Source organism: Tachysurus fulvidraco, chromosome 14 (assembly GCF_022655615.1).
Source record: "Tachysurus fulvidraco isolate hzauxx_2018 chromosome 14, HZAU_PFXX_2.0, whole genome shotgun sequence".
NCBI classification, from domain to species: domain Eukaryota; kingdom Metazoa; phylum Chordata; class Actinopteri; order Siluriformes; family Bagridae; genus Tachysurus; species Tachysurus fulvidraco.
Window position 1 is genome coordinate 22732000 of NC_062531.1, and position 72089 is coordinate 22804088.

Below are 72089 nucleotides of genomic sequence, written 5' to 3' on the forward strand. Positions count from 1 at the left end.
ACGAAACCAGAGAACCTGGAGAAAACCCACATGGTAACATGGAGGACATGTGAAACTCCACATACTGAACAGTGTGGAGGATTGAAACAGGAACCCTGAAGCTGTGAGGTGATGACGGTACTCATTCTGCCGTTGTGCCATGGGATTTCTGTCGCCACTTCAGAAATGTTAAAGCACTGCATTGTTTAGTCTCGCTAAGCTAAATCATGTGACCCGCTCATGTGAAGTATGCTAACGCTTTGGGACAAATGTTGTCCACGTCTGAAATGATCGTCTAACAGGCTGTAACTAAAGCATATTTTAATCCAGACAGTATACTACATTAAATAAGTATCTTAAGTTCATTCTGAGATCAGAAGCTTATAAGGTTTGTGTTGAACGAGTTGTACAGTATATAACAGTAAAACCGTGGCCATACACAGCCGGAGAGGGACTACGGGTTCATATTTACAGATAAATTCGAGTAACATGATGAACATGAAACCTGATGGATGAGCCTGTAGAACAATATAGAAAGGGGTACAAGCTGCTCCCAATGGTTTCAGGCAGCCTGATAAGAAGAGCACAGCCCCTCTAATCTACAGATCCACCCTCAAACAGACCCGCTGCTACACCCGACACACCCAACACGCGTCAGACCTTCTGTGGAGGTGGAGGTCATGTGGGTTCGATCATTATCATCCACATGACAGTTAAGTAGGCAGAACTACCATTCAAAAAAAAAGGCCTGGTCTGTGGTGGGGATATTATTTATTTTCCTGTGTACGTCGGCAAAGGAAGTACAACCGAATAACATTCAGAAAACAGAACAAAAATGATTTTCCAGAAATCTGCTATTAGGCCATAAAATAACAATCATATAAACCAAACACAGTTAAAAAAATCTTTTAAATGTGGTTAGTAAAAGATAATATTTGAATTCAGCTTTGTTTCTCGCATAAAGATTTCAAAATTGATGTAGCAGCTCTCTTGAACACGTAGCAAGGTTTTGAACAAAAGTTCATTTTAAATCAGTTACACAAAATGAAAGTAGAGTAAAATTCTTATAAAATTTTAAATATAATTTACATTATAAAAAGGTGAGGGTGCAAACCATTCACTGTCCTGGGGTAAAAAAAAAAGAGAAGGTGTTAAGGTAGTCATACAATTAACACCAGTAAAAAAAACACAATTAAAGAAAGTCATTAAGAATAATAGCTCAGAGAAATGTCCTTACAATCAATTATAATTTTTAATTATAATTTTGATATAATTCTGTCCCTCTGTGTATGTGTCTGTTTGTCTCTGTGTGTAGTTAGTTAACTAGCATGTCATACCCTAGTGGTTAAGGTGTTGAGCTTCCAATCGGAAGGTTGTGAGTTTGATCCCATGTCCACCAAGTTGCCACTGCTGGGCCCCTGAGCAAGGCCCTTAACCCTCAATTTCTCTGCCAAAAGCTGTAAATGTAAATGAGTGTGTTGCTCACAGTCCACGGTATATCTCTGCCTCATACCCACTGTTACCAGGATATGCTCTGGATCCACCACGAGCTTGACCAGGATAAATTCCCTACTCCAAGGGTGTGTGTGTGTGTGTGTGTGTGTGTGTGTGAGAGAGAGAGAGAGAGAGAGAGAGAGAGACACTAATCATATATTAAAAACACAACATATACATATAGTTTAAGAGTTTATACAGTTCATACATCCCGTAAACCTAAAGCCTGGCTCCTTGATCACATGAATATGAGTTATACGTAAATAAATCTCGCGACAGATTCGAGCACTTTCGTTTCACTGCAAAGAGAATAACAAAAAAAGAAAGAAAGAAAAAACTAAAAAAAACCCCAAACAAACAAACAAAAAACCCAAACCGGTTCATTGTCTGCGCTGAACTCGGTGTAGCACTCTTACGTTACAACCCACGTGTTTTCATTCTCTCAGCTCAGCGCGACGACGTCGCCGTGCGAAATGACGTCACGCCTGTTCTGTAACACCGGACGCACGCGGCGGTAGCGTCCGCCAGGCAGTCAGACGCTGTCGTGCGTGTGTTGTTTACAGCGCGTGGAGCCGAGCGGAGAGTCTCTGCATGGAGCTGCGCACCGAGCCGGTGGTGGCGAGTTTGGAGATGTCTGCGCTGCAAGGCGGTGAAGCCGAAGGCGACGGCGTGGGCTCAGAGGACGACACTTATGAGAGTTTACCTCTGCACGCGTCCTTCAGCACGCACATGACAGCCGGCGCGGTAGCAGGAGTGCTCGAGCACACGGTCATGTATCCGGTGGACTCCGTTAAGGTAGCTTTTTACGCTTCACACTCACGTGCACACGGCAACACTAACTTTATTCCTGAATCCAAATCGACTCGTTAACTATGCACCCAGCCTTAAACCTACAAGTGATGGAATCCCCCTATACCGCCCTTTCTAGTGCACTCCGATTTCAGGACGTGTCGGTTTAGGATACGGCTCACGGAGGCGGTTCAAGCTTGTTGCTAACGCGGCTAGCTGTCCTCAGGACACCGTGTACGCCACGCGCTGCCGTTCCGTGACAGTTGGGTTACCTCAGGGAAGCTAACTAAGTTAGCACCGGTTCGAACTGGCCAGTTGTTGTGTTTCTTTTCTTTACAGAATAATAGGAAAGCATAAAAAGTTGTCAGTTCAATAGCGTCTCATGAATACAGGTCATAATAGTCAAGAAATAAAGAAAAAAAATAATTAAAAAGACAACAGAACCACGACAGAAAAACCCAAAGTAAAAAAAAAAAAGCTTTAGTGCTACAAAAGTGCTATTAGACTACAATATAAGTTTATATTTAATACATTACAAACCGACCCAAAGTGAAGGGTCGTGTTAGGTGGTTTCCGGTTTTCCCAGTGTTTCCAGTACAATATGCCGGTTTTTCCCAGTGTTTCCAGTACAATATGCCGGTTTTTCCCAGTGTTTCCAGTACAATATGACGGTTTTTCCCAGTGTTTCCAGTACAATATGCCGGTTTTTCCCAGTGTTTCCAGTAAAATATGCCGGTTTTCAGTTTTTTTCCATCCATAGTAGTAATGAACAGAAGTCTGAGGAAGCTGAAAACAAACAAACCGTCGAGTGTCTCTCATGTTATACACGTCTTAGTAATCCAACACTTATAACCTGTCATTATAGCAGCATAATGTGTCACTGGAGACCCTAAAATAGGCTTTGTGGTTTAAGTAGTTGAAGCTAAAGCTTGTTAACTGGTTACTGTAACTGCAGAAACAGTCATGGTGAAGAATGTGGTGCTAAAACCTAATAATATATAACGTGACATTCAAACTGAACAGAGTTTATTAGTACAGAGCCATAAGTCCTGCATAAGGCTGGCTGACAGGCTCCAATTTCATCCTAAATACAACACCGATATAGGAGCATTGAGTATCGTCGATACTGATCCTAGACGATAATTTCTTTTTATTTATTTTTTTTAGTAGGAGTCGTCTTCAGAGTTGATGACTTTCTTGGCTAACAAACAGTTGCTTGATGCATTAGACAGATAGATGCAACTTTATTGTCATTGCATATACATACACATTATATATATATATATACACACAGACACACACAGTCAAGCCCAAATTCTGACTTAAAGTTACTTTTTCAATTCAACCAGCAAGTTTTTTCTTGATTAGAAATGACACAGGCGTCTCCACGAAGATAATAAGACGATGTACAAGAGGCATCATTGTGGAAAAAATTATTACTCATCGTTTATTTACATTGGAACAAAATGTGGAATGTCCAAAATGATTCATACCCTTCTCCATAGTCAATAGAAAAGCCTTTATTGCCTATTACAGCAATCAAGCATTTGCTGTAATTGCTGACCAGCTTTATATATATATATATATATAATGTGTGTGTGTGTGTGTGTGTGTGTAAACATATGTACAGCATGTAATATATATGTATGTATGTATGTATATATATATATATATATATATATATATATATATATATATATATATATATATATACATACATACATATAGGTGTACAAGCATATTATACATATAAACATATGTATAAATATGCACAATATGTGTATAGAATGAGGAGTATTAAAAAAACCCCTTAATTACTCTTTTATAACAAACTTAACAATTCAGAAATTCAGCCTTTCCACATACCGGCATATTTCTAATTCAGAAGATCTGTCACAAATATATGTGTATCAATTCAACTGCTGTTAAACCGTTAGCTTGCACCTTGGTCACTGTGTGTCATGCAGCAGGTACATGTATAGCATTGTAGTGTAATACATCATCACAACTCTCATTAAGCTTAACTCCAAACGAAACTGACACGAGCAATCAGCCATTACATTTTACAAACAAAACCAGATTCCAACAGTATAAAGATGAGCACTCTGTGACCAAAAAAACAGAATTTTTTTATACAGGGCCATGTGGGTTTGGATTTTGTTTTCACTTAATAATGAAAACCTTCATTTAAAAACTGCATGTTGCGCTTACTTGTGTTAGCTTTGACTAATATTTAAATTTGTTTGATTATCTGTAACTTTAAAGTGTGACACACGTGCAAAAAAAAAAAATCAGGAAGGGGGCCAACACTTTTTCACACTACCGTATTATTATTCTAAGTACCAGAATTATTCAAATGCACCCGGTAGTTTTTGAGATGTACTCATTTGAAATCGAGCATGTCATTTTCAAGCAAGAGGCTCAAAAATAGGCCTAGGGTTCAACAAGTTAAACATACAGTAGGTACACACTAAACGAAAGCTTTTGTTTTGTTTAAACAAAATCTCATGTGCCCCGTAACAGATGTCGTACCATGCCGATTAAAATAACAGGCATCAGTTAGTGTTAACTGAAAAAGGGAAAAGTAATCCAGTGTTTTGGATCAGTATTGGCATCATACAGTATCTAAGCAGTGCTCTGTATCTGTTCACTTTTTTATTTTTTGATATCAAATTTATTAAGTACATTTTTCACCAAAGCAGCACTAATCTTTAGTCCTGCTTAGTTCAGGCCGTTAAAACAACAGGTCATTCATATCTGTACCGAACTCAGCGAACGATATTTTGGACTAGGGAAATGTTAGTCCTGTAAGTCTTTTGATTAAACAAAGGAGAAGTCTGTGAACAAAAGCCGCTGCTGGAACCAAATCCGTCACACAGCCACCAGTGGTGTTAAAATGCACAGGCTGGAAACGATATGACGTATTGTTCGATAAAGCTCGAGGGCTGTTCAGCGCTGCTCTTGTTGCCTATTGTCAGTGTTTCCTTCGACACTGCCAGTATGCACTCGCAGCATGGTTTGACCAAAACATAGTACGTGTCTGGACAACACATAGCCCAGATAGTTGGCAGACAAACCGGGCAGCTGCGGACTTCGTCCGGAAGGAAGCGGGCTGTGATTTTGTTGTGTGTGTTTGTGTAAATCAACCCAAGAAATAAATTTACTTCATACATCGTATACAAACCGTACGGCAATAACCGAGAAAAAAAAAGCTACTTATAAAGGAAGGCAGTATTATTTCATCCATAAAAAAAGTCACAGGTATAAGGTTTACGTGTATAACAATTGGCTACGGAGGTGTTCATATGTCGTACTTATCACTTTATATTCCCTGCTTTTTATTGTTAACTATGATGTATGTTAAACCATTCACCGTATTTTTTGTCTGTATGGTAGTATCAGTAGGTTAAACCTATCCTGAGGCATCTCTTGTTGCCCCTGCTCGTACACCAGCCCCTTGTCTTAATCTAGAAAGCAGCTGTGAAAAAATTAAAAAAAAAATTTTGTCCCTCATACTAGAATGTAAGCTGCTTTGCGATTAGCCTTAACTCTTGCTAGAAATTTGTTAGAATGAATACACAAATAAAGTAAGTCTTTTCAAGGAGCGCTCAGTCTCTCAGATGTATATGTGTTTAAAGCTCTGTTCATTTTACATAGGTGCAGATGTCTAGCAGGAATCTTTATATCGAGATATTAGCCACAAAAAAAGATGGACCTAAAGAATGTGTCTGTGTGTGTCTGTGTCTGTGTGTGTCTGTGTCTGTGTGTGTCTGTGTCTGTGTGTGTCTGTGTCTGTCTGTGTCTGTGTGTGTCTGTGTGTGTGTGTGTCTGTGTGTGTGTGTGTCTGTGTGTGTCTGTGTCTGTGTGTGTCTGTGTGTGCCTGGGTCTCTGTGTGTGTGTGTGCCTGGGTCTCTGTGTCTGTGTGTGCCTGGGTCTCTGTGTGTGTGTGTGCCTGGGTCTCTGTGTCTGTGTGTGCCTGGGTCTCTGTGTCTGTGTGTGCCTGGGTCTCTGTGTCTGTGTGTGCCTGGGTCTCTGTGTCTGTGTGTGCCTGGGTCTCTGTGTCTGTGTGTGCCTGGGTCTCTGTGTCTGTGTGTGCCTGGGTCTCTGTGTCTGTGTGTGCCTGGGTCTCTGTGTCTGTGTGTGCCTGGGTCTCTGTGTCTGTGTGTGCCTGGGTCTCTGTGTCTGTGTGTGCCTGGGTCTGTGTGTGTGTGTGTGCCTGGGTCTGTGTGTGTGTGTGTGCCTGGGTCTGTGTGTGTGTGTGTGCCTGGGTCTGTGTGTGTGTGTGTGCCTGGGTCTGTGTGTGTGTGTGTGCCTGGGTCTGTGTGTGTGTGTGTGCCTGGGTCTGTGTGTGTGTGTGTGCCTGGGTCTGTGTGTGTGTGTGTGCCTGGGTCTGTGTGTGTGTGTGTGCCTGGGTCTGTGTGTGTGTGTGTGCCTGGGTCTGTGTGTGTGTGTGTGCCTGGGTCTGTGTGTGTGTGTGTGCCTGGGTCTGTGTGTGTGTGTGTGCCTGGGTCTGTGTGTGTGTGTGTGCCTGGGTCTGTGTGTGTGTGTGTGCCTGGGTCTGTGTGTGTGTGTGTGCCTGGGTCTGTGTGTGTGTGTGTGCCTGGGTCTCTGTGTCTGTGTGTGCCTGGGTCTCTGTGTCTGTGTGTGCCTGGGTCTCTGTGTCTGTGTGTGCCTGGGTCTCTGTGTCTGTGTGTGCCTGGGTCTCTGTGTCTGTGTGTGCCTGGGTCTCTGTGTCTGTGTGTGCCTGGGTCTCTGTGTCTGTGTGTGCCTGGGTCTCTGTGTCTGTGTGTGCCTGGGTCTCTGTGTCTGTGTGTGCCTGGGTCTCTGTGTCTGTGTGTGCCTGGGTCTCTGTGTCTGTGTGTGCCTGGGTCTCTGTGTCTGTGTGTGCCTGGGTCTCTGTGTCTGTGTGTGCCTGGGTCTCTGTGTCTGTGTGTGCCTGGGTCTCTGTGTCTGTGTGTGCCTGGGTCTCTGTGTGTGTGTGTGCCTGGGTCTGTGTGTGTGTGTGTGTGCCTGGGTCTGTGTGTGTGTGTGTGTGCCTGGGTCTGTGTGTGTGTGTGTGTGCCTGGGTCTGTGTGTGTGTGTGTGCCTGGGTCTGTGTGTGTGTGTGTGCCTGGGTCAGTGTGTGTGTGTGTGCCTGGGTCTGTGTGTGTGTGTGTGTGTGTGTGTGCCTGGGTCTGTGTGTGTGTGTGTGTGTGTGTGCCTGGGTCTGTGTGTGTGTGTGTGTGTGTGTGCCTGGGTCTCTGTGTGTGTGTGTGCCTGGGTCTCTGTGTGTGTGTGTGCCTGGGTCTCTGTGTGTGTGTGTGCCTGGGTCTCTGTGTGTGTGTGTGCCTGGGTCTCTGGGTCTGTGTGTGCCTGGGTCTCTGGGTCTGTGTGTGCCTGGGTCTCTGTGTCTGTGTGTGCCTGGGTCTCTGTGTCTGTGTGTGCCTGGGTCTCTGTGTGTGTGTGTGTGTGCCTGGGTCTCTGTGTGTGTGTGTGTGTGCCTGGGTCTCTGTGTGTGTGTGTGTGTGCCTGGGTCTCTGTGTGTGTGTGTGTGTGCCTGTGTCTCTGTGTGTGTGTGTGTGCCTGGGTCTGTGTGTGTGTGTGTGCCTGGGTCTGTGTGTGTGTGTGTGCCTGGGTCTGTGTGTGTGTGTGTGCCTGGGTCTGTGTGTGTGTGTGTGTGCGCCTGGGTCTCTGTGTGTGTGTGTGTGTGCGCCTGGGTCTCTGTGTGTGTGTGTGCCTGGGTCTCTGTGTGTGTGTGTGCCTGGGTCTCTGGGTCTGTGTGTGCCTGGGTCTCTGGGTCTGTGTGTGCCTGGGTCTCTGGGTCTGTGTGTGCCTGGGTCTCTGTGTCTGTGTGTGCCTGGGTCTCTGTGTGTGTGTGTGTGTGCCTGGGTCTCTGTGTGTGTGTGTGTGTGCCTGGGTCTCTGTGTGTGTGTGTGTGTGCCTGGGTCTCTGTGTGTGTGTGTGTGTGCCTGGGTCTCTGTGTGTGTGTGTGTGTGCCTGGGTCTCTGTGTGTGTGTGTGTGTGTGCCTGGGTCTCTGTGTGTGTGTGTGTGTGTGTGTGCCTGTGTCTCTGTGTGTGTGTGTGTGTGTGTGTGTGTGTGTGCCTGGGTCTCTGTGTGTGTGTGTGCCTGGGCCTCTGTGTGTGTGTCTGCCTGGGTCTCTGTGTGTGTGTGTGTGCCTGGGTCTCTGTGTGTGTCTGGGTCTGTGTGTCTGCCTGGGGGTCTGTGTGTCTGCCTGGGTCTCTGTGTGTGTCTGTGTGTGTGCCTGGGTCTCTGTGTGTGCGTGTGTGTGCCTGGGTCTCTGTGTGTGCGTGTGTGTGCCTGGGTCTCTGTGTGTGTGTGCCTGGGTCTCTGTGTGTGTGTGTGTGTGCCTGGGTCTCTGTGTGTGTGTGTGTGTGTGCCTGGGTCTCTGTGTGTGTGTGTGTGCCTGGGTCTCTGTGTGTGTGTGTGTGCCTGGGTCTCTGTGTGTGTGTGTGTGCCTGGGTCTCTGTGTGTGTGTGTGTGTGCCTGGGTCTCTGTGTGTGCGTGTGTGTGTGTGCCTGGGTCTCTGTGTGTGCGTGTGTGTGCCTGGGTCTCTGTGTGTGCGTGTGTGTGCCTGGGTCTCTGTGTGTGTGTGCCTGGGTCTCTCTGTGTGTGTGTGCCTGGTTCTCTCTGTGTGTGTGTGCCTGGTTCTCTGTGTGTGTGTGTGCCTGGGTCTCTCTGTGTGTGTGTGCCTGGGTCTCTGTGTGTGTGTGTGCCTGGTTCTCTCTGTGTGTGTGTGCCTGGGTCTCTCTGTGTGTGTGTGCCTGGGTCTGTGTGTGTGTGTGCCTGGGTCTCTGTGTGCGTGTGTTCCTGGGTCTCTGTGTGTGTGTGTGCCTGGGTCTCTGTGTGTGTCTGTGTTTCTCTGTGTATGTGTGTGTCTGTGTCTGTGTGTGTCTCTGTCTGTCTGTGTGTGTGTGTGTGTGTGTGTGTGTGTGTGTGTCTGATATTGTCTTTCTTTGTGTATGTGCATGTGTGTGTGTGTGTGTCTTGTCTCAGGCATTCTCAGTAAAAACTGTGTATGTTTGTTTGAGCGAGGGAGAGAGAGAGAGAGAGAGGGAGAGAGAGAGATAATAGAAATAGCATAAAATATCCAAACCCTTCTGTTATATTTAGAAGGAAATTCTGATATTTAAAGAGAGGAACAAGAAAAACAGCACAGAGTTTCATTTATGTGGTGTTTACAAGCACTTCTTCAATTTAGAATTGTATTTCATTTTTCTTATAAAATCTGGCAGGTACATCAGAGCTCTGACGCTTGCCAGGACAGACACAGTGTGTTGTAATCGAATGACTGCAATTTCCTCCAGTAGTAAAAGCCCGGAGCGACGCAATCGGAATTTCTTACGAGAAGGAAATAATCAGGAATTGGGTAATGCTTGTGTGTGTGTTTTTCTGTGTGTGTGTGTGTTTCTGTGTGTGTGTTTGTGCGCCTGCCTCACGTTTCCCCTGTAACCTTTGTACACAGTGAGTAATTAAGTTGTAGAAAAGTGAGAGACGAGACACACTCAGTCATGCTGTTAAAATTCTGAAGACTTTGTAGAGTTTTTTCTTCTCAAATCCATCCAACATTCAACACGTCCTAACATCAGCTTGCTGTGCATCAGTTTTACTCTTCTGGCTGGGATTAAAGCCTGCAGAGAAGCGGCACAGTATCACAGAACGCAGGGATTCGGCCTGGTGGTTTTAATGGGCTTTAGGACATGCTGAATGCTGACCGCTGTCGTCCCCATGAACGTATGAGAGTACGTTATAGATTCCTGTAATCAGATCTTAGCCTTGAGCAGCGGCGCATGCTAATCAGCTAGCTGGAGATCTGGGAGGAGTGACGGGGCGTGTGCTGTTATCTCACTGGACCAGAGGTGTGAGGTCCAGCTTTCAGTTACTTTGTTACACACTTACACAAGGACAAGATATACAACTGGTTATGGCAGAGAAACACACACACACAGACATACTGACAGATAGTCACACACACTCTAGCACTTACAATTACATACACACTCAGACATATAGACACACACACACAAACACACACACACACACCTAGCACTTACAACCACACACACAATCAGACATACTGACAGATAAACACACACACCTAGCACTTACAATCACACACACACTCAGACATATAGACACACACACTAGCACTTAATCACACACACACACTCGGACATACTGACAGATAGACACACACACTAGCACTTACAATCACACACACAGGCATATAGACACACAGTCAGGCACACACACACTCAGACATACTGACAGATAGACAGACACACACATACTAGTACTTACAACCAGGCACACATACAGACACACACACATACCAGCACCTACAACCACACACACTTAGAAAGACACATACACACTCAGACATGCATACAGCTTGACACACACACTCAGACAGACACACACACACATACTAGTGCTAACAACCGTACACACACACTCAGACACACACACACCTTCTGTACTCTTAAGGATTTTAGTGGATGAGAAGGAAGAGGAAATACAGATTGCGGTAATCTCGCTGCAAAGAAGTTCGAATCCAGCGAAAATATTTACTCTGTAATTAGAGCAGCAGCGCGGCCTTCACCCAGTCACACGTCCTGCACTGTGTACTGTAATTGTGCGAATTGAACAAAAAGCAGAGGATTTACTCTTAAAGCTGCCGCCGCTGGCTGCTGTGATGCCAGTGGTTTAGCTGCAGTGTTTTAGCTGCTGGCTCGGACACCTCTGCCTGGATCTACACAATAATCCTAGAACAAGCCAGCACCAGAGCCTGAGCTCATGCACCAGAGCTTTATATTTACTCCCAATCCTGAACAGTGACAGAGTGTAAAAACACATTCAGACTCTCACTTAATCCTGTTTAAGGCATTTATCTTCTAATTAAATGTAATGAACTATACAGACGTTTCCACACTATTTCTCAGCTCACAATTTTCTCTGTATTCTCGCAGTGATGTCAGGTTGTCTGGAGTACACACACACACACACACACACACACACACACACACGAACGCACATGCACTGCAGCCACTGACTCTTGAACACTCTTAAATACATACAAAAGCACAAACTGGCCATTACAACACAGCAACAGGCAGAAAGGGGCTTATTTTTATATGGGGCTTATTTTTTATCTGGCAAGACTTAATAAGTAATCTGAATTTAAACTGATCTCTGATTCATTATTTGAGTAAAACCATGCGATCCAGACCTCAGTGTGTACTGTCACAAAACAAATCCTCTAAACGTCTCCCACTGCATCATTCATAAGGTTTCTAAGAGCTCGGCGTGTTTCGTTTTTCCCCCTCAGACACGCATGCAGAGTTTACAGCCAGACCCGAAGGCTCAGTACCGCAGCGTGTACGGAGCTCTGAAACAGATCATGACGACCGAGGGCTTCATGCGGCCCTTCAGAGGCCTCAACATCACTGTATTGGGGGCGGGTCCGGCTCACGCGCTTTACTTTGCGTGCTACGAGCGCATCAAGCACAGCCTCAGTGACGCCATTCAAAATGGCGGCAACAGCCACATCGCCAACGGTACGTACGAGTGAAGAGCAGCTCTGTTTCTTTCTTACGTGTGGAGAAGTGATGTTTGGTTTCGTTCCTTGTTTCCTTGCAGGCCTGGCCGGAAGCGTCGCCACCGTGCTCCACGATGCCGTCATGAACCCTGCCGAAGGTGAAACAGCACCGTTTCAGTCAATAACAGTGCTCACGTTGCATGTGTGAACTATTCCTCTTCATGGGGATAATAAGCAGGGTTTAGAACGCGGGATAAGTGTGTTTGTGCGTGTTTATCTATGTAACAGCATCTGATTCTCTGCCTGATTTCTCCTTAGTGGTGAAGCAGCGCATGCAGATGTATAACTCGCCGTACCGAGGCCTGTGGGACTGCGTGCTGACAGTAAGCCGTAACGAGGGCATGGCTGCCTTCTACCGCAGCTACAGCACACAGCTCACCATGAACATCCCCTTCCAGGCTCTGCATTTCATCACGTACGAGCTGACACAGGAGCGCCTCAACCCTCAGCGCCAGTACCGGCCGGGAACGCACGTGGTGTCGGGCGCGGCAGCGGGCGCCGTGTCGGCCGCTCTCACCACACCGCTTGACGTGTGCAAGACGCTGCTGAACACGCAGGAGGACGTGGTGTTAAATTCGGCTCGTGTCAGCGGCCACCTTTCGGGCATGGCTAATGCCTTCAGGACAGTCTACAGCCTGGGAGGCTTTCCCGCCTTCTTTAAAGGTGTGCAAGCGCGCGTCATTTACCAGATGCCTTCGACGGCCATCGCATGGTCCGTCTACGAGTCCTTCAAGTACTTCCTGACCCGGGATGAACAGAACAGCTCGGGACAGGACAGGATGAGGCGGACATGAAGAACCCGGAAAGGAACTTGTAGACCAAATCAGCAACAAATCCCAGAGGAGACCCCTGTCTCTCACGCCGTTTGTCTCGACCACACTTTAGTGTAAAATTCCGAAACGTTATTTATCGGAAGACTTTATAACATTTACAAACAGAAAAATGTTTGTAGGCTAATAAGCAGTCACAGCTAAACACGCACAAACATGGACTAAAAGAAAGGAGAGCAATATTGTTTCTCCTGACACGTAACGGCAGCACTTGGGGTCGTTATCTTTTATCTTAATTAAACCTATTAGGCTCTGTGTCAGCGTCTAGCGAGCGGACGGTGTCATGGCGAGCCTTTGGATTCCGTTTCATACGCGATCCTCGGCGACGACAGACAAGCAGACCAACTTTTTTGAGCTTCTCGGGATGTTGGAAGTCCTGTAGGTCTTTTGTTAGTGAGCAGCTTTGAATTTACACAAGTGCTTTTCTTTGACAAAAACACTGCCTTTACTTCATACAATTGTATCCTACCTTAACACCTGCAGTATCTAGTCGGCGACATCCCGTAGTTTAAACTCCTGACGTGCGGAGATCTTGTAGCTTAAACACGGTGAACTACTGACAGGTACATCGATAGGCTTTAATATTACAGATATACAGTATATTATAAAATGTCGGTCTATAGCTAGATGAAAAGCACGTAAATGTGTCTCCTGTAAGTGGCCTTGCGATTTTGTTCTGTATCCGAAGCTTCAAATTGTCTACTTTCCCTAACGTACAGAAACACTAGGCTCGAATGTTCGCAGAACACACACTCCGTAAGAAGGTACAAAAGCCGTTAACGGGCAGCTCGGCAAACCGTTTCGGAGATTTCAAAGTGTAACCGTCTCGTCTTCGAGCATCGAGTGCATAGCATTGAAATTACGCACAACTATATAAAGCTCCTGTAACATATTTGGTGGGTTATTATAATGACAAAGAGGTTCCACCTTTTTGTCTTTTGATTTTTTAGCTCTGATTTTAGAGCACGCGCGTATGCCGGTCTCGGTGGTCCGACGCTCACCAAAACGTAGGCTTCTTGTTTTTACGTTTCCTTAAATCGACATTTCAGATGTATATATTAAGGCAAATCTCGTAGCGGAAACAAAACGAAACGGAAATTTTTTTTTATCACATCATGATTTTATTTCCTTGTGGACAATCAGAATCTCGTGGTTTTATGATCTATGCAGCTTTATCCCGTTTTAACTATGGGGTAAAAACAGGGATCTTTTTGTTCACTCGTGTGGGTGAAGATGATTTATCGTGTACATTTGGCAATATAAACCTTTCTATTTAACAGAAGGTCCTTTATTTGTTGCTTTACGTTCCCCCTAAATGTCTGTCCAGAAGTGATGGACATTTGCTTTCAATTCCACTAATATTTTTTTAATTATTTGTTTTTGTTTGTTTGTTTGTTTTTTAATTAAACATTTATTGGGTTTATTTTCCATCGCCTTGTGTAGTATTGAAACGGTGTATTCTCGTAACACCGGCTACGTTTACATGCAAACATTTACACCGATCCGAACGAATTCAACCAAGTGGAAGATTTTAGGACTGCAGGAAAGATGATTTGATGGAAAATTTATTAGAACATTTCCCTGATTTTCAGAAGAAAGGAAGCGGCTCCGATAAGCAGCCGGAAAATAATCGACATTCTGAAATCACCCCAGGGAAAATTAGACGTGCTCACCCCTGTCGATCACAGTGACATTAGCCAATCGTGTGCATCTGTGGGCTCATGTATGCGGAAGAGGGCAGATAGCGCTTTCCTTATAGAACGTGTCACGACTCACAATTGAGCGGCACTTTGAACAGATTTAATGGCTGGCTTAGTTTGAATTTTCCCCGGTTGGTAGCAGTGTGGTTTTGGGTGGGAAATTCCAGCGACCTATCTTGGCGGAAAACAGACGGGGGAAAGGGAGGGAGGTCACTGGGGGCCAAATATATATTTAAGAACCTTTGGGCTAAGAGACTTGGACTTTACCAGTGCAGCAGGGAATTAGTGACCTCTCAGCAACGAATGATAAAATATTTCACTCATCAGCCAGAGAGCATCCGAGTAAAGGTCATTTTATTTATTTATTTATATTTACCCTGAAGTTCTTATGTTAGCAATATCAGCTATCAATGTCAACTATCGTCAGACGATTCGACTTCCTGCGTCTTCTGCATCCTCAGTGAATGTCTGGCGAACTGTCTACTCCATGAGCGTCCCATCGTATCCATCATATCCATTCCATTAAAGCAGAAGCCACATGAATGTCTGTTTTAAAGCCAATATCAACTGAATAAACAGGTGAAATCTGCCGTGCCTTTCTGGGTTTCTGGATTTGACCGAGCTCCCCTTCTTTACCCGAAAGTAAAGGATATTTCATTTTAAATCGGTTCTCCAGTAACACCAGTGTTTTCACACATACATGACTCTGAAATGATTTACATCACTGTTGTTCTTTTATTTCTTCTTATTTGAACGGATTAACATCTTTCCTAATGTTATTCGGATTGGCCTTTATTATGACCGTGCAATCTGGATCATTAACAGATCTTTCGGCTTGCTGATGCCTTTTGTACAGTATTCCAAGACCCAAAGATTCAGAGATAAATCTGTACAAATAGACGTATGTTAATATTATTAGAGTTCATTAGGTATAGTTTCTTTTGAGGATCTTTAAATTCCTCTTTTATTCCACAGCTTATGCTCGCGTTAGATGCGTAGATGCGCCATCATAATCCGCTTTTTCAGTTCTGCCGCGCTGACTGAGAAGGAATATCTTGATAAACGCACAAAACTTTGCTTCAGTTGCTTTAGATGTTTTTTTTTTATATTTTCATCATGATTCCCATCTGGCTCGATTCTCATTCCATTGTGAAAACCCTTCTTGTCATTAATGTGAAGAATCTGATGAATAAACAGTGCTGCTTTCTTCACAAAACGATACCAGGAAGAGTTTTGAACACAGTGTCATTTACAGTACTAAATATACCAGGCATTGGAGAAAAAAAGCTATCATGCGAGTTTGATTTGTGAAAATGCTGCTACAGTTTGTAACACTGGAGCTGAAATAAAGATGTAATTAAATGTTCCTTTGTGAGTTTTCCGTTATTGTGCGGCCGGTGGATGTGATACTCTAATTTGTATTAATTACATTTATTCCTATTAATGAATAAGTATAATTTCTATCAATTTTTATATCATATAATTATCATTTTATAGAATTTTTTAATTGCCGAATGAAGCTTTTTACATGTAAAATTGTCAATGAATCAATTAATTAAAAAAACATTAACTAGTATATTAGTATACTTATATTAATATAGTACATATTGTTTAGTGTAGAAATATCATATGCAAGTGGGATGTGATCCCTAAATATAATATTTGACCATTTGAGGGCGCTACAGACCTTCATTTTACTTTATGAGGCTTCTGTTTACGTGAACCTTTCACTTCAAGCCATAGTTCAGGGACTTCAGGCACAAAGGGAAAAGAAGGCCATTTAATTTAGGCCACAATGGACAAATAACAGAAAATAGCAGTAGTCATCATAGGTCAATCTCATAAATATTCATAGAATTTTGCAGAATTCAACAGAATTATGCAGTTCTTTGAAAGGTTAAAAAGTTTGTGACATAGGATTACCTAATAAAGTTTTTTATTTACCCGAAATATATTCAAGACACGTTCGATGTCTCACATTTACTTCATTACTTTTGCACTGGAGCTTCTGTCCTGAAGGTTTTTGGGTTTTTTTTAATAATTGCAGCTTGACTCAAAATGGTGAAGCTGTAAATCTCAAAGCCCTTCTGTCCTAAAGAATCTCCTGTGGTTGAAAATGTACTGACAAACTCTTCCTTTCAAATCAAACTAATGTATAGCTTTAAAAAGATTAGTCATTTGACACTCAACATGCTCAGTAGCACCCAAGTGCCCGCTTGCAAAATAAACGTCTAGATAATCACAGTTCTGCAGAGATGTTTCAGCAGAAGTCAAATGTTAAGGTGTGCAACTAATCAATTTGTCTCGTAAGCAAATAAAACCTACATAGGCTAGGCCAGACGTCTCCACGTTACCATTACTTAGGGGTAATGTATGGTGCTAAGCTGTTTAGCTAGCATAACAGATTTCTAAATGGTTGACACAACAAGGTTCAGTAGTCCAAAGACAGAGTAATACATGGAACAAAAAGCAATGCCACTTACGGAAAGACCCAGGCGGATGTGATATGTTAGTAACAGACTTAATAACCTGTGGCATGTTACAACCGGGGGTGCACGGTGGCTTAGTGGTTAGCACGTTTGCCTCACACCTTCAGGGTTGGGGGTTCGATTCCCGCCTCCGCCTTGTGTGTGTGGAGTTTGCATGTTCTCCCCGTGCCTCGGGGGTTTCCTCCGGGTACTCCGGTTTCCTCCCCTGGCCCAAAGACATGCATGGTAGGTTGATTGGCATCTCTGGAAAATTGTCCGTAGTGTGCGAGTGAATGAGAGTGTGTGCCCTGTGATGGGTTGGCACTCCGTCCAGGGTGTATCCTGCCTTGATGCCCGATGACGCCTGAGATAGGCACAGGCTCCCCTTGACCCGAGAAGTTCTGATAAGCGGTAGAAAATGAATGAATGTTACAACCGTATCATTGCAACATTGTGGTCATTAAATTATAATTTTATACATAATCATCTGATATTACCTAGAAAAATTGAAAAATTTAATTTCTTTTCAGATTCCAAACAAGCCTCAGGGATACGGTACCAGTCCATTAGAATCAGTACCGCACTGATTTAACCATCTTAACAGGTTTCCACCTCATTAGTTTTCTCTTTTCTCATTAAGCCACATCATTTTTGTTCATTAAGAATGGTTTACTCTTAAAGTCACACAAAAATGTGAAATAAAATTCCCCATCTCTTCCGTATACAGTACACTAGCTGCAAATAAGAAACTAGCTAGTAGTTTTTTTATTTGCTAGTTTTTGCTGTGGATCTTACAAACTTTTACAAGTACCATCGAATATCGTATGTAGCTTCCACTAAGAATAACACAGTCGAGATCAATTAGCATTTACTTTTTTTCAGCTGCTAATCTTTTAGCATTGATAGTTTCTTTTCTCTTGTTTCTCTCAGCTGTATTGTTAAACTACATGTCCTGAGACACGTACGCCCTCCCTGTCCACTACACTGTCTTTTTGTTTGTTTGTTGTTGTTTTCTCTTGTCTGATGAGATGTTTCAGTTGTTTATCTGGGTGGAATATAGTGAGATACTTCAATCTGTATATGTGTCCTAGTGCAATCACATTATCAGTGCCTCTACTTTGTGTTCTTGAGTTACAGATAAGGCAGTACAAGAACATAAGGCAGTACATGGTTATGATGATGATGATGATGATGATGTGAAACACACACAGGCCTCCCGTGGCACATATAATTTACACTTTGTTTCTGAAATGAAGCTATATGTATGCTAATCTTCTCATTTGCATTTCTCTTATTTGTTTGCTTTGCCTGTGTCTGGCTTTGTATTTGGTGACGTCAGAAATCCGTTCTTCTTTCTGTCTTTCATTTTTTTGAAGGTTTTCTGTGAGAAGTTATTATTATTTTTTTTTATGTCAGTTTAAACATCGTCTTATCAGCCGTGCTAAATTTGTTACCCAGTCACGGAATACTGGAGGGCGAACAATGGGAGTCTTTGTGAAGTAGTTTAGCGTAATGCAGGGAATTCAAGACTCAATGGAGGTTATGGTGGCCTCGCGACCACACTGCGCGCGCAATCTTAACGCCCAATCAGATGTCAGGACACGACGGTTGGAGGAGGGTCCGTTCTGGGTTACCATAGTAACGTGTACAGGCAGTAAGGGTTGTGATTATGAGTGTAAGTACATCACTGATGAACTCTCAAAAAGATAATAAACACTATTATATTTTTTCCAATCCAATATTTCGGCTTCTAATCCATGTTAATAAAATGTAAACGTAATAGCAAGCTAGCGTTATGCCACAATGTAGTGTTGTTTAGATAACACTCATTTTAAATTTACTTCCATTACTAACAAAAGAGCTAACGGTCGAATTTGACTTCTTAAACTCATAAGTCATAGTTTATATGATATTTCACATTCTCATATCTTTATATATGGAATTATATTAAATAATATCGAAAAAATTATTGTGATTAAGGAGTTTGTTGACTACATGTCATCACGTGGTCCTTCCAATGTGATTATGAGGGTAATATGCGACTACACGTGAAAATAAACACGTAAAAATGATCAATTAAATATGACTCGTGTAATTAAAAACAGTAACTCAAATGTGAAAACTTATAGCGTGTAAGATCGCATATGAAAATACACGGATTGTGTAAGAAACAGATTTATTTTTAACGTGTTAAGGAAATCGCACGTAAAAAGAAATGAACGGATAAATGGATCGTTTAAAAAAATGCATGACAACGAATCAATAAGGTGTAAAAATCAAATATGAAAGTAAACACAAACGACATGAATATAAATGAATTGTGCATATAAAATAATAAATGACAGCTAAAAATAAACAATGAGTAAAATCACAAATAAAAGTAGATTAAACGTTTAAAAAAACAAATAAAAACAAACAAATCATCTGTGAAATTATATGAAAAATTAAACAAATTACGTTTCAATCATATGTCGAAAATGTATTTAAAAAAGTCTACAAAATCGCTTGTTAAAGTAAAATATGAAAATGAATGAAATTGCAAACACAAGTGGAAGCAATTATTGTGTAGAATTTAAAAAAATCTAAAGTTGAAAAAAAAACCCCTGATGTTCAAAATATAGCATATGAAAAATGTGTACAAATTTCATGTTAATAGTGAAGGATCTTCTCCTCTTTTGTAATGGTTAACTGACCTACATTGTTGTTCTATCAAAATTTGCTTATAGTAAACACTTTTAAGTTGTAGTTCAGAGACACAGCTACTGTATTGTCAAGCATTAGCTCTGTATTAGCTATATTCTCTCAAAGGTTACGTATTAGCTATTCAATTTTACAGTGTCGCTTTTACCTGTGTGTCATTGTCATACTAAACTCTTAAACACAGCCTATTATACGCTTTCTCAATGTAAAGCATATGAATCAGTAGTTACAACGAGAGTTAGTTGTCTGAAATGAACAGGTCCTCCGGGTTTCAGGGGGTTTAAGGAGTTGACTGCTTTTAAGAATTTAAGCCTGCTGTGTTTGTTCTCTTTGTTTTTCAAAGATATCAGAAGCTGAAAGCTGGAGTCCTGAGTTTTCTAACTACAGATGTATAATAGCAGATTGGTTAGAACGGCTTGAGAATACCGATGATACCGGAGTTGTAGACTCATACATTCTTATGCTTTGGGTTCATTGTGTCTATTATGTTCGGGTCCATTGTCTGTCACTGTTTTGTTTAGACTGATGTAATTGTATAAAGGACACCTTCAGATACATTCTGATGAGTTAGGATGGCTAAGTGTTGGAGATAACAAAACAAAATGTCAGCATTCTGATGGAAAGAATAAGCCTTTTATTGAACACTGTTACAACAAAGAAAGATCATAAAGGGTGGAGAGGCTGAAATGGGGAGGCAGATTTCAAGGGAGTTGTTCCTTTAGAAGTCTCTTTCTTTTTAAAGGCTTTAAGTGTCATACATGGAAAAACAGGTGAGACAATGGTAATTATAGTCCTTGCTTGTGGTTACACCTCTCTATGATTTGCTGATCATGCGTATACAACAAAGAAATAGTTAAGCAAATTTGTAGTAACGTCATAATTCCAAGCAGCTGTCACATCAAATTTGTAGGTATTTAACGAGCAAGAGCAAGTGCTGTTGATTTGTTTACGAACCACATACCTTAGCATAACGATATCTGATCACACTTCTGAGTTAGCTTGTGCAATATCTTGTGAATTGGTAATGCTGACACAAACAAACCTGCTCTGGACTGTATCTTTGTATGCTTTTCCAGGCTTTTTACCACAGCTTTCTTGAGTTGTTGTTTGTTTTGGGGGTTTCAGGTAGTGAAATGTGTACTCATTTGGGTCTGGTGATTGACTTCAGATTTTAGGGCAGTCTGAAAACTTCCATTTTGATCCTGAAGAAGTCTTTTAATGTGTTGACAGTGTATTTTGGATCATAGTCTTCCTGCATGATGAAGCTCTTCCAAGTACCCAGGACTGGATGCTGTATGGTGGTGGCTCGGTGGTTAAGATGGCTTTACTTTTTGGAAGGTTATGATTTCAAATCCCAGGATCACCAAGATATCCCTGCTGGGTATCTTGATAAAGGCCGTTAATTCTTAATTGCTCAATTTACAAATGAGATAAGTTGCTCTGGATAAGTGTGTCTACTGAATGCTATAAATGTTAAAAATTGATGTATTTCTCTCTAAACTGGCAGAATCTTTTTTGTAGACTTCCATCAACAATATAGATTAGTGAGAATGTTCCAGAAGCAGTCATGCAAGCCCAAGTCCATACTTTGTCCTTTCACTTTGCTAGAGATTAATCTTGGCTCCAGAACTTTTGTGGTTCATCTTCTGTGCTTTCTATTCTGGCTTTCTGATACTTACTGCTGATGATATGGCCTTTATATTTCTGCTCCCGAAGTCAAGCAGTGGATTGTTTATACCTCTTCCCTGTGAAGGTTGCTGGTGATGTCACTCAATGGTGTTTATGAATTTTCCTCACAGTTCTAACAACGTTTCTCTCCTGTTTTCCTTGCCAGTTTCTTTCTTTTTCTTTTTTTAAATACATTCTGATTCTTTTATTAACTATACCAAATAATTGTACATTCACTCTTATCCCAGCTTCAACATTGCTTGCTTTTCTACCATAGACAGTTCTCTGGTCTTAATGTTGGTTTACCTTTTTTTGTTTTTTTTTGTTTTTATACCAACAAATGCAGCATTCGCATCCAAATCCCAAAAGTAGATATTCAGAGTTGTTAACACCTGCTAACAATATTAACCTTTTTTATGCTATTCATATTCATATTTATGCCATATTTATATTACTTGATACATAGCTGGGTTTAAATATAAGGTGACTTAATATATTCTAAGTGGTTAAATACATCTAGTTGTAAATAAAAGGCTGAAATTATGCAATATTAATATTATATATATATATATATATATATATATATATATATATATATATATATATATATATATATATATATATATATATATATATGGCAAAAACCAAAGAATAGGCATTGTCATTCCAATACTTTCAGGAGACTGGGTATGCATTGTACACACAGTCTCTTCTGAAATCATTTGATTCGCTCTGAACCTTCACTTGCTGTACTGACAGGGCATATTATTGTAACTTTTGCACACATCTCTGTCTTAATTAATGATAAACCCAAAGGTGTTTTCCCATACTGTAACATTGTGTGTAACCTTTATAATGGCAAATTCTAATGACAATACACTTCAGTTATTGATGCTGTAGGTTTGAGTGATTTTTTGTAATTAGTTGAAATAATAAACATAATACTTAGCATGGGTGAGGCATGGGAAGGTTTTGTGCCACACAGCTGCAGGGATCCTGAGCAGGAATTCTTCCCTTTGTGGAGTTTTATATGTGTCTTCTCTGGGTTCTTCCGACTTCCCAAAATGTCCTGGTGTGTGTGTGTTTGTGTGTGTGTGTGGTGGGGATTGGATATTCTGAACTGTGTAAGAGTGTATGAATGTACATGTGCATGGACTGGTGCCATCCGGGGTGTATTTTTTTTCTCACACCTAGCGTTCTAGGAGATGCCTAGTATGAAACAAATCTTTTGTTTTATAGCCAAATTTAGCACCATGGCTGCCTAACTTTCCTCTCTGGGTTTTCTGTCAAATCTCCTCGTCATATCCGTCTTGCTGAAAGGCCTGTACCAAGACCAGGCTAGTGGACATGTACGAGTATTAGTCATGATAAAACTGACACTATAGGTTGTTCAGTGGTCTGTGTGTGTAGACCTCATTATCTGCTTCTGCCCTCATGTAATTGGTCACTCGGGATGGGGTGAAAGGTCAGCATGGCTGGGATCCTGTCCATGCTCTTCACTGAGAGGTTCAGCCAGGGTGCACGCTCACACCTCGGCAAACACACACACACACACACACACGCACACACACACACTTCTGCTTACCTTCATGTGCATGCCAATTTGTTGTGTTTAACATCACCCAATGGTCAAGCATGGAATTTCTACATTCCTCAGCAAAGCAGGGAGAAGATGAAAAATGGAGGTTTCATGTTCACTCTAAGTGCATCTGGGCACTCTCTCCTGCTATTGTACACGAGCAATGAGGCAAACAAAGAACTTGTTAGGTGGGAGGTAAAAAAATGTTTTGATAAAGTATAGCTTTCATAACCTGTCTTCGAGGCGTGCACTGATGTATTTTGGCGAAGTCTAGCATATAAAGGAATTTGTCTCACAGTATTTCCTGACATGCCAATCATCCAGTGAATGCTTTCCTCAACCACCAAAATGTCATAAGAGTGGCAGGAAGTTGTAGTGCATTTAGCGCAATTATATATTTAAATGTTTATGTGTTTCAGGAGAAAACCTGCATATTATGCATCATGCCGGAAAAATGTGATAATAAAGCACAAAATAATGTAAATAGATCACAAATGCCAAATGAACTTAACCAACACACACACACACACACACACACACACACACACACACACACACACAATTATGGGATTTCATAATTTCATTTAAAAAGGGGACTGTCCCTTCGATAAGGAAACACTGTTCTAGAGTAAAAGTGAGAGCACCACCGGGACACAACAAAAAAAAAAAACGTAGGGTTTATACACTTATTTCATCAGAGATGAAACACCGAACAATGTTCAGCAAGATTTATTTTTAAAGGCATTAAACAGAATTATCACCTTATTTTAAGTAATTAACATTTTGCTTCTTTTTTTTTTATTTCGAGCATTTTCTCATTAGTTGGATCATGTGGCATTGTTTTTTTGTTTGTTTGTTTATTTTATTTTAAATCAAACACTGAATTATATATTCGTATATTATATATTCAGAAATGAAACACCAAATTGCGTTCACACTGAACATTTTGAAAGAAAACTTTAAACATTGTTAACACTGCTTTGAGTTCAACAACACGATCCTTTTTTAACGAGAAACAAGTTTGAAAGCAAACCAGCTAGACATTTTTTTTTTAAAGATTTCACACTATTTCAATTGTTGTTCAAATTATTCTTATTCCAAGAAAATTACAATTAAACACTGAATTAATGACGGAATTGTATTTGATGTGATTAAGAGAAATGAAGCACCGAACTGTTCACTCACTCATTTTCTACCGCTTATCCGAACTACTCGGGTCACGGGGTGCCCGTGCCTATCTCAGGCGTCATCGGGCATCGAGGCAGGATACACCCTGGACGGAGTGCCAACCCATCACAGGGCACACACACACACACTCATTCACTCACACACTCACACACTACGGACAATTTTCCAGAGATGCCAATCAACCTACCATGCATGTCTTTTGGACCGGTGGAGGAAACCGGAGTACCCGGAGGAAACCCCCGAGGCACGGGGAGAACATGCAAACTCCACACACACACAAACCGAATCGAACCCCCAACCCTGGAGGTGTGAGGCGAACGTGCTAACCACTAAGTCACCCGAACTGTTCAGAACGGTTTAATTAAAGTAAGGAGTGTTTTTTCAAAATTGATATTACTGCCAGCATTTTTCAGGAAAGCTTCCCCAAACTCAGACCTATCATTAGTCACTTAATAACGAATGCCAAACTGGTTCTAGACACTCACTTATGTTACAAATTATACTGCAACTGTAGAGAAGATAATCAAAGGCCTGGCTTTGATTCAGCCGATTTTGGTCCTCTAAACACACCCCATTACGCAAATGCCTTTTTGTCCTGCTGAGGTGAGGCATCGCTTCATTCTTTCCGATGCTGTTAATCAGATTTCAGGACCTGACTGTCTGCATACCCACACATTACTGCACTCTCAGTCTATGAATTTGCATACAAATGATCTGAGATTAAATCCTTTAACCATATGGTATTTAGACATTGTATATTAGTCTTATGATTTTATTGTTTCGGTTCATTTGTGGCTCAAAACACGCTTTCAAATGTTTTTCTTTTTAGGTGATCACATTCACATCATGTCTGATTTATCCAGAAGGTTATTTATAAACTGTTGTGCTTGTAGGTCTTGGCCCTCTGACCCGCTCCTACACTCATATCACTGTTTATAGGATTATGTCTTCATACCGGTGTTGTCTCTGTCTCTGTCTCTGTCTCTCTCTCTCTCTCTCTCTCTCTCTCTCTCTCTCTCTCTCTCTCTCTCTCTCTCTCTCTCTGTCTCTGTGTCTCTGCCTCTCTCTCTCTCTCTCTCTCTCTCTCTCTCTGTCTCTGTGTCTCTGCCTCTCTGTCTCTCTCTGTCTCTCTCTCTCTCTCTCTCTCTCTCTCTCTCTCTGTCTCTGCCTCTCTCTCTCTCTCTCTCTCTCTCTCTCTCTCTATCGATATCTATAGGTGGTGTGTCTTCTTCACTTCTCTCTCTCTCTCTCTATCTCTCTCTCTCTCTCCTCTTCTCTACTCGCTCTCTCTCTCTCTCTCTCTCCTCTCTCTCTCTCTCTCTCTCTCTCTCTCTCTCTCTCTCTCTCTCTCTCTCTGCCTCTCTCTCTCTCTCTCTCTCTCTCTCTCTCTCTCTCATTCTCTCTCTCGGTCTGTCTCTCTGGCTGTCTCTCTCTCTCTTTCTCTCTCTCTCACACACACATACACACTCGCACGCTTCTTTCTTTCTTTCTTTCTTTCTTTCTTTCTTTCTTTCTTTCTTTCTTTCTTTCTTTTTTAAAATATCCTTTGAATCAACACAAAAACGCCTGTAATGAAGTGGAGGAAAAATATTAAATCTGTATAAACAGTCTCATATCTATGTAATTTCTTTCTCTTTTTTTGCCAGACAGAACAGACCACTTTGACAGCAGACGGTCCTGTTATACCAGTCAATATACAGCACACAGAGCATGAAAAGGAACACATTCAAAGTATAATTATGAGTGAAAGACAAAATGATTCATTATAATTCATAATATAATATGACATTTAATTTGCTAAATTATTTTTAATCCAAAAGAAATTGTGATCGCATAAATCCCTCGTCTTTTCTTTTTGGTGTTATGGAATCAAATAAAGAAGTAAATCTGGAGCAACCTGTTGCTATTAAAGTTAATTGAACAACTTAAGTGGTGTGGAAAAGTCACATGATCTCAATATAACTGCAGTAGCTTCACTGCAGGTTTCGGTCAATAGTTTGCTAACTGAATCCATTATTAAATTATGAAAAGAAATTAAACATATTTTTTTTAACTCTGTGCCAATTTTTAAAAGCCTTTAGCATGAATATTTTGATGACCGATTAGACAGTAGAATGTAAACGAAGAGCAAAGAAGTACTTCACTTCTTGTTTTGCAATGCTGGTAAAGACAATGACACATTGAATTCAGAGTTATTGAGACGTCACCGAAAGCTGAAACTCCTGGATGCTGGCAAAAAAAAAACAACAAAAAAAAAACTAAAAAGATTACAGTTAGTTTTCACTTGGTACTTGTTTCACCTCTCAGATAATGACTCTGTGTAACAGTTCACTTGATTCAAACGGGATGTCAAGCCTCTCTATCGGCGATTTGGACTCTGCTAATCCTTTAATGATGGAGCCAAAGTGGCTGAGAGATGCCATATCAGTTAAAGTTGGCAGTTTTAATCTTGTTTAAGGCTAAACGCAAAACTCCAGTAAACACACATCCTTCCCTCTCCAAGATCAATCTCAAAGAACTTAGGGACGATATTGGAACGATCTGTACGGTGCCATGAAGTGTCCCGGACTAAAAAGCATGCTTATTTGTTGGAATGGATGATAGACTTCAGTCCTCCATAAGAAACACCAGAGGTCTTCTCTGTCTCTCCCGGGTCCCTCCAATGAAGTAAATTTCACCGCCACTGATATAAAGGTGATAGTAACAAGATATTTTTTTTACATAATAAATTCTGTCCAATGAAATATAACTTCTTTATATTGTTATTTTATAAAAACATAACATGTTATAAAATATAACAATGAAATTCTGTCCTTATATCATATAACTGTCAGATTTCCATTTCTTTTTTAGTTATTATTAATTTTTTTTTCTTTTTCAAATGATGTGAACTTATTTCTTTCCTTTAACTCCAATTCTCGTGACAAGTTAAGGATATTGAAATAAAGCTTATAAGAAATGAAACTTAAAATAATCCACTGTCTTAAATACTTGGGAGTTCAACTGAAGCTGAACTTTCGTTTCTAAGTTTAATCTTGAACAATCTTACAGTGCTGTGGTTTTGTGCTTTAGCATATCTGCCTCACAGCTCCAGAGTTGGGGGTTTGATTCCTGCCTTTGCCCCGTGTGTGCTGTATTTGCATGTTTCCCTATGCTTCATGGATTTACTCTGGTTTCCTTTTCAGTCTAAAACCATGCTCTGTAGCCTCTCTAGACTCTCCGTGGTGTATGAGAGTCAGAGGTGTGAGGGTCAAAGGGTTTCCTGCCTTGTATCCCAAGTACCTTGGAATAGACTCCATGTTCCTCACGACCCTGTGTAAGATAAACAGTCCAGAATATGGATGGAACGAGTCAGCAGTCAGTACTCCGGTGTCAGCAACATGTTGTTGGTCTGCAGGGTGCAGTGCTAAATTGGTTCTCATCATACCTCACTAACAGAATTTTTCAGTAACGCTTAATGATTATATTCTTCCTCGGTTGCTGCTCTGTCATCTGGTGTGCCTCAAGGATCTATTCTTGGTCCTATTCTGTTCTCACTCTATATGCTGCCACTTGGTCAACTCATCTCCAATCACAACGTTCAATTTCATTTCTATGCTGACGACCTCCAGATCTATCTTCCTGTGATTCTGAGTAATCATTCTGCATTGGACCCTCTCCATAATTCCCTTCAGGATATCAAACAGTGGCTTTCCCAGAACTTCCTTCATCTGAATGATGAAAGGACTGAGTGCATCCTGTTTAGCCCGGATTCACCCAGCAGTTCTTTTAGTTTTGGTCCTCTAACACCTCAGATTTCACCTACCGTGCGTAACCTGGGTGTTATTTTTGACAAAAGTATGCACTTCGATAATCAGATCAGTGCAGTAGTGAAGGCGAGCTTTTAACAGCTAAGACTACTCAGCAAGGTCAAATCATTCTTGTCCCAAGCTAACCTTGAAAAAGCTATACATGCCTTCATCAGCTCGAGGATTGTCTACTGTAATGCTCTCTACACTGAACTTAATCAATCTCTTCTCAATCAGCTCCAAATAGTACAAAACGCGGCAGCGGGTCTTCTCTCCGACACCTCCAAACGCTCACACATCACTCCTGTCCTCCTCTCGCTTCACTGGCTTCCTGTGCGGTTTAGGGTGGAGTATAAGGTCCTGCTGTTTGTGTTCAAGGCCATAAATGGTCTGGCCCCGGCCTACCTCGCCGAATTAATAAAGGTCTACCAACCAGCCAGATCTCTCCGCTCCTCCGGACATACCTCTCTGGTCACTCTCAAATATAGATATAAAAAGTTTGGAGGCCGGTCATTTGCCATCCAGGGACCAAAACTGTGGAACGCACTTTCAGCACACTTACAGTATGGTGCATCACTGTGCTGAGTGTTTTTAAATCGCAGTTGAAAACTCATTTATTCATACAAGCTTTTAACGCGCACCCTCTGATTCACCTGCGATTTTATGTTCATTGTGTTCTTAAATTTTATTGTCTATTGTTGTTTTAATAGAAAGCACATCGTGTTCCTTTTGCTTGTTGTAAGGTGCTCTATAAATAAAAGTTGTTTGAGTGATTGATTGAGCAGTCAGTACAGTTAAAGTTAAAGAAGAGAGTAATTGTGTTTTTTTTTTTACTTTCTTTTCGGTTTGATCGATTTTGTCTGTATTATAAGTATATCAGTATTTGTATTATAAGTCAAGTCGAGAAGCTTTAATTGTCATTTCAGCCATATATAGCTGACGCAGAACATAGTAAAATAAGACGTTTCTCCAGGACCATTTAAGTACTTAGAGGTACTTGTGCTTGTTTCATGGATGCTCTACAACATTGGCGGTCTATAACAGAAATAAAACACCATGTGGGTTAAAATACTTCTTATTATTTGTAAATGATTACCTCAGACATAAAGCAGGACTAAGTGTTTGGACTCTGTATATCATCGGATCAAAATGCCAGTCGTGAATGTGTTTTTTGTTTTGTTTCACAAAGTGTTGATAACATTGTTCATAACCAAAATGAAACTAAAAATGTCTGAGTTTTCAATGACTTCTGTCTCATTAGCGATAATTAGCGATAATAACGACCAGAGTAGTGAAGTCTTTCCTATCTACTCCTAATCAATACCTACCTACATAACCCCTTAAACAAAATCTTATGATATTTCATCATTATAAATGATCTTTCCTTAAGGCATTATGTTTTGGCCTGAAACTTTAAGGCCCAGAAGATAACATGCATAACTGTTGAGCATTTCGTTTAACACTTTAAAAAGATATTATCATAGACATATGAACTTTACGATTGTCGGGATTGTTTATCGTTTCATCAACTTTATCTCACTGCTTTTGTTGTTTTTGTAGCTGCGTTAGCGTGAGAGTGGAGTCTGGATTGCAAACAGGTGTGAAAAGATGTTAGGTGAGTTTTTTTTTTTTTTGTTTTCCCTAAGAGTAACCTGTTTGTCTATGTGGGACTTCACCTGAAGATACTGAAATTCAGGGCAATAAACTTCACATATACCCAAGAGTCAAGATTTTTAAAAATGTAAGCAAATGTAAGCAAGGATTGTACTTTTTTTACACAAAAATAATTTTTTTAAACAAAAAAAAAACATTTTCGAACACAAAACTGATTTCATGCGAGTTCTTTAAAAGCTGCTTTTTAGTTGTTGTGTTTTTTTTTTTTTAGGAAAAAATATTGCCTTAAGAATATATATTGACATTCATTCATTCATTCATTCATTCATTCATTCATTCATTTTCTACCGCTTATCCGAACTTCTCGGGTCACGGGGAGCCTGTGCCTATCTCATGCTCAGGCGTCATCGGGCATCGAGGCAGGATACACCCTGGACAGAGTGCCAACCCATCGCAGGGCACACACACACACTCTCATTCACTCACACACACTACGGACAATTTTCCAGAGATGCCAATCAACCTACCATGCATGTCTTTTGGACAGGTGGAGGAAACCGGAGTACCCGGAGAAACCCCCCGAGGCAAGAGGAGATCATGCAAACTCCACACACACAAGGCGGAGTCGGGAATCGAACCCCCAACCCTGGAGGTGTGAGGCAAACCACTAAGCCACTGTGCCCCCCCACCCCCCCCCCCCCCCCCCCCCCCCCCATATTTTGACATATTTTATTAAATCATATAATGCACTGGTTTCATATAAAGGCACATGGTGCTAAGAGAAATTTTGATTCTGATTGGTTAGAAAGTATGGATTCATTTTCTAGAAAAGCTCTGACAGTAATTCAGGCTGTAATTCAGATCACAGGTTTATGATTAATGCACTTGTACAGTATGAGAACTTATATGCCAGATGCTTCATATCATCCAACATGAATAATAAACAGACTTTTGGTAACAGCTAGTAACCTTTTCCAAGATCCTTCAGAATAGCAGCGTGATTCTTCTGTTACGTGACAAAATAACGTGATATTGTGGTCTTCTGTTTTAAAAAAAAATGTGAAGAACAAGGGACTGTTTACGGCCATCATAACATTTGTGATAAAAGGAAGTAATTTATGTTCCACGCCTTAAATGTTACCAGAAATGATTATCCTTAATTGTAATTGACGCTAAAATTTTTAATTCTAATGGAAAATCTTTCTGGTATTTAAGGAACGTTGGGACATCCAGTTTTAGGGCGTATATCCTTATCGGTGTATCTTTTCACACTGACGTCTGATGTCATATTGGCATTATTTTATTTAGTAATCATAAAAGTGTTAATATGAGGGTAAACATCCAGCAAGGTAACAGTGCTGTGATCAAAACCCCACACCGATTAAACACAAATTGAGTAGTATGGCGGAAAAAAAGAGAAGTGTGATGCCTCTAACAAAACATCTACAAGCTACACACTACAATATCAGGGTTACTGATGTGCTGAGAATTAATCAACACCCAAATCACATCCGTTTAGTGGTGGTTTACAGAGCGATCGACGTATGACTAGACATGCTTATTCGTCCTTGATGGTTGTAAATTGTTTAAATCTAATAAACATGACTAAAATTCTATCGGGAACATAGATCATATCAGTGCACCAACCACTTAAAAATGACAAGCACATGGTCTGCATTCCAGAGAGACAGAGAAAGAAAGAGAGCTTTGGAGTCAGGCCAAGTGTGTGGCATTCCACCCTCCACCTATCCCTGTGCAGGGCAGGGAGCCACCATATCTGTGCCCTCTGCTTATCTTTCAAAAATGAAAACAATGCCACCTAAGAGATTGTTATGTTATTAAGTGGCATTAAGTCTGAAATGGTAATTCTGAACCTGCCCCGGTTGGGTAGATTTGCTCGCTGCTCTTTCATTCAACCGATAGTGTGAAATCTTCTGCATCGAGATCAGAATTTTTTATTTTTTATTTTTGCTTCTCCTTTAATCCGTCAGACACACGCAGTCAAAACCAAACGAGACATGGCGGCGTTGTCATTTTGTGATTAATGGCACCGCAGCAGCTATTCCTACTTGTAATGGTACTTTAAAACATCTCCTCTTCTCGTTAATGTTTGAAGTGTGTTTATATTTTAAACACTTAGAATGAGAGTTTTTTTTTTCCCTTTTCTTTTCAGTGCATGATTCACTTTCTCTCCCATTTAAACACGTGACCTAAAGTATGGATAGATCTTTACTTAATGGTCAAGTAAAGCTGATTAAATATTAAACACACGTTATAACATATAGCCTTTTACATTCCTATGATATTTGGTAGAAGAATAGTTTAGTGTCAATAAGGTCATCTGTTTAACCCAGCCCGGTTTCCTGCATCAGCTGTATCGCTCTGAACATATGCCTGTCCAATCCAGTCTGTCAAGTACATCGCAATGCTAAATTTGACCAAAGTTGAACTGGATGATATGGGTGCTGGTGATTGCTATCTGGTGCAGCAATCTTGAACCTCTGTGTTTAGAAAGCCCGCATGCTTCAGCCAAAGCGCCCATATCTGTCCTTATCAGCCTGCACCATTTAGGACTATTACAAAAGTTTAAGCTCAGTCTGAGTCATTGTTAAATGGAGGACGAGATGGAAATGGAATGATTTATTCTTGTGTAAAAGAATATCCGGCTCGAGGAAGTATATGATGTTAATTCTGTGAGTTGTTTTTTTTTTTGGTAGTCTGATGACATGATGGATTGAGCTGATAGAAACTCAGCTACCCAGTGAGCACGAAAGCATTTTATAACACGACTTCTGTATTTTGGTTGGGGTGATTTTAATAGTTCCAGTGTCTGTCTTCATTTGGATTAATAACAAAACTATGACAAATTCCTTCTTGTAAGGATTCGAATCAAGCCAAAAAAAAAATCAAAATCGGTCAAAAATCGACGAATCGATATCTTTCGTCGACTAATTTAATAATTATTAATTAATGTTCCCTGGATGTAGCCTATGTCGTATTGTATGTTAATTCACAAGTGAAACCTGAATTAAAGAATGCAGATTAACTCGATGCTAAAACGAGCAATGTATGTATTGCATTCAAATCCGCAAGTCTTTAAAGCATTTTCATTTTCTGGAAGCTTTTATATTACACGATCACTAACTATATCGAAAATTAGTAACAGTGGTAAGTGATATGGCAAGAAAAACGAAACAAAAAAAAAATTTAACATAAGGCCAGAAACAGGCAGTGCGACGTAGTAGAAACAAGGCTGTTCTGACAAGACCAGGTCTTCCTCAAGGTGTTCATGGAATAGTGCTTCTAATCAGTAATGTAAGACAAATTCTTGCAATTTTTCTGATCATTATTATTACCACATAATATCATGTAATAATAATAATAATAATAATAATAATAATAATAATAATAATGATGATGATGATGATGATGATAAAACATACTGCATATAAAAAATGATACTTTACTTAAAAAAAAAAAACAAGTTTATTTATGGATAAAAAGCTGTACAAGATGGAATAAAATCACATTAGCTACAGGAATTGGTTTAATTTAAAGTCTCGATCGTGTCCATGTTACCACACCGTCGGCCTCCACGTGCCCAGTCGGTGTGGATCGTACACGCACGGCCGGTACGGGTAACATGTGTATACTGTGGAGAGCACTGAGGCTCTGAGCAAGTTCTCTTCCACCGTGGAAGCGGCTGCGACGACAAAGCTTCCCTCAGACTTCCGGTAACAATCCAGCTGCTGCCTCCGTTTGGTTTTGTAGCGCCGGTTTTGGAACCAGATTTTCACCTGAGTCTCGGTGAGGCGCAGCGCGGCGGCCAGCTGCGCGCGCTCAGGTGCAGAGAGGTAGCGCTGACGGCTGAACTTCTTTTCCAGCTCGAGGACCTGCAGGTGCGTAAAGGCGGCGCGCGAGCGCTTCTGTTTCTGGGCCAGGTGCTGCGTGTGGTTCGGCTCGTCGCCGTCGGTCGTCGCTTCTGTCGGTGAGTCTGTTCTTTCCGCCATACACGACTCGTCGGGTGACGCTGTAAAAGGTGGTAACGATAATAAAAAACGTGTCAAATTTATCTCGACATCAACGGAGGAAAGCAAAAATAGTGCGCGTGTTTTTAAAGTTATAAACCGATTGTTCCTAATAAACTTTAATCGATTTAATAGGTCGTAAATAAAACAGCAGAAAATATTCACAGTCAATATTGTAATGAAAGATTCTTCCCATCTTACCAGGTCTGCTGGTTAAAGCGTGTATGAGGAGCGCGTCGCTCTTTTCTGCTTCGTCTCCACGACACCGTGCGGCTCTTTGGCTATCAGCTGAACTTCCCCTCGTCTCATCAGCCTTCTCTTGTCTCAAACACAGAATGTCTTCAATGAAGAAGGATGTCGGCTGTCTGTTTGAGGACGCCATGGTGTCGACTGGCAGGAACCACGCAGCCGCTCGGTGAGTTGCTTTGTGCAGGGAAACCTTTAATCCTGAGCAGTGCGTGTGTGTGTGTGTATGTGCGTGTATGTGTGTGTGTGTGTGTGTGTGTGTGTGTGTGTGTGTGTGAAGTGAGCCAAGCTGTGACAGTTTCTTTTTCACTCTCACTGAAGTCTCTGCACTTATAGAGCAGAACTCCCACTGTGACGTCACGAGGTGCTTAATGGATAATCCAGATTTCACTTCAATCCTCAAGCGCCTTAGATTTAGAAATGATAGATAGATAGATAGATAGATAGATAGATAGATAGATAGATAGATAGATAGATAGATAGATAGATATTATTGAAGATGTAGCAAAAGTAAAAAGAAGTCCACAACGTTGTTTTATATAAAAGTTCTTAATCAGCCATTATGGTTCCTGATCTATCTATCTATCTATCTATCTATCTATCTATCTATCTATCTATCTATCTATCTATCTATCTATCTATCTATCACTGTTATGTTTAGCTTCTTTTATACATTAATTTTTTAATTACTTTAAAATACTAGGTCTTACAGAATTCAATTAAGTAGTCTATTTTTTATTAATTAAAAAATCTACAATTTTATGGCTTATTATTATTATTATTATTATTATTATTATTATTATTATTATTATTATTATAGCAATACGTTTTGTTGGAATTTGTAATTATGTATTTATTCTAAGCATAAGTAGTCTAATTTTAATTAATCCCTGACTTTCTAAGTTAGAACCTCAGGCTAGAATTAACAGATTAACTCTAGTCACTCCTTATATGAAACTAATCTTCAGGTGTTTCTCATTTGCGTTATTCCTGTGCTTCAGTCTCACTCAGTGAGAAGCTGAGGAGATTTATTATGAAACTGGAGACGAGGACTCTCCTGCTGGCTCTGCGCATCAGGCTTCGGGTGAACACCAGGGAAACTTGTAGAGCGGCTCCGTGGTCAGGCAGGGTCAAGGTGGGTGGCCCCCTCCTTAAGACACTAATGCGTTCAGCATATTGAGATGCGGCTCCTGCTCCTGACACACACGATGTTGCACGCCTGTTTGTTTGTCGTGCCCTCTCCGTGTTTCTGTTTAACCCTGCAATGTAAAGCAGAGAGGTGAGAGAGAGAGAGACATTTGCAGAGAAAGAGAATAGGAGAGAGAGGGGGTAAAGGGCACATCGGCCCCATGAGAGTGGTGAGTCAGTTTGGGATAATACATGATGCTAGAGTGACAAACGGGGCCATTGTCCCCCTGACATGACCTCACATCACCGTCCCCTAAAATACTGTCTCTAGTCAGATCAGTTAACACTTCCTGCTGGCTTTATTAAGGGCATGAATGACCCTATATGCTCATTCCCTCACAAGGTGTCCTGTAAGTGAAAGTGCAGTCAAAGATTTTCTTTTAAGTAGAATTATTTATTTATTTATTTGTTTGTTTGTTTGTTTGTTTATTTAATGATTGATGGATTAATTGATTGAGAGTAATATAAGTCCAAAACAGAGAGTCATAATAACAATGACACCACATGCTCTGTATTTCTTTCAGCACACTCATACCACAGATTAACACACTTTTAACCAATCATTTAAAATAATAAGAATCATATTACTTGTGGGTAATACTGTATGGAATAAACCTCTTGACTCAATTCATGAGTCCCGCATCATGACTCCGTTTTTGAGGAAAATATAGAAACATTCATAAGTCGATTTTATATTTCAGGTTGACGAAATTGTGCTTTACTACTTTACTGGTAAATGTAAGAAACACTGACAAATATATCGTACTGTGATGTCGTGTATTCCAACAATCTGTGCCATCTTATTTTAAACACAACATCATTATTCAGCAGAAATCATCTGCTTATTAAATGTGACCCAAGCAAAACTTTCCCAATAGGATGTTCTGTGGCGCTGAGCTCATGATCTAGATGTGGTGCACAAAGAGATTTTTTTTAAACCTCATTTGTCATGTTGTCCTGTAAACTTTGTCTTTTAGATGTTTTATACGATAGCGTTTACCTTGAGTAATCTTTCTGACCTCTCTCTTACATACACTGAACAGACTGCCTGCATAGCACATCTTTATCCCTCACGTCTTTGATGGAGACTTTTTCCTGTTTTGTATATCTCTATGATGCCTATCTTAATTGCACAAGCACACAATTCAGTCTTCTCCCAACCGCGGTCAAGGAATGTATCATTGTGTGGTCATGTTAAACAAGTAGCTATAATTGGACGAGCATTTCTCACTGCTTGTGTAAAGCTACTCCTTGTTCCTCCCCTGACCCCTGCGTGCTACACTAACACCACAGGGAGGGGAGCTGTGGTACTGCTTGCTTGTCCTAGGCCAGATGTGAGCTAGTTAGAATCTGACCTCTTCGGCAGGAAGCTGTACGTCATACACACTCGGTGACTGGACGACTCATTGACAACAACCGTGTCCTTAAACAGGCATCCATGTTATGTCCAGTAGTTCATTTATATTATTTTCTAGTTCAGGAATTTATAAAGACCTTTATGGCAGTTAAAGATTTATGTGTCCCAGCTTTAGGGTTCCTGGTTCAATCCAGAACTAGGTTTCTGTCTCACTATAGGATTCCTTCCTCCTCAAATACCTGCCTGTAGCTGAACTCCCTATGATAAATTGCCCCCTGATAGACTAGCATCCCATCCACGGTGTATTCCGGCCTCGCTCCCAGTTTTCCTGTTATCGGTTTTGCTTCCACCACATTCCTGACGTGGATAAAGTGCTTAATGGATGTAACTGTACATAGAGTACAGACCAAAAGTTTGGACACACCTTCTCATTCAAAGAGTTTTCTTTATTGTCATGACTATGAAAATTGTAAATTCACACTGAAGGCATCAAAACTATGAATTAACACGTGGAATTATATACGTACATAACAAAAAAGGGTGAAAAAACTGAAAATATGTCATATTCTAGGTTCTTCAAAGTTCTTCAAACCTTTTGCTTTGATTACTGCTTTGCACACTCTTGGCATTCTGTTGATGAGCTTCAAGAGGTCGTCACCTGTAATGGTCTTCCAACAGTCTTGAAGGAGTTCCCAGAGATGCTTAGCACTTGTCGGCCCTTTTGCCTTCACTATGCGGTCCAGCTCACCCCAAACCATCTCGATCGGGTTCAGGTCCGGTGACTGTGGAGGCCAGGTCATCTGGCGCAGCACCCCATCACTCTCCTTCATGGTCAAATAGCCCTTACACAGCCTGGAGGTGTGTTTGGGGTCATTGTCCTGTTGAAAAGGTGGTGTGTCCAAACTTTTGGAAGGTGTGTCCAAACTTTTGGTCTGTACTGTATATGAATTTTTGCATATAGAAATAATGGTATTTGTTTTCTTTGGTACACTTCACATTTTAAAGATATAATTGAGAGCAATTCTTCTTCTTTTTCTTCTTCTTCTTCTTCTTCTTCTTCTTCTTCTTCTTCTTCTTCTTCTTCTTCTTCTTCTTCTTCTTCTTCTTCTTTAAAAATAAACTGAAACAGCACCTGCTTTGGGAACGGTTGGTTGCTCTGTTTGAGCAAAACTGGAGAAGAAACAAGAGTTGGAAGCTGGTGCCCTCTAGTGCTGAGGAATTACTGCTTTCCCTAGTTTTTCACGCATCTCCACAGATTGTGAAAGGTGCAGAATCCAACAGGTTAAATTCACAGACAAGGTGACAATAAACAGGCATAAAGTAAAAAAAAAAAAAAAAAAAGAATAGGCAGAGAACGAGAGCTAACAAATTCAAATCGCAAAATGAAGATACAGAGAAAACAAAGCGAGAGTTGATAGATGTATCAAACTGCACTCTAAAACAAACAGCTTGGTATATTGTATAGAGACAAACACTACTTTGCACTGACTATAGCGGATGTAGAGGATGAGGGCATCTCGTACCATCAGCATGAAGGTGCTGCCACCGCACAGCCCATGGGTGAACATGGGTGCTTTCCCATACTCTGGTAAATCCTGTTAATGATGACTGGGATGTCAGACGGTTCTCCTGACCAGGGAAAGAGGGATGGCTGATACCCCAGAACACACTGGAATGGTGTCATGCCTGTTATGCTCTTGATTTGTCTTGATTTGGGCTGTGATTGTTAGCTGGAGGTTAGGCTGATATTTATTCCCAGGTGTTCACAAATAGCCCTTGCACACTCATGAAGTAAACTGTGGACCTCTGATTGAGACTATATCTTCGGGGAGTCTGTACACGTAGAAGACGCATCGGATCAAGGTTGTGGCGGTTTCCATTGGGAAACGGGCATGTACTGTCTGACTGGCAGAAGGCTAAAAATAAAAATGAAATAAAATAAAATAAAGTTGTTAACAAAGAAAGGCATCAGTCAAAAGACATACAGTACATGTAAATGTGCACTGAACAAAGCTGAGAAATCATCTGATGTTAAAGATGTGCATAATCATCATCATCTGATGTTTAATGCGCTTAATTGGTTTGGCCCACTGAGAAATCTTTCATGGGGATGAAATCTCCATGGCATACAGTACATTCGTACAGACCGCATTGATATAAATACAGATCTAAAATCATACTGCTTATTGTGTAAACAGATTTTTTTCACTCTCACTGAAAGATGGGACCGATCCTCTGAAAGACGTCAATACGAGGCGTGATCTTTGTTTACTCAGAGGATCATGGTCACCATGGCAGTAAAGCGGACAAAATCTTATTTCACAAAAGATCTTTAATAGCACTAAACAGGGCTTAACTGATGTCTGTCAGCACTCTGCCAAAAGGCAATACTCAGGCAGGCAATTGTGTTCGGTCATGACATGGGTTTGGTTTGTTTTGGCTGCTTCTCACATACATATATGACAGAGGATTGTGTCAATGCTTGCACACTGTCTGTAAATGATCGTGTAATGCAAAACTTTCAGTATCTATTTTTTAAACTCCATTGTTGGATATAGCCCGGTGTACTTCCACTGTCACAGCAGCAGAGGGAACTGTATGGCAACAATTCAATTCATTCCACACCCTACAAACACTGCAAGACCTTTTTTTTGTTGTTGTTGCAAATATCTGTTTTTTTTTATCATTTTTTTTGTTCTGGGTTTGTTTTAGGAGTCCTCAAGGACACCCATCGTATTGCCGTGATGTTTTTATTTATTTATTTTTTATTTTAAACAAGCGGCGCTTATAAGGTAAGACTCACAAGAGCTTGTTCTAAAAGTGACATCAGACTGGTTGAGGCAGAAATGTTGGTGCTTCAGACAGATAAAGTACACAGTAAGACCGCAGCACGAAAGCCTGAGTGACAGAACGTCTTCATTCGCTGAATAAACAGCCCTTGGATATCAGTGCTTCTACACAGGTGCACTTGTGTCCACACACACACACACACACACACACACACACACACACACACACACACACACACACACACACACACACACACACACACACACACACACACAGACAGACACAGTGTTATGTCAGTGTCCTGGAATCCTGAATTTTTAAAGGCATTCAGAGCAACTCATACATCAAAAACGAGGTCATTTGATTTCAAATCCCAATTCAAGTAGCATTTTAATTCAGAATAACTTGCAAATTGAATCAAGGCCTGCACAAGATTGGATCAGTTGACCTTTCTGTAAGAATGCAGATGTGTATTTAAAAGATATTCATATTTTCAACAGCTGTGTTATTGTATTGACTTTTTGTATCGTGTAAAAATTGTGTATACTGCAGTTGAACAGAGAAGCCAGTATTAGTATATGTGTTATATTTCTTCCTCATAACTTTATTATGGTACAGTGAATGTCTTACACTTGAATATATCAAGTTAAAGATCCATCTCTGTGTGTTTTTTTTCGACTGACTCATCACTATCGTAACTCATCACTAATGTTACGAAACTCACATGTTATGATTCACACATTTTCACATTGTGGTGCTTTTTTTTTTTTTTTTTTTTTTACCTCAAATGATTCCTTCATTTATTTTCTCTTGTAGTCTCTTTCCACACAATATTTCCTTTTTTTTTTCATTTTCTTTCACATATGAATTTTGTCATATGCTTTCTGTATATTTTCCCCTTTTGCTACAGTACATGTCATTTTATTTCTATGTGTATTGCAACTTTATTTTTATTTTATTTCTATTTTTCTGTCTTTATTTTTATTTTATTTATATTTCTCATGTGTTTTATACATCGGTTATAAAAAACAGCCCCCCCCCAATATTAATTCTTCACCTGTAATAATCTTTTTTCCACCTGATCCTTTTATGCTGATATTTTTTTATTTTTTCCCCATGTGATTTGTTCTTAACTTTTTCTTCCACGAGTAATTTATTTTTAAGGATTTATTTATATTCATGCATAATGGGCTTTTTTTTTTTCAGTTCATTCATTCATTTTTATTTCTACATTATTATTTTTTTACAAGCCATTTTTTTTGATACATTTATACTTCCAGGTTTATTTATTTATTTATTTATTTATTTATTTATTTATTTATTTATTTATTCTTCCCCCCCTGTTGATTTATTTTTACTTTTCCACATAACACTTTTATTTTTACATGATTCTTTTATATTCATACATGAACTTTTATTCACAAGTCATCCATTTTACACATTTGATCATATGATATCACGTGTCACTCCAGTTCACTTGTAGGCATTTCAGGGCATAAAAAAATGGACCTTTTTTGTTTTTTAAAAAGGGTAAATACATATTGCTCACATAATCACATAATGAATGAATGGTCTGTAAGGGATACATTTGGAAATTGGAACAAGCAAATATCATGCTGTAATGTTTGGACAGAATGAATGACTAGCTCATGCATAGTTTTTAATTCCCTCTCAGCATAAACATTACAAAGCTAAATAATTTCATGTAAGAATTGTACTTATTCGCTTTTCTGACCTGGTCAGCAGGACAGTGAACGCGTTTCACTTGGCGTATTTGTGGTCAGACAGAAGTGTGTTTATAATTCCAAGGTCTTTTCAGTAACTTATTGCTCAGCGATAGAACTTACTGTTATTGTTATTACAACACAATGTAAACGACATTTATTAACTGTACATTTTGTAAACATGTAAACTACGTTTCGATCTTTTCAAACGAATAGTTTCATTGTTATTCGCTGCATCTCCAATGTACACAAATCTGTGTCTGGTCGGTGGTGAACATTAGAAGGAGAAGCTTCTACAAATTATAAACCATTCCTCATGAAGCAAGAAAGGTCAGGCGAAAGGAAGTGGCTTTTTGGCATCGAGGTCGTTAACAATGTCGTCTTGCCAGTATTCTGCTAAGTTTAAGCATGTTTGGCCAAAGGACAAGAGTGTGTTTATAGACGGAGCACAGTTGAGTGATGCGTCGTAAGTGCAGACAGATGTGTGATGTCAGATTTGACAGGGTCCAAGTGTCTCTTTTTGACATCCAGTCTTTATTCATCTAAAGGGTTTGAAACATTTCATTTTCTTTTAGATGTGAGGAAGACCGTCTTCTATATGAGTCATTAAATGTGTGCAGTGTTTTTCTAGGGCTGGACTTTTGTCTTCTTAATGGTACACATGTGATGTCTGTTTAGAAGCTGCCAGTCTTTCGCTGTGGATAGAAATCTCACAGGCCCCAGGAAGCTTCATCAGTGGCGTCAAACAGAGGCATGGAAATTTCATCTACTAGTTATTTTAACAGCATGGGCCGAAAATATACTGTATGTAACCTGGTCATGAGTAACTGGGGTTTCTGCTTGTTGCACAAGCATGAAGACGAAACACATACGACAAGGTCATTTATATATGACAGCACATCTGTTATTGGAAACTAAGACATGATAAAGTGGATTATGTGGACTTATATGGAGAATATATATATATATATATATATATATATATATATATATATATATATATATATATATATATATATATATATATATATATTTAAGAAGAAAAAGAATTTCTTAAAGTACTTTTCAGTATTCATTGTATTTGCTACAAGGACTCTTAGTGTGTGTCTAGGCTTGCATCTCTCTAAGAGCTGAGAGAGTGCAGCGATGAACCAGGCCTCTATTGTCTTAGCCTGTCTGTCACTGACAGACTGAGTGTCTCAGATCACATCTCTTCCTGTAGACCTGCCCCGTGGCTTGTGCTGAATGTTGCTTCCGACACACAAACACACACACACGATCAATCACTCATTTGCGCGCGCGCACACACACTCACACACACACACGCACACACACACACATATATAAATATGTTCTTCTATCCTTGTGAGTACGTACAGTGAATTATTGTTTCTAGTGAATTCTATTCTATACCCAAAACTAACAATGATATTAAGCCCAGAATCCAGAAGGAAATCTCTTAGATAGTTTTTTTTTAAATAAACTAGTGGCTGCATGGGTACCAGCCAGATATTTTGACAGTATGAAACTGTCCAAGTTCTGTCTTTGTAGGGGACAACCAAGATGTAAACAATACACACACACACACACACACACACACACACACACACACACACACACACACACACACACACACACACACACACACACTTACAAACTCAACACAGTGTGTTACTCGTACATGTTCCACACACGCATTCCTACCTACTGACACACACACATACACACACATACACAAACACACACACACAAACACACAAACACACAGCTTATCTGATCTCTTCAAGTGGCTGTAGTCTCCACTCTGTCTACCCGCTGCCAAATACTGCTCTTAGCTGCGTACGTGTCTCTTATCAGTCTGCTAAATATTGCTCCAAGCCGTATAGGCAACTTTTTCCTTATCTGGCTTCAGCGTTAATGAGACTTTTGAGAGTATTTCTATCTCCACCCTGATCCTCTGTGCTGAGACACCCATGAGTCAGATTTCAAGCTTAACTAGAACATGATTAACCCATTAAGAAAGCACTTCAGTTTCACTTTCCATAACTGTCAATGAAACAGGACTTTTTCTTTTGACAGTGTGATTTATCACAGGTGTAATTAACATGAGTTGTCCCACAGAGATGTTCCAAATAAACATGATAATCAGGCTAATTGCTAATCGATTTCATACTCTGAGAACTGAGTGAAAATTAAATGCTATTCACTTTATTATTATTATTTTTTTAATTGGCTGTTAGGAATGACATTTTTTTGCATGCTTTTGGTGGTGCCTAAAAAGTATACTGCCTTTCCTTAGCAACACCCTATAACATTTGCATCAATTACATTTATGTACATTTGTATAAACCTTTATTATATTTTTAAACAGTTAAGTGAACAGTTAGCTTGAGTCTTGTAGAACTGCTACAGCTAGAGTGTTTGTTAATTACGTGTTCTGGTCAGTGTCTTATACTTTATAATTCTATGGTTATAATTATATACATCTGTGTTCTAGATCTACTACAGCTAGTCAGTGTTTTATAATTTGTTCTGTTGAACAATGCAAGGATGTAAAGTGCTCTGTGAAATTTTACAGAATTTGTACAGTACCGATTTTATGTTTTTAGTATTATTAATATAGCTATAAGCCTAAACGACCGCATTGATGTTAAAGTAATTAATGTCCAATTTATTTATTTTCTAATCATTTAATAATCTTAAAACGAAGGATACCAGCTATTTTAATCACACTGAATAAACACTCAAAAAGGCTTACATTTTCATGTTTTGTATGGTTTAAATAGTTTTGTAGGTTAGTAATTGTTGGAAAAGTGTGTGTAGGGTTCAAACTTTTGCAATAAGTTTAACACGTGGATTAAAAGAAATGTCCTGAAAAAAAAACCCCGAAATGAGTCGGTGGATGTTTTCACTAAGATTGAGACCTCCTCTGGTTTAGAAGTGTTAGAGTAGGAGCTCTGGAGCAGTGGATGATGCACTATGATAAGATAAGTCAGAACTGTGACGTAATTGATCACTTCGCTTGCATGAATCTTTTCATTATGCCAGTGTTCCTGTGTGTAGCATCTAATGATTGCATTACAATAAAAAAAGAGGTCAACCCGAAATTTCCAGACTTAAAGCATTTCAATAAATCAGTTGAATTAGTTTGATTCAATAAAAATGTGAAGGTGAGGACATTACACGCTACTGTGTGTGATGTGGTGGCTGCCGGCGGTGTGTCCGGTGGTGTGCGCCATGCAGTGCCGGTGTGTCTGCTCCTGTGTTTACTCTCAGGCCTTTTCTGTCTTATCAGCCCAGTGCTCCCACGTTATCTGTTTGCCTAATGGGACTCCAATGACAAGCTCATCGCGCCGCATTAAGATGAAGGAGATTAGACCTAATTTAACTGATACCATTAGATGTTTTACAGTGCGCAAAGCCAACCAATCTGTTAGGAACTATCCAACTTTATTACGCTATTAGGGCTGTAAGTGTAGCATTAACACCTATGGTGTTTTAATTGGTCCAGATTAAAGGTTCTGGGTTCAGAGCGAATAACTCCCACAATAAGAGTGAAAAAAGGCTTGTTCGCTAATTCAACAGTTAATGTCCTGTACATTTTGCTGTCAAGCCATGGAAATGCTCAACATTCAAAAATTATAAAAAAAAAAAGACTGCATAAGAATACATAGCCTCTAACTAGTTACCAATTTTTTTTATTATATATATATTTTTTATTATTGATACTCAGATATTAGAAATAATGGTCGACGATTTAAGCCACATGGGTGAATCTAATCTAGCAAAGCTATAGAGAAAAAAGAAAGGATTATAGAATAAGCCTTAAATAAGCCTTAATTGTCTAACTCGAACGGCAACTGCATAAACCTTTTTTTTGGTCAAATTTTAATTATTGACGTTAAACCAAAGTTCTTCAGCAGAGTGTCTAATAATTTACACCCTCATTTATGAAAAATCAGCTTGTTTTTATTGTATTTAGATATTAATATTTAATTATTTGCTTAAAAAATGTTATTTACAATTAGATATATTTTTTAAATATTTGAATGTTTTATAAACATTTACATTTCTTACGGAAATGTGTGCTTGAACGCATTATTATTATTTAGGCCTTCGTTCATTATATTATAAAATAAACAATTTTCCAAACTATCACGTCAGCTGCGGCATTTTTATTACGTCAATTAAAATTTTCTTGTAAAGTATAAATCTGTGCAATAAATTATATTTAGGTGTTTAAAGGATAGTTGTACAGAATAGAATTATTCCTAATTACTATGTTAATTAATTTACGCCTCAGGAACTTTACAATAACTTTATTTATTATATTGTTTGAATTGTTTTAGAATTATTCTCTATTCCTCGAAAACAAAATAGAATATAGTATTTTTTAGGTTTCTTTAAAAATGATTAATCAATAAATAATTATTTTTTAAATAAATTGCTAGAATGTCTTTGCATATATAGATTTATTTGTTTTTTGTAAGTTATTTTTTGTTTTTTGTTAGTTAATTTATTAAGTCTAGTAATTAAAATTCCTTTCTGTCTTTCCTGCGGTAACTCCAGATGTTGCTTGTGTTCAAATACACAATTGTATTTTCCTTTTATTTCCCACTGTAATAACTTAATATCATGTGAATACAAACGCATATATAATCGTTCGTCTTAATAAGAAGTATAGTTTATTTTTAAAACTGTTTAAATGCAAAACTTCAAATACACATAACATTTCCACATGATATCCGGTGTCAGTTCAGGTCAAATTTTCCAAAAACATGGTCACGATCAAAGAGTAACTGTCTTAAAGTGAGTCACAGAAAACTCCTCAATAGTAAATGAACACACACAAAGGGTTAACTGGTCTCATACAGTGTTAGACTGAACATTACTGTGTTAAATGGGGCTTTATAGTATTAATTGCCTTATTGGAAACACGGTGTGGTTGTGATACATGATCTTTGCGATATATACAAAGCATTTTCTGGGAAACTCGCCCATCTCAGTCATAGCATATGTCATTGTGAATGTCAGGTTAGAGTCTTTTTTTTTTTTTTGCTCCCACAATCTCATTACCAAGCTCTGATTCCGGTTAACGTGGTGTGAAATGGTCCTTGCTTTCCAAGAGCTCCATCAGCAGTCCCCATGCTTAGATTCATATCTACTAAGTGATTAGGGATTTGCGTGCTGTTGGAGAACGATGGCATCCCGGTAAAGTTACAGGCGTAAGGGTTATTTCCATAACTGTTATAGTAGTTATTGTACGGATACGAACCCACTGCGACGTTATAGGGCGCTCCGTGGGTTCCACCGAGACACGGCTTTCCATCTCGCACGAGCACCGGGACAGCTACTCTGCGCGGAGGCAGCGGGTGACCGGCCAGCTCCAAGCTCTTATCCTGCCGCTGACGCTTGCACTTGTACCTCCTGTTCTGAAACCAGATCTTGACCTGTGTAGAGGTGAGCTTGAGCACGGCGGCTAGCTGCTCTCTCTCCGGTGCGGAAAGGTACCGTTGCTGCTTGAAACGCCGCTCCAGTTCGAACACCTGAGTCTGGGAGAAAAGCACTCGAGGTTTCCGGCGAGAGCGCGGCTTTGGCCTGTCTCCCGGGGCTTCTTCCTGTTTTCCGTCAGCACTCGAGTCCTCTAAATCACATGCACCTGTTTTGGGATTAAAAATAGTAGGAAACAAATTCGTTAAGATATTTTCAGGGTGCCTGTTTTTTTTTTAACGACAGCAAAAACATTTGGAACGAACAATGGGTAACATATGTAACATCAAGGGTTCAGTGTAAAGGTTCAGAATAATTTCATTAACCTATTAATCTAATGTTCATATTCATTTTGTTCTCTCAGAGAAAACGAAACTATACCATCCCTTGTGGCTGGAACAGTACCATCAAGGGTACACCATCTATGCCTTTAGCAAATACAATGTTTTACATTTAAAGCGTTTCACTTTCTAAACAAGTTGCAATCCAGGTTGACACGTATTTTAAAAGGTGAACTGTATCTACATTTACAGGTGAAATATACATATGTTGAGGGAACAACCTCCAGGGTCACGAAAAGCAACAGTTTAATACTTTTTTAGAGTGTGTCAACCTATTATTTTTACAGGGTTATTACAGGATTGCTGGAGATTTTTCCTTTTTCTTTTATCTTTCTAACCAAAGAACACATCATTCACTGTGTTCAAATATAAATTCGATAGAACTTTTATTCTATTTATAGAAAAAAGGGAAACATATTACTGCCAACAGTCTGTTAATTTCAAATGACGAGGTAATTACATCCTAAAATATAATAGCTAAACAATAACTAGCAAATTTAACAGAAGATGACAATTGCCCCAGATCTCTTAGTAATAAACAAACAAGCAAACACACACACACACACACACACACACACACACACACACACACACACACACACACACACACACACACACACACACACATAAAGCCACATATGAACAAATTTGTGAACCACTGACCCATTTGAATTGATCATCCCGTGGTATCATTAAGAGTACATATTTTCGAGCTTTATTTTTTCCCTTAAAACTTTATAATAATGTAGGACACATAACTGTACTTTAAAGACGACATGCTAATTAAAGGCACTCCACAGCGACGTTGCCAGCTTTACGCGTAAACCTTAAAAAGCGCATTGTTTTAGTGACATCACCAAAATCTTTATTTTTCTGTTAAGTTCTACATTTATTTGTTTGTATGCCTATTATATTTGTTTCCCTTTTACCTGAATTAGAAATTTGATGATCCCTCTCTTCTTCTGTCGGAGATCCACAGGAGCCGAAGTCGTCTGCGCTGAGGGTGCATTTCATCTGCTCCCCCGGACTGAAAGGGGGTTTGTCTGGGCTATAGAGCAGCTCCAGGCTCCGGCTGAGTGCACTGTGCATGCACTGAAACTGCAAAGACTGCAGCGGAGCCGCGTCCGTGTCAGGGCTGGAAAACGCCTGCTGATTAAAAACATGCTGCTGTTCCAGTTTTAAGATATCCTTAACCGAGAAAGGCGTCGAGGTTACAGGGCTGGCGAGCATCGCGTGCAGAGTCAGGCTCGAGTCAATGGCGAGGCTGTACAGGCCCGAGAGAGCGCGCTGTAAAAAATAACCGTGATCGTAATTTCTGCGCAGCTGTGCATAAAAAAAAACGCGCAAAGATGAATCTCAAGTCGCTTCTAAGGAGACTTTTGTGTTAAAAGCGTATCTTGGTAAAAGACCTGCATGAGATTCTGCACCGTATGGCTTTCAGTTCTCAGCTCACACTTCCGCCAAGTGCCATTAGTTGATTCTTGAAGTTAGGAAGAGGTGGGAAGTTCACTCTTATGTCTGTTTGTATTGTGTAGATAGTGACCCCTCCCATTGAGTGCCACGCAAAAGCGCGTAACACTGATTCACCACAATCAGTTAGATGCAGTGTATTCTGGTTAGGAAACCTAGTCCTCCAGGTTTAATCGTATTTGTATGAAAGTGATCATGGGCATCTTCCTTAAATTTAAACTAACGAATTACGATATATGAAATTTGTATGTGCTAAATACGTTGGGGGTCTTTTCGTTTGTGTTTTATACAAACTGAATGCATAGTTTACAATGTTATACAATGTTCAAATGCTTATTGTTATTAAAGAATGCTATTTTTAACGATACTTATTTTTGTGTAACAAGATGCTACTTTTTTGTTAGTTTATAAAACTTATGTTTTTCTTATTTGTTTTGCACTTTTAAAAGGCAGGTGCATGATTTTATTTGGGTTGATAGTTAAAGGTTTTTAGTGTTTCCTTGTAATCTATGGTTCTCATAGTGGGTAAAATAAAATGTGAAGCCCAACCTGCTGCTTTATTATTTTTTATTTTTTGTTACAGTACATACAACTTTCCTATGATGTCACCTGAATAAAGTTATATGGCTGAAGGTGCAGAAACGAAAAGAGCGCTTTGGCCCCGGTATATAATCTAAAACATTATGCTACTATTCGAGAATTGTATCTTATAAAAACAAGATTTTTTGTAAAAAAAAATAAATCACTAAGATTTTTCTCTTAATGCGAAAGTGCGTAGGATTAATTAAGTAACTAAGTCATTGATGAATTTTTATTTGATAAATGTCCTAGATGGAATATGTCAGTATAAGTCCAAGAACATAAGATTTTATTAGTAAATGTGTGCGTATGTCGACCGAAAATATGTAGGAAATGCGATATATTACTAGAACTCAATATTAGTATAATAATAATAATAATAATAATAATAATAATAATAATAATAATAATAATAATAACAATGATAATTGTTATTATCATTGTTATGATGATGATGATGATTATTATTGTTATTATTATTATTATTAATAATAATAACAATAACAACAACAACAACAACAACAACAACAATAATAATAATAATAATAATAATAATAATAATAATAATAATAATAATAATACATTCTCCATCTTTTTATTATTGCCACCCTCTGGATTTAATGCACCCAGTGATGCGATGTAAACACCTCATTTTAATACATTAAATATTTATTAGTTTGTTAAGTAATGAGTCGCCGCTTAGGCTTTCGGTGTTAAAGCTGTGCTGTCTTATTGGGCGTTAATTCCATCATTGTGCGAGTGACGCCGAAGCGACATCCAGCGCGTCAATTAGGCCTGTAGTGAAGACGCACAGAGCACAACAAACAGAAACCCAACACCTGATGTTGTCGCTGAAGAGGCCGCGGCGCCAAAGTCCGCAATGCATGGCTGAGGTTGAGCAGACCAGACTCTTTATCCCCCCTTTTAATGACCCTCTGTACAGACAGGCGCGCGCGTGCGTCAGTGTTTGTGTTGGGTTGTGTGTGTGTGTGTGTGTGTGTGTGTGTGTGTGTGTGTGTGTGTGTGTGTGTGTGTGTGTGTGTGTGTGTGTGTGAGGTGCTGAAGCATCCTCTCTATCAACGCGACAAGCTATGTTACGTCTAGATTTAGAGTAATTCTTCACAAAAAAAACCCCAACCAAACAAACAAACAAAAAAAGGCACCAAACGTGCAGCTTTTGTCGTACCATAAAAGGTACATTTTGAATAAGTTGTACATAAAAACGAAAATAAGTTTACGTTTAACACGAATTAACATTAAGCAGGGGAATTCTTATACATTTTGCATCCAATGACCGTTAATGCAAATATCCAAATGTTATGCTTCATTATATAACAAAATTGTACAAGGTAATTTTGTCGCATCACAACACAACTTAACAAATAAATGGTAGAGGATCACATTAAACACACTTTATCTTTATCTTTCTTTTACGATCATCCTAACGTTTGTGATGCTTTTGGGAGACTGTCCTCAAAACTAGCTATTTGTTTAGTTATTATATTAAGTTTTTATATAAAATCCGTATGAACAGGGAAAAAAACCCTAAAACTACACAAAGTATAAAAACAGATCTTTGATAATAGCTGATACTATTATATACCTTCTGTCTATGCATCATGGAGCCCAATTGAACCGTGGATTTAAGGTAATGGACCTTAAACACCACTGAGGAACTCTTTAAAATGTCTTTAGTGTAAAAGCTAATTAATAACTTGCCACCAAGGGAACGCATTTTTTATTTCTGTGTTCAGTAAGACTGTTTTTTACAGGAATTTAATAGTGGAAAAGTTTACTGGATTTCTGAGATTTTTCACTAGCGGAAAAACCAACACAAGTGAAACAACATTATAAAAGCAATATGTTAAATTCATATTGTCTAATGTTAATTATTCAGACCTACAGTGTGCTAAAAAAGATAGAGGTACTAATAAATAACAACATCTGGTCAGTGAGAAACCAAAGCTGGATTTCCTTAAACAATTATTCATTCATGTACAAGTAAAAAAATGTAGTTCACATAGAAGAATATGGTTTGTCCTTAATTCCTTAAAATTTTTTTTATATAACACCAACCTACATATTGTAATAAAAGTGCTAGGGTTAGAGTTGGGTTAGGGTTCAATTTCAGAGTTTTCTGCCCCTTGTTCAACGTCTGGATAAAATTCACTTGTGTGCATCTTCTTTCCTTGAGTGGAGTTTTTGTGTGTGTGTGTGTGTGTGTGTGTGTGTGTGTGTGTGTGTGTGTGTGTGTGTGTGTGTGTGTGTGTGTGTGTGTGTGTGTGTGTGTGTTTGTGTGTGTGTGTGTGTTTATGTGCGTGCGTGTGTGTGTGTGTGCGTGCATGTGTGTGTGTGTTTGTGTGCGTGCGTGTGTTTGCGCGTGCGTGCATGTGTGTGTTTGTGCGTGTGTGTGTTTGTGCGTGTGTTTGTGCGTGTGTACTACTTCGGCATTAAAATTGATTAAATAACTACATGCGAATTTTTGAGCATTGTTTAGTTTATATACGACTTTAAGGTTCTTATCTATATCTGAAATATCTTACCGGTTTGATATTGCGTCGAAAAGCACCAAGTAACAATTAATATCAACCTCTTTTAGTTTTTTTTTTTTTTTTTTTTTAAATTAAGTAGCAAAACAAGCAAGTAAGTAGCAACACAATTTCTGGTTATCACTACAGCATAGACAATTAATCGTTTTCAAAACAGGCGATAATTTCCAGAATATTTTTATTTAACACATTGTCATGTTTTTTGTTTAAACTTATTTCGTTTATTAATTTTAATAATTACTAGTGTGCGAGATTATTTAGCCGACATTGATTTCTGTGATTTCTGTGTTTTTTGCACCGGCGGCACTTGCACCGCTTTATAGCTTGGATTCAGGGCTTTTTTATTATCAGGCTGTCCAGTTTTGTGATGAGGTAATGACTGTTAATTGCCCACTCCTCCTTTCGGTGTCATCTGAGGTCTTTGAGAGTAAAAACTGAATGTAGCATATAGATGGAGAAGCCAGTCCCCCGGCCTTTAAGCTAAACTGCTGGACTTGATCTTTCCCAGTGGTGTAACACAAGCAGGCAGTTTAGTAACAGACTATAATTAATCACACAGTAAAATAGAGCACTGATGGCTGCTGAAAGAAGATCCTCACCTTCGAGCCTTTTCGTAAAAAACATTTTGCCACCGCAAACTTTCATGAACACGTCATTTGAGATTGTCACAGTCGGAGCTTTATGTAATTTCATACAGTAGCCTACAGGACATATATTTATACAGACGACTGGGGAGTTTTGATTGACATTGATTGGCTTACGACAACGAGAAAGGGGTCCTGGGAGATGAGATCAGATGATTGCTCATATTGGATGTAGTAAATGTTTCATACAGTTTCTCCAGAGAACCAGGCTGTCTCTGAAGAACAGCACATGGTCTTTTTCTAATCTGTTTTATTAGGACTTTCCCTGCTGTAGTCACTTCCCTGTGCTTGGCTGACATGTGGTCTTCTGCTGTTGTAGCCCACCCACCTAAAGCTTTAATGTGTTGTGCATTATGAGATGCTCTTCTGTTCAACACAAATGCTAAGAGTGATTATTTGAGTTACTACAGTCTTCCTGTCAATGTTGATTTGCAGTAGCACTTATTTCTAAAGGGGAGACGAAGAAGACACAAACAGTGCCAGCAAAATAAATGAACATCCCGACAGATCTTCCGGAGCCATTGTAGAGGGTCAAGTATTCTGGCTTGTACTCTTGGTGTTGTCATAGATGAGCTCACGTGCATGTTGAAAGCATTTGTTTTAATAATAAATGGTTTACAGAAAGCAAGTGTACTATACTATTCCTCTTCCTATAGCTGTAGATAAACCTTGCTTGCTGACTGCCTGATCATGTCCTGCAATAGCATTTCTCATCACGTGCAGAACAGTTGCTCTTATTTTTTTTCCCCCTCCAGTCAATGTACAATCCTATTCCTGATACAATGTACAATCCTATTACCATTCATTAGACACGTTTTGTATTATTGTTGTGAAATAAATGGATTATGAATTGAAATAATTACACTCACCTTCCAGTCTGGAATTGTTACTGTTCTTCCTTTATCAACTGGTGGACTGTGGTCCAGATGCAGGCCCAACATCTGTAAATATTTCAGTATTTGAATTTTATTTAGAAAAGGTACTTATTTTTCCTAACCTAACAGAAATGGTGGGAAAAATATACAAAGAGATAAAGAAAACAAAACTTATGGTATACATCATGTATAATAGTCAGACACGTTAAACCAAAGCTAAAATCTTGATAGTTTCCCAAACACACCTGTAGATAATTTTGGTTAAAGCTCATAAATGGTTTCATCGTATAATTACAATAAGTATGATCCTCTTTACAAGAGTGTTGAGTATAAATGAACTGAAATAATGTCTGAAAGTATGAGCAAGCAAATAGCTGCAGGAAAAACGAATAAGAATAAAAAAGAGGACATATTTCCAGATTTACTTCAGACTAACTTGAAGTAGTCAGTTAGAACAAGGTACCTTAAAACTGCAGAGCAGTGCTAAACGTTATACTGTTTTTATGCTATGTTTTCTCCAAATATGTATTTAATGCTTAGATGAAAATGTAACCTTTCTTAAAAGTTTAAAAGATGACTAAGTGCAGTACTTGAATGAAGTTTCTTGTTACTACCCTTTTGGGAATTCCACATGTATGCAGAGATTTGCAATGTTCCTACCTCCAGGTTATAACTGTAACAGACACTTCAGCCCAGGACTCTCTGCGGATATCTAATCCCAGTCGGAGTAGCTTTGTAAATAGGATTTTATGGCAGAAATTCTGCCAAGTATGAGGTGTCATTTAAATTGATGAATTAAGATGAACACCAAAACTGTCAAGAGTTTACAACTATTTATTTACGTAGGTTTTTACCTCAACAGAACTCAATACCGTTCACACGATCTATTCGTTTGACTGATTTTTTTAACATACAGATTCTTTGAGCCAGCAATGAAAAAAAATCTCCTGGTCTTTTTGTAATCCTAGAGTCTAGTCATAGAGTTTGGATGAGTACATGCCCACTGTAGCCTCAAATACATGTTTTGTTCTTGCTGCCAGGAGAGGAACCTTACGTGGTTTGATGTGTTATATATTTTCTGATGCTTTTCTGATTAAAACTGTTTTAAAGAGTGTCTGTTTTTCTGTAATGTTGCAGCACATGCAGTTCAAGGTTTGAATTGGTGTGCATTCTGATTTGCTTTTCTTCTCACCGTGGATGTAAACCCATAAGATAAGATAAGATAAGATAAGATAAGATAAGATAAGATAAGATAAGATAAGATAAGATAAGATATACCTTTATTTGTCTCACAATGGGGAAATTTCACTTTAGAAAATTTGCAAAAATGCAAATCTATAAAAAGAATAGAGACATAATATAACATAAAGTATATACAAAACATAATGTATAAAAAGAGACCACGAGTAAGTAGTTACACTAACAGACATATTGCACATAGGTAAAATTGCACGTTTTTCAAAATTTTTGTTATTGCACATGTTTATTTGAGTGGTTAGCACAGCCTTCCTCTCATCTATAACCAGTCCAGCCAGTCTCCTCTGCTCTCTTTCATCTATCATCACTGTGTTTCTGCCAGCAAAACTGCCACTCACTGGATATTTTTCTCTTTCTTTTTTCTACACCATTCTGTATAAAGACTAAAGACCGCTGTGTGTCAAAAGCCTCAGAGATCAGACGTTTCTGAATCGCTCAAACCAGACCAACAACCGATGACTTTCTCAGAAAGTTGTCTGACTTTCAATGGTGAAAATCATACAACTTTCTGAGATTTCTTCCCCCATTCTGTTATGAAAGTTAAAAGCTCTTGACTTCTATTTGCAAGATTTATACACTGTGCAGCTGCCACATGCTTGGCTGATTGAATAATAAAAGTATAGGTAATCCTATTAAAGAGGTAGGTGGCTGTAAATTAAAAAAAAAAAAAAAAGACAAACTACATGATTTCTAGACACTTCTCAGTTTCTTTAAGTGAACGCCAACAGATGTATCATCTTGCGTTTACTCTTAGTCAGGTGTAAGAAAACACTGTTTATAAAAATCTCTGCTGTCGCTTTGTCTACTGAAATTCCCAGCAAATAAATCAAATGTCATTGTAAATGTGTTTATAATCAAGAGCAATAAAAAACATCTGCCCTGATCATCAGGGCATCAGCAACCATGATGTTTTTTTCCAGGTGGTATTCCCAAGGTGCGATCAAAGCAAAATGAAAGTGTGTCAAGATCTGCTTATGCCTTAGGTGTTAGCAAAATGATCCAGTTGCAGTACATATAAATCTGAAGCAGTCTATTGAAGGGAACTTCCCTCAAGGCTTCAGATCATCTTCAAGATAAATCTAAGCTAAACAAGCTGTTGTTTGCACTACTTTTCTCTTTCAGCTATCTGTGCAATGTTTGTTAGTATGCATGCACTTTAGAGCTGTCATCTATATCTTAACGCTTCTTAAACAAATATTGTTAGATATATCAGCAATATCGGCGATCTGTAGTTATTATTAAACGTTACACTAAGCAAAAAAATATATGCTAGCAGGTTAAATTGTCTTTATTTATAGATTTGACCACCATCTGAAGCACAAATTGTCCAATCAAAGTATAAACTAAACAAAAGAATCAATTAGAGTATAATCAGTGTGTGTTGTTTGTTTTTTCTTGGGTGGGGTGGGTTTTGGGGGGTTGTTGGGTAGGGGGTCATGGCCAGGTATTTGATCAGGTTTGAAAAGCATAAAAATAGAAATTTCCCAGTCCTGCCTTTAAATGTATGTTTGTAATCATTGGAGATTAAATGAATCTCGATTTCTGCTGAAGATTTTGGCATCAACAGCATTGGTGCATGGACCCAAGCTGCCTTGTGTCGAAAGGTCATGGGGATCTGGGGCTTCGGTTCATGTTCACAATACTCAAACAGCAAAATGGGGGGAAATGTGACTTTACACTTAGAGAACAGTGTTTTTGTGAAAAGCAAAAGTTAAAATAATTAAAAAAAAAAAACAACATTTATTAAACAGCTCTGTGAGTGCAAAAGTCTGGTCGATGAAAGCATTTAAATCAGAATGACCAGGATGGTTCAATCTCACAATAAGCATAGAGTAACTCAAAGCTTTAACTACGGTGATGAAAAAAGCATCATAAAATGCAAAACGCATCAAAACATGTCATGTCAGCTCTTATCAGCTTAAAACCAAAAAACCGAGGTGTAATATAAAGGTCAGCTTTGTGCCAATAACTGGAAGCACCATCACCATCACCATCCCTCATCAGTTTGTCCTTTATCTCTCCATGTGGAAAATAACCATGACTCTGGCAAACATCTTTCCATCTTTCTTTAAGTTTGAGTTTTTATAGCCACTAGATGTCCCTATATGCCCAAAATACAGAAGTCTGTTCTTCAATTGAAAAGAATAAATAAAAAATACACGACATAATCGTAATAAACTTACGAGTGTCCATCTAAAACAGATTTCACTTCATTCACTTTCACTTTATTTCTCAGTTATTTGTAATTCTAAAAATTGATGATACGCGAAGATATTATTATTGCATGCAAATATTGAATCTTCACGTCTGATTTTTTAAAACGGAGATGTCATTGGATTATCAGTACAGGATCATCACCAGCATTATTATTATTATTATTATTATTATTATTATTATTATTATTATTCATTCATTCATTCATTTTCTACCGCTTATCCGAACTACCTCGGGTCACGGGGAGCCTGTGCCTCAGGCGTCATCGGGCATCGAGGCAGGATACACCCTGGATGGAGTGCCAACTGCCCATAGCAGGGCACATACACACACTCTCATTCACTCACACACTCACACACTTCGGACAATATTCCAGAGATGCCAATCAACCTACCATGCATGTCTTTGGACCGGGGGAGAAAACCGGAGTACCCGGAGGAAACCCCCGAGGCACAGGGAGAACATGCAAACTCCACACACACAAGGCGGAGGTGGGAATCGAACCCCCAACTCTGGAGGTGTGAGGCGAACGTGCTAACCACTAAGCCACCGTGTCCCCTATTATTATTATTATTATTATTATTATTATTATTATTATTATTATTATTATTATTATTATTATTATTATTATTATTATTATTATTATTATTATAGTAGTAGTAGGAATAGTAGTCGTAGTAGTAATGGTAATAGTAGTAGAAGTAATAGTAGTAGTAGTAATAATAATAGTGGTAGTAATAGTAATAGTAATAGTAGTAGTAGTAATAGTTGTAGTATTAATAGTAATAGTAGTAGTAGTAATAGTAATAGTAGTAGTAGTAGTAGTAGTAGTAGTAGTAATAATAATAATAGTGGTAGTAGTAATAGTAGTAGTAATAGTAGTTGTAGTAGTATTAGTAGTAGTTGTTGTATGGACTTGGACACATATGTGTCGTTTTCTTTCCCATGTACCCTATGTACTTCTGTTTTGTTATTTTATTAGCCGTGATTTAGTGACTACAGCTTTCTGTCTAATTCTAGTCAAACCTGCTCACTGGAAAACCTTATATAACATCGCCCCCTGCTGGTGAACATCAGAGTGGCGTCCAAAATCTGTAACCAAATCAAATATTGCCTGTAGTTACATATTATATAGTTGTGATTATTAGACGCATGATGTGACGAAGTTTATCCGAGTCTCTCTTTTTAAAGGGATCCGTCTACAACTGTTCAACCTCCTTACTGAACTCTACACTACACTGCTAGGACCCTGTTTGTCTCACTAACACTATGTAATACTTCACTTTCTGTGGTCATATTGTATTTCTGCTCCATCCTGTACATCTTTTCTACCAATTATAACTGTATATAACTGCAAATTCATTACTTGCCCTAGGTAAAATCTGCTTATTTATATTATCTGTACAAACACTCTATATTTCTTGTACATATTGGACAATGTGCACATATTCCTAATATACTTATGCACATAACACCTGCCATAGCTTTATTTAGTGATGTAAATATACTGACATTTATCTGCACTTGTTCCTTTCCAGTTGCCCCCCCCCACACACACACACTATTTGCACTATTAACCTGTACTACACAATGACAATAAAGTTGCATCTATAAGCCTCTGTCCTACCTTTATAGCAGCTACAAACAGTGGCTCCCTCACCATCGATTTTCGAAGTTAATACGAAAACAAACACAGCTTGTTCGTGCTGGTAATCTTCAAGCAGGCTTCTCTTTTTCTACCCATCCAATGCTTAAAGAAGATACAAAACAGACTAACAAGTAACAGGAACTATAATTATAAGACCAGAGCCTCATTTTATCATCCATTATCACTGTATTTTTATACTAAAAGCACCAGATTCTATTAAGTCTCTTGATTCATTGCATAACCTATCTTCTTGGATTAAGTGCTGCATTGTCAAGGGCTTAAGCTGAGATCAAATGCTTGACAGTGTTAGAGAGAATATAATGTGTTGAAAAAAAAAAAAGAAATGGAAAAGATAAGAAGAAATCCTGAAATCCTGTCTCCTGTTTCAACAAGATGATAGGGATAAACAGATAAGGACATTATCTCTCACTGCTGTTCCTCTCTGTGTCTCCCTGCGGCTCACTCCACACTTCTGTCGAGCTGCCTAGTCATTCGCATGCTTGGGTCTGAGCATGTGGGCGCATAGCAATTTGTCCTAAAAAAGTACTGAACGTCCTTGAAATTCAGATACATGCCTATAGAAGACTTTGTTGTTTGTCACATGTACATTACAGCACAGTGAAGATATACACATATCACATATCCTAACTTTGGAGGATGGAGTCAGAGAACAGGGTCAGCCGTGATACAGCGCCCCATTGCAGAGAGGGTTAATGGCCTTGCTCAAGGGCCCAACAGTGGCAGCTTGGAAGTGCTAGGGTTTAAACCCCAACCTTCAATCAACAACTCAGAGACTTAAACACTTAAGACATCAATTGTGATAGGAACGATGGTGAGATACACCACAATCCGAGACCCAGCTCTCTACCTACTATGCTACCAGCACATACGTAGCAATACGTAACAGATATTTATAATAACAATACTGAAATTATTTAAACCAAGAGCGAAATGTTACTCATCACAAGGCCTCTGTGCATAATGCCACGTTTTTGTCCAGCATAATTTGATCCACGTCACTGAATCCTCTGCATCGCTCTTGCTGGACAGCTTCCCTGCTTGTCTGCTCATGATGGCAGTGCTGTTCAAAACACTTCAGATTTTTATTTATTTTTTTTATTATCAGCTGTCAGTCTTACTTTATATAAACTTTATATTTCTTAACGATATCTCTCACTCACTCATTTTCTGACGCTTATCCGAACTTTTCGGGTCACGGGGAGCCTGTGCCTATCTCAGGTGTCGTTGGGCATCCAGGCAGGATACACCCTGGATGGAGTGCCAACCCATCACAGGGCACACACACTCTCATTCACTACGGACAATTTTCCAGAGATGCCAAGCAACCTACCATGCATGTCTTTGGACCGGGGGAGGAAACCAGAGTACCCGGAGGAAACCCCCAAGGCACGTGGAGAACATCCAAACTCCACACACACAATGCGGAGGCGGGAACCGGACCCCGACCCTGGAGGTGTGAGGCGAACGTGCTAACCACTAAGCCACCATGCCCCTTGATGATATCTCTATATATCTTACATTTACAATCGTGTGCTTGCTGATGCCACAAATTGTCATTTCTAGAGCATTTCATCTGAAATGTAAGGGATAAGATCAGTGATCAGGTTTTGGTGTAAGTCAATATCATATTAATGGGAACATTAATTCGTGATCTAACATAGAAAGAGTTAAAAGGTTATGTTAGAGGGTTAATGGGCAGTTTAGCATGGCAGGGATTTAAACCCTTAACCTACAGAAATACTTATCCAATGCTACCCCTTATTAAAGATGATGATTTTCAGTGCTCTTCCTATTTTTCAAAGAAAAAAAATCATTTATGCAATAACAATTTTTGCCATATAATCCTGAACGATTTGGAATGAACACACATGTAGATTAGGTCGTTTACATTCCGAGTGTTCTGGATATCTATTTCCACTTATGTAACGTATTTGTTTTGAATTCTTGACTAAGCCGTTCCTTTATTTATGGACATGAGTGATTGCTCCAGCTGTGCCATATCGTTAAACTCCTTGTCTTATTATAGGCAAAGCTGTATTGTTAAATAGAGTCATTTTTCTTGGAGGAGAGAGGCAGTGAACTTTTGTCTGCATTTTTAGCTCTTGCTTTGTACATCTGGGGCCTGGGGCCTCAGTGAGTTACATGATTTCACGATTACATGAAGCCTGACATCGGATTAACTGGTGGTCCGGATTTAAACGGATGCATTTGTAGATGCATTCCAGCAATGACATAGTTTGTTTGTGTGTCTGTTGTTTTTGGAGTTGAGTTCAGCAACCAGAGAGAACTGCAGGTAGGCTCTCAGTCATGGATCGCTAAGGGAGCTGTCATATTGGATATGGGAAGCTTAAAGCAGAAACTTTCCTCTTGAAACATTCTGACCACAAATCGAAGCACATCAGAAAGAAACCTGTTAGAATCCATTACCGGGATCTGAATCTCCATATAATCTTTTACCGCTGCTTCTATTAAACCTCTCTGCTCGTCTACTCGGCCGACCGTTACTGCCTTTTGTTTTAGAAAAAGATGTGCTGTGTCTGAAACATCACTGGCTCTAAGAAACACGCATAAGCTGTGGATGACAAAACTAATACTCACTCTCACTCACTCACTCACTCACTCACTCACTCACTCACTCACTCACTCACTCACTCATGTTCTACCGCTTATCCGAACTTCTCGGGTCACGGGGAGCCTGTGCCTATCTCAGGCGTCATCGGGCATCAAGGCAGGATACGCCCTGGATGTAGTGCCAACCCATCACAGGGCACACACACACTCATTCACTACAGACAAATTTCCAGAGATGTCAATCAACCTACCATGCATGTCTTTGGACCGGGGGAGGAAACCGGAGTACCCGGAGGAAACCCCCGAGGCACTGGGAGAACATGCAAATTCCACACACACAAGGCGGAGGCAGGAATCAAACCCCCCAACCCTGAAGGCGTGAGGCAAACGTGCTAACCACTAAGCCACCATACCCCCCCCCCCCACACACACACCTAATACTGCAAATCAAATTTTAGCCATTATGTAATTTGAAAAAGCACAAATTCCCAATAAATCTGTCAATCCCCAAGTACCCCCTACCCCCAACCACATCATCCAAGGATCCCATATCACACAACTGATAGTACGGACTAGACAGAGCGAGAGCTAAAGCTACGTTTAAACATACAGTGACATCATCGCTGCACGTCACTAGTAGGCGTTCGTACTATTGGTTGCCATAAAGTTTGTTGTTGTGCCACTTTGGAGATAAAAAGAAGGAAAATCATTTTAATGGTTTGGACATGTACAGAGGAGGGAGATGGTTATATTGTCAGAAGGATGTTGGAGATGGAGCTGCCAAGTAAGAAGTCAAGAAGAAGGCCAAAGAAGAGATATACGGATTTGACCAATGAGGACATGAATAGAGTAAAGTGGAAACAGATGATTTGCCCTAAATGATGTGATGCCCTAAAGAGGTGTAATATTAAATGCCTCAGGAAGTCTATAATCCTTGGATTAACATGGTGACCATAACACATGTTTGTAGCCTGCTACAACTACGTTTTTCTCGGATAGCACTGAAAATAACGGTTTAGTGTTTGTGTAATATAATAAACTTGAATATTTGTGGGTGATGAACTTGATGAAGTAAATGGGCCATGGTGGAATTGATGTAGTGTTGCTTCACCTAGTCCTGTGAGCGAGTTAGTGACAGATTGGAAAATGGAAAAAAAAAACAAAAAAAAAAAACAAAAGGCCTACAGGACTCCTTCAAATTGGCATGAAATTATGCCCCTCCTCAGTGCTAGAGATAGCAACTGCTTGTTTTTATTAATTTTTTTCATTTTATTTTACACGACTCACTTCTTTTCCCTGGGCCTTTTTTATAGAGCAGAGTCTCTTTGCAGTTTTTGCACGTTTACAAAGCGAGTTTAGGAAAAGTTCATTTTCAAGCACGAGTGCCCCGTGTCCTTTTTTACCACTTCACCGTCGTAATGCCGATTGGTCACACACAGCACTGCTTTGATAAGTGAAGAACAGCTTGCCTGGATGTATTAAAGCTGGATCGGCATGTCCCTAACAAACCTGTGAGGTTTATTACAAAAAGGGTTCTTAGCTTTTTAAGGCAGCAGTGAGGCAGATAGCTTTGTTAAATGTGATATAAATCATGTTTAGGTGAGAATCTTAATCCAGTGCTGTTCATTCATTAAATTTCTACCGAATTTTATCCGAACTTCTCGGGTCACGGGGAGCCTGTGTCTATATCAGGCGTCATCGGGCATCAAGGCAGGATACACCCTGGACGGAGTGCCAACCCATCACAGGGCACACACACACACTCTCATTCACTCACACACTCACACACTACGGACAATTTTCCAGAGATGCCAATCAACCTACCATGCATGTCTTTGGACCGGGGGAAGAAAACCGGACTACCCAGAGGAAACCCCCGAGGCACGGGGAGAACATGCAAACTCCACACACACAAGGTGTAGGTGGGGATCGAAACCCTAACCCTGGAGACCCTAACCCCCCCAATTCAATTCAATTCAATTCAAATTTATTTGTATAGCGCTTTTTTTTGTCTCAAAGCAGCTTTACAGAACATAAACATAGAACAAAAGGTTAATATAACAAATAATATAAAGATTAATAGAATACAAAAGAATAATTCAAGATTAATATTAGATAGATTTAGTTCACAATCTGTATGTATTTATCCCCAGTGGGCAAGTCTGAGGTGACTCAGGCAGCAGTGGCGAGGAAAAACTCCCTTAGATGGAAAGGAAGAAACCGTGAGAGGAACCAGAGTCAAAGGGGAACCTCATCCTCATATGGGTGACACTGGAGGGTGGGATTATAGAAATACAGTCAAACAGATGTTGTATAGATGCAAAAGATCACATGGAGTTCACATCTTTTTAGTATAGCAGAGTCTAACTGTAGCTGAAAGATCTCTAGATGCCTCAGGATTCGCTGAGTCGGCCTCATCTCAGTGGAGGTCCAAAATCTTCATCGCACGGAAGACCATCGGAGCTGGTACAGTTTCTGGATGCCTCGGGATGCATAGAAAGAGAGAAGCAGTGGAGAGGGATTAACATATCTGCTGTTCATAATATTTGCAAGTCTGATATAATAGTGCATAGTATTATGGGATGTATTATGTTTTATGTGTATGCCTGACTAAAGAGATGAGTTTTTAATCTACGTTTAAACTGGGAAAGTGTGTCTGAGCCCCGAACACTATCAGGAAGACTGTTCCAAAGTTTGGGAGCTAAATAAGAAACCGCTCTACCACCTTTAGTAGATTTAGATATTCTGGGAACTACCAAAAGTCCTGAGTTTTGTGATCTCGGAGAGCGTGAAGGATTGTAACGTGTTAGAAGACTAGTTAGATACATGGGAGCTAAACCATTAAGAGCCTTGTATGTACGTAGCAGCTGTTTGTAATCAATTCTAAACTTAACAGGTAGCCAGTATAGAGATGATAAAATTGGGGTTATATCATATTTTTTGTCCTGGTAAGAACTGTTGAAGATGAAGGATCGACTAAGATCAAGATTCACATCTGATTCCAAATAAAGGAATTTCAGTGAAGAATAAAATGGAGAATTTAAAGGATTAAAACATGGTGTAACACTGATGGATGTTGAATGCTGTAACTTTTCTCCGTTTTTCTTTTTGTAAAGTACACAAAATAACCAGAAGGCTGTTTTCTTACAGAGAAGTTTCTAAATGAATTCATAATTAATTTTTTTTAAGAGTTTAGATCAGGTTAGATTAGATTAGGTTAACGTCTGAAGCATATTTTTTTATTTTCCATCATAACACAAGTTTATTAATGTTAACTGTTATTAGCACAGGGGGGAGCACGGTGGCTTAGTGGTTAGCACGTTCGCCTCACACCTCCAGGGTTGGGGGTTCGATTCCCACCTCCCCTTGTGTGTGTGGAGTTTGCATGTTCTCCCCGTGCCTCGGGGGTTTCCTCCGGGTACTCCGGTTTCCTCCCCTGGTCCAAAGACATGCATGGTAGGTTGATTGGCATCTCTGGAAAATTGTCCATAGTGTGTGTGTGTGTGAGTGAATGAGAGAGTGTGTGTGCCCTGCGATGGGTTGGCACTCCGTCCAGGGTGTATCCTGCCTCGATGCCCGATGACGCCTGAGATAGGCACAGGCTCCCCGTGACCCGAGAAGTTCGGATAAATGAATGAATGATTGAATGTTATTAGCCACCATTTATATCATCCATTCCGCAAACTTTCACAACTGCAGACATTTTAAAGTCTGCTGAAATACTAATGACCTCTTTTTTCAATCAGTTTGCTTGCCTTTAAATTCCACAAAGTTATTATTACATCTTATGGTCAAAAATGGGAACCACATCAAGTGGTAATAAAGGCCCACTGGGACAGGAATTACACTGCCCTGTGCTCACTCTATAAACATTTTTATTGGAAAAGCAGCACACTTAATGCAGGACTGTTAGTGGCTGGGTTGCCAGATTGGGAGAGATTAAATTATTCAGCCATACAATTCTATCTTGCTTTTTAGCAAAGGCACAGTGTTAGTGCAGACAGTGTGTCTATGATGTACAAAGAGAAAGGGAAAGTTAGATGTTTGAGAGAAAAAGAAGATAAATGTCTGCAATGTTTTGAGGAGGATATTTTGTGCAGCTTGGCATCAGTCAACAAATCCAGATATCAACAAATTGACACCATGTGCCTGATATGAACATAGTTTATTTCTACACAGTAAAAGACACATAGTTGATGCATTGGAATCTTCCTTTACCTGTAAGCACAGAGAAACCCGTCACATATACTCGAGTGTATATATGTGCATGGGCGTATAATAAAGTGCAAATCAATCACAAAGTTCTATCATGCGTAACATTAGGGACATTAGGACAACGAATCCATCGAATGCCTTGCAAAACAAATTTACCTGCTTCTTTTATTTATTTATTTATTTATTTATTTATTTATTTATTTATTTATTTATTTATTTATTTATTTATTTATTTATTTTATATTCTTAGCTATTAGGTAAAATCAAACTAAATAACGAAAAAAAAAAGGGGAGAGGAAAATAAGCGTGACAGGTTATCCAAATAAAATACATCAGTGAATATAATAACAATAGATTTCAAGTTTTGAGAAAGTACCATTCAGTTTAATGGCTGATTGAGCCTAGCTTTTTTTTTTTCTGTCCTTAGTGCCCTGGATTAAAGAATAAGTGACATACAATCACTTATTTGCAAACACAAATTATGATATTTGAGCTGTTACATTAGCTATATGGTATTTTCCAGTAACTGGGACTTTTTTTGACAATTGGGAATATCCCATGTTTTGAATGCTTCATTACAATAATAATAGAATTGAATAGTACGATGTTTTTTTCCCCCATCATCTGTTTTTGGTGCATTATAACTAACTAAAAATCTGTAATAAACTTTCAGGGCCTCAGCCAGCCCTTCACACCAATACACTTTTGAAACAAATACATTCTCATTTTAAAATCCGTTGCAATCGATTATTACTTTTCTTAATCGATATGCAACTGTGTAAGTAGTAGGCAAAACAAAACAGAATACATATTCATCCAGAAGTGCACTGCTGAAACGAAACCAAAGATCATAGATGTAGGTGCACAATGTCCCATGACATACCAAGGGTAGTGCGTGCATGCGTGTGTGTGTGTGTGTGTGTGTGTGTGTGTGTGTGTGTGTGTGTGTGTGTGTGTGTGTGTGTGTGTGTGTGTGTGTGTGTGTATGTAATAGGCATGGCTACACACATGCTCCAAAGAGCAATGATTTTCTCTGAGATGGGTCGGCCACTCCCTTTCCACAAACACGGGTAAATGATGGCACCATTAGTACTATAAAGATCAAGGGTCTCATTTATCAACCGTGCACGTACAAAGTTCTACGGGAACACAGAAAGCACCTAAAACTACAATCAGAAACTCTTATCTGAAGAAAAGTGTCATCACACCTTGCTTTTAAGGTGTGCGGGAACATCATGGCTGAGAACGACTGAGAGACTCATTAGGGTTGCCCAGATATGATTTTAGTTTACACTTTAATAAGAAATTGGACACAGTTTATTTTCCACTAATCTATTAGTATATATACTATCAGCAAATATGATAGGAAATATTTCAACAATAATGTAAGGATTCAAAAAAATGGAAATTATAGCCATGTTGTTTACAATATTTGGGGGATTTTTTTTAAAGCTTTAAATTTAAATTTAAAGCTTTATCAACATTCATTCCTGGGATAAATTCCAACTGTTTAGAACAGACTGGAGGTTCTTATACAAAGAATTAGTACTTGTTCACTAACCACACAACCCACTACAGAGCTGACAGGAATAAGGCTGGATGTGCTTCCTTGAGACATGTTAAGCCATCCACCACATCCTTATTCCAATCTGCATCACATGCTTGCGTAACTCTAACGCTCACGGCCGTGCTATCTACCCTCTTCCTCATACACGATCTCGCTACTCGAAATCTCTGGAGCGCTTATCCGTTGCACCGCTCAAGAACTCCTATACACACTCTGATAAATGAGACCCCAGATGTTCTACATATTAGGCATTATAATCCTTTAAATCCTTTGCGACAACACAGTACTCTCTCAAGGTAAGCACAACTGAAAAAAGAAATTGTTGAAACTTAACACAGTGGGCTTAGAAATAGGTTTAGCAGCAACTGTTTGGTACAGCAAGTTCCTTGGTGTTTCATAGACAGAGATCGCTCTTAATCCCGAAACGAAAGGAGAGACTTGGCTCTCAAACACACTACATATGTCACTCACACTACATCCCTGGCTACTCAAGTATACAGCTATAATGGTCTCTCTAGCTCAATGTTGAAACGTCGAGCCCAACATGCGTAAGGTAAAAGAGTTTCGATTGTTTCAATGCCCTTTTATTAGTGGTCCTAAGAGATGGAAAGAGGAAAGTGCATATAAAGACACATCTTAATGTGTCTCTTACTACATACACACACTGATATTTAAATTAACAGGGAGAAGAAACAGGGAGAGACAGTCAACTTGGGACTGGGGGGGAGTTACATTGCCATTCATTTGGGGGGGGGGAGGTAAAAGGCTCTACTGTAGTCTAAAAGTCAAAGTCGACCGGCCCTAGCGTTTGCTCGGGCCGCTATAATGTGGATTTCTTTTAAGCATGAAACCTTTCTAGGAATTATTGCATAGTTTGGTGAGTTTATTTTAAATGTGCACATCATTTGGTTTTAAGAAAAAACAGTCATTGCCACTGCCAGTGTCAATTTTGCGGACGAGAACAACGAAAACGGACGGTGACTCATGAGGACATTTAAAAAAAAAAAAAGTTTGACTTAAGGTAGTATGCTAACAAGCCCGTGAACTCAACATAAAGTCTGGCAGCAATTCGCGTATGAAAAAAGTCAAATCGGCGATCTGACTCGAGACTGAAACCGGTGGCAAAATTAACACTGCATCCTGTGCTTGAATCTTTTCATTTGATTCCTCATTGGGCCCAAACTGCTCCATCACTAAAGCCACGATGGCACCGTTTAACAGCTAAGCTTAAAGTCTTTGACTTTACATATCAAAAACCGACCCTTGTTTAATTTCTACTGGAATGGTCTTGTTCTTCAAGTACATCTTATTTTATAGAGTAGAAAGTTTCGGTGGCAGTTTTATTAGATATGACAGTATCTTCATGGGCTTTGCCTCTAACAACTCTACTGCCCCGTTCCCCCCCCTCCCCACCTTTCTTGGTTTATCTTCACTTCTACACTAAGCACTTAAACAGAGATGTCTACTCTTCCACTCCGGGTAAACACTCTGAGAGAGAGAGAGAGAAAAAATAGGCCTTTTCATAAACATTGTATATTGCATAGTGTCAAGAATGGCTCCAGAAAACACTTTGCAGTGACTGTTCCAGTTTGAACCGTTTGTGCTAACTATAGATGTATTGTACAGGAGCTTAAAGCCACCCTTCATGTACAAAATAAACCAGCAGTGCGTTAAAATACTGGATGTTAATATTTGTCTTTTCTCTCCCTAACACAGGCAGAATTTTATTAAAGCTGAAAATAACTCTAAAGCAACAGTCTATTGTTGACCCTGCACAAAATACACAGTAAGTGGCAATGCTCGCAACACCCTTTATAGTGGTCCCATACAACACTCGCAGTTGACTCAAATGACCAACGTGTTCCCCCATGACCAGCACAGAGTCATTACATGGGTCTCATCTCGATAGAAAGGAAAGAAAAAAAGCCTAAGAAATAGAATATAAATCTAAAAAAATAAAAAAATAAAAAAAATCGGTACAATGCCACAGGTACTAACAGAAAAAGAGAAAAGAATAAAAGAAAAAGAAAAGAAAAACACCTCTAATTGACTTATCACAGAATATCTACAGAAATGAAATAAAATAAACACTTAAATAATATAGTAGCAAAATAAATAGGAATAAACCCAAAAGGCTCTTTTCTTAAATAGACATCTTGGTTTGCTTCGCAGCACTCGCACGCTCGACCCCACCTCTGTACGTCATATTCACCAGGGAGCAAGTTGTTCATCCGTCCGTTACGTCTGGCTATGGTTTCAGAATTTCATGTGACACTAGCATTGCACTCGAGGGTTAGCAACAAACGTTGCTGTTTGTTTTTTTGTTTTTTTCTTGAATAGAAAAATAATATCTACTAAATGATCACCTTCCATTCAGATTTCTAATCGGTTATGTAAAAAATGATTTTTAGTCATGACACCTAATGTTACTGGACGCAGGGTCTATGAGATATGGCATCTGGAGTAAATCTTAGTGTCTTTTTTTTTTTTTGGTCTTTTATAATGAATTCCTGCAGATTTTCTTTTGAAAGATATCCCTCACCCAACGAGTGAGCGTTCACAAAAAAAGGCTAGTGGCAATTTAAGATCTAGTGGCGATTTAACATCTAAAAATAGTAAAATTTTCTGTTAATAAATAAATAGTACACTCTCATATTTATAGCACATGCCAACTATTTCACATTAACAATATATTCAGTATATATACACATATTTTCTTTGTTGTAACCTTTTTAAGATATATCGGTTGTATAGGTATATAAATGTTTCTATATCGATGGTATTATTTTCGTTTTTTTTCTTTAGATACTTTTCATGAAAATAATATATCTATCTAAGAACTCTCTACACAATGGCCTGAATATTTTTTTTTTTAAAGAGATTTTACACTGAGCTTGTAAAAGAGACTTTAAACTGTGCTTAGATCAGTCTCTAAATATGAAAGAAAAAAGCTTAGCTGGTAAACTAGTCCCTTGAAATTCAATATAATGACAATATAAATCAAATCTAAAGTTGATAAACATAAACATTTGACATTCAAGCTATTTTCATATAGGTGCATTTTTCCCCCTCTTTCCCGTTCAAGAGAATTAATGTTATTCCTGCGTTCTGATGGTGAATGAGCCACTAATATGTTTTGTTTGTTTGTTTGTTTTCATTTAGCAAAATTGTGCACAACCTCTAGATTCGAACCAAGAATCATGGTCTGGGTTAAGAGCTGTTATCCATGTTACGTTTCTTGCTGAAGAGATTGGCCGTGTCCCTGTTGCGTAGATGAGGCTGGTTCTTGTGTGGGTGGGGACTGGCGGGCCAGTGCCAGCCTCCACGAGTCTCTGCCCCAGCGGGCACAGCAGTGGATGGGCAAGGCTTGTTCTGCAGTAGCTGGAAGAGCATGGCTATCTCAGGCCCTAACCGAGCCATCAGATTCACCCTCAACAGGTCGACCGTTTCCTCGTCACAGTCCATTAAACTCTGCAGCAGCTTTCCATAGAACCTAAAAGACACAGAACAGTCCCTCTGAGCCCATGCCTTAACAGATAAATGTGGTTACAACATCGGGTAGATGCAGGTAACCCCAGACGAATAGAGGAAATGTAACATGTTACACCTTAAATAATGCTGCTTTCTTTATCTAACCCAATCCCTGGGTCATTTAGCTTGGATATTTCATTTAACTTTAACCCAAAATTTGCATATTGCATATATCATATAGATGGACTGGCTGGGGTGGTGTTATAGCCTAGCATTTAGTTCAATTTGTCTGCTGAAACATGATAAGAACCAAGAATGAGATGAGTTTTACTCAATCATTTGTTTGTAAAATATAGTTATGTATTATATAGCGCATATTGTGTGAAAAGTTAGCTATGAAAAGCTTGGTTAATGCTTTGGGCTAGCTAACAAATCTAGCTAATAAAGTTAGTTATAAAATGACTTCTTAGGTCAGGACTCTTCTGTCTACGTAGAGCAAACAAACAAAGGATACTCCTTGGGTGTGAATGGTGTAATCGTTCTAGAAATCTGGAATCATGTAAAACTGTACGTACGCATCTCTAAACAAAGAGGAAGGCTAGCAACAGCGGCTATCGCTTACCTACAGTGTCGTTCTGACACGTCTGCCTCACTGTTTGCACTCTGATTCACATCTTTAGACCCCAGTGTCATGTCAGTCTCACTGCCACAGGTGTGAGGCACACACAGTGATTAAAAGGTGGGGATTTCCTATCACCTCTTCCGTGGCAAATACTCTCTGGTGCACAATCCATAAATAGTATGCTTGAGCTGAGGCTGTGACATAATAAACCTGCATTCGGGGGGTTAATGCAATTCAGCATATTGGGTTCTACTTATAACCCACCCACATTGTGGTCACATTAACCCAGTGTGTGGTCTGTTATATATTCCTCCAGCCCTGGATTACAGAAATGACTCAAGCACTTTTTTTTAGCACGCACCATTCAGTTAATCTGCAAATTAAACACAAAAACACTAAGATATTCGACCAAAGCTCACAAAGAACCCCGTTATAATCTCACCGTACTCTATCCTTTCTATAACAATTTCTATAGAACCGATACACCACACCTGAACCTACAGTCCTCCAAGGTTGACCTTTCCGACATATGTGTTTCATGACATGACATGATAAGTACACAATAATCAAACAAGCTTTCTCTTGCTGTAAGAACCGGATGCTGATGAGTCTTACTTGTTAGGGAAGTGGCTGGGCAGTTGAGCTACATCCGCAATGGCTTCTGGGTTTGACCTGGCCACAGTGCAGATGTCCAGCTTGGTGTAGCACTCCTCCTGGACCTCCGAGATCATCCGCTGGAAAGTGGAACAACGGCGCACAGTAAGAAAGACCTTTGAGGTGATGCCATTGGCGATGCACTTCAGGCTCTCCTTCACAAAGGCCTTGCCCTGGAAAACAGATCAGAGGAAATATCTCAGTCTTCTGCATATATGAGCTCATTGTCACCAATGATTGGCCAGTCCCATGGGGTGGGCGGGAGGGACTGGCCAATGGGACTGGCCAATCTACGTAATCTGAAGTTGTTCTACAGTTGGTAGAAGAACAGTTTTCAAATGTTATTATTATGATTATTAAAAATCAGATCTCAATAAGATCTGAACATGATACGTACCTGAGTGTCAAATTTAGCAGCACTGTAGAGAAAGGACTTGCAGATGTCATGCATTCCATCTGTGTCACACGTGGAGTTCTCCAGACAAGCAAAGGCACCACAGCCCACTTGAAGGGCACTATTCAAACAGCGAACCACATCCGCTGTAAAAAGAAAAAAAAAGAAAAAAAAAAGAAAGAAAGACAGTGAACTTAAGGTATTGTGCTATACCCTCTGAAAACCCTCGTTGATCAAAATATACAGAGAAATGTTTACTGTGATATGTTAAGGTAAAACACCATATTTATGGTTCAGTATTGTCAAAGGTTTGGGGAGATATTTGAGCTTGGGATACTGTCTGAATGCATGTGGCTTACCCCCAGGTTCTCTGCATTCCCACCTCCTGAAACATGCCAGTAGGTAAATTGGCAAGGATAAAATAACCATATGTGTGTGAATTTTTACAGTGCCCTGAGATTTATTGGCGTCCTATCCAACAATTATCCCTGCCTCACACCCAGTGTTCCTGGGATCCACTAACACCCAGAGCCGGATAACACACTCATGAAAGACTCTCAAATCCACGAATGAAACCATTCTGGATCCTTTGGAGCTTATTTGTTTGAAAATTGTGAAAAAGGGACTCGTTTGGAAAACGGGACATCTTGAAATCCTTAAGAGGATCAGTAAGTATGGAACCCATTCTCATTAGTCTCATGATAATTCGGGGAAGAAACTATGGGTCAACGTTGATTGTTGAAGCTTTACTTTACTTGACTGCGGATTATTTAATGTAAAT

The 72089-nt window shown here is 39.4% G+C and overlaps 4 protein-coding genes across 5 annotated transcripts in view; 1 reads left to right on the forward strand and 3 right to left on the reverse strand.

Moving 5' to 3' along the window:
- The first annotated feature begins 1951 nt into the window (after positions 1 to 1951).
- Positions 1952 to 15754, forward strand: slc25a37 (solute carrier family 25 member 37). 2 transcript variants are annotated; one of them, XM_027152773.2, is made up of 5 exons: positions 2154 to 2268; positions 9496 to 9629; positions 11589 to 11817; positions 11900 to 11956; positions 12117 to 15754. In XM_027152773.2, exons 3-5 carry the CDS (start codon positions 11595 to 11597, stop codon positions 12650 to 12652), a joined length of 816 nt encoding a protein of 271 aa, XP_027008574.2. In that variant the 5' UTR covers positions 2154 to 2268; positions 9496 to 9629; positions 11589 to 11594; the 3' UTR covers positions 12653 to 15754. The 2 variants fall into 2 exon arrangements, with proteins under 2 accessions (XP_027008573.2, XP_027008574.2); XM_027152772.2 differs by lacking the exon at positions 9496 to 9629 and having other exon boundaries at positions 1952 to 2268.
- Positions 15755 to 32864: 17110 nt separating this feature from the next.
- Positions 32865 to 33971, reverse strand: nkx3-1 (NK3 homeobox 1). Its single transcript, XM_027152783.2, has 2 exons — positions 33623 to 33971; positions 32865 to 33423 (listed from the first exon to the last, which is right to left on the reverse strand). The coding sequence occupies exons 1-2, from the start codon at positions 33801 to 33803 to the stop codon at positions 32969 to 32971; spliced, it is 636 nt and encodes a 211-aa protein (XP_027008584.2). The 5' UTR covers positions 33804 to 33971; the 3' UTR covers positions 32865 to 32968.
- Positions 33972 to 45392: 11421 nt separating this feature from the next.
- On the reverse strand, positions 45393 to 47919 carry nkx2.7 (NK2 transcription factor related 7). Its single transcript, XM_027152763.2, has 2 exons — positions 47487 to 47919; positions 45393 to 46385 (listed from the first exon to the last, which is right to left on the reverse strand). The coding sequence occupies exons 1-2, from the start codon at positions 47785 to 47787 to the stop codon at positions 45799 to 45801; spliced, it is 888 nt and encodes a 295-aa protein (XP_027008564.2). The 5' UTR covers positions 47788 to 47919; the 3' UTR covers positions 45393 to 45798.
- Positions 47920 to 64538: 16619 nt separating this feature from the next.
- stc1 (stanniocalcin 1) overlaps positions 64539 to 72089 on the reverse strand; it is a 13361-nt gene continuing 5810 nt past the window's right edge. The window contains exons 2-4 of the mRNA XM_027152762.2: positions 71312 to 71454; positions 70876 to 71087; positions 64539 to 69660 (exon numbers count right to left, since the gene is read on the reverse strand). Of these exons, the coding sequence (XP_027008563.1) occupies positions 69378 to 69660; positions 70876 to 71087; positions 71312 to 71454 (638 nt within the window). The 3' untranslated portion in view covers positions 64539 to 69377. The remainder of the gene's footprint in view (positions 69661 to 70875; positions 71088 to 71311; positions 71455 to 72089) is intronic.

What these genes read in the sequence shown, in the direction of transcription:
- slc25a37 (XM_027152772.2), top strand. Translation starts at nt 2,065, where the DNA reads ATGGAGCTGCGCACCGAGCCGGTGGTGGCGAGTTTGGAGATGTCTGCG. An exon ending in ATCCGGTGGACTCCGTTAAG is followed by an intron (nt 2,269 to 11,588) that starts GTAGCTTTTTAC and finishes TTTCCCCCTCAG; the next exon opens with ACACGCATGCAGAGTTTACA. An exon ending in CAACAGCCACATCGCCAACG is followed by an intron (nt 11,818 to 11,899) that starts GTACGTACGAGT and finishes GTTTCCTTGCAG; the next exon opens with GCCTGGCCGGAAGCGTCGCC.
- nkx3-1 (XM_027152783.2), bottom strand. Translation starts at nt 33,803, where the DNA reads ATGGCGTCCTCAAACAGACAGCCGACATCCTTCTTCATTGAAGACATT. An exon ending in CGCTTTAACCAGCAGACCTG is followed by an intron (nt 33,424 to 33,622) that starts GTAAGATGGGAA and finishes CACCTTTTACAG; the next exon opens with CGTCACCCGACGAGTCGTGT.
- nkx2.7 (XM_027152763.2), bottom strand. Translation starts at nt 47,787, where the DNA reads ATGCTCGCCAGCCCTGTAACCTCGACGCCTTTCTCGGTTAAGGATATC. An exon ending in TCATCAAATTTCTAATTCAG is followed by an intron (nt 46,386 to 47,486) that starts GTAAAAGGGAAA and finishes ATCCCAAAACAG; the next exon opens with GTGCATGTGATTTAGAGGAC.